General features: G+C 38.0%; 2 pseudogenes; both read right to left on the reverse strand.

Moving 5' to 3' along the window:
• Positions 1-30,372: 30,372 nt before the first annotated feature.
• On the reverse strand, positions 30,373-32,707 carry LOC132237588 (striatin-interacting protein 1-like; annotated as a pseudogene).
• A 17,670-nt stretch (positions 32,708-50,377) lies between these two features.
• On the reverse strand, positions 50,378-50,917 carry LOC132237590 (large ribosomal subunit protein uL23-like; annotated as a pseudogene).
• Between the last annotated feature and the right edge of the window lie 21,172 nt (positions 50,918-72,089).

A 72,089-nucleotide genomic window follows, 5' to 3' on the forward strand; every position in this document is an offset into this window, starting at 1 on the left:
TCTCTCCCCTTCATCTCCCCTTAAGGCGTAACCATTCTACAAGAGTTGGTGATATCTTCTGATTCTGTGCTCATTTTCTGGTAGTTATCTATTCTCAAGATTTAACCATGTTAGACATAATTCCTCCAATAACTAAGTGCCACTAAACGTCTCCTTATGGAAAGTTTGCTAATAATCAAACTTAATATATCTAAACCCAAATCCACTTTTCTCTTGACTTTCATGCTCTCATTTCCCAAGTGAAGTCCTCCTACATACCCTGAGTTGATGATCCTATTAATAATACAGAGAAGGTACAAAGGCACTCTTGTCTTTTCTCTCCTTCTCTATCCAATCTCTCATTGAAATCACTTGGGTCCCCCCATTTGAAGTATCTTTTTATATGCACTTTTCTTCTGTTCTTAAGAGTACTAGTACCTATCTTGTATTATTGCATTATCTCTTTACTTATCTCCTTGTTTCTAAAGTTTTCCCTCTGTAATCCATTATTCCTACCCCCTCCATATACACATAGAGGCATCTATTTTTACAAACATTAGTCTTAAGTGTTTTCTATTGCCTATTAATATAGTCAAAATTCAGGACCTTAAATTAATTTTCTATGGAGTTCCTTTCCAGCTTCATTTTTTTTCTCTCTACACTTTTGTCCTAGACTTTCCTTTCAAACCCTCCAACCCATATTCTATATTTAGTCTTTCACATGTCTTGCATTTTTCTTTAGCTGAGTGACTGCTCTTGAGTTTCCTTTCATTGTATTGTTCCTAGACTTTTCCTATGAAGCGCCACTGCACATTAGTTCAGACTCAGCTCTGTTATTACTTCTTCCAAGAAGCTCCTTCATCTCTGTCCCTATCAGTGATATCACTACCTTGTCCAGATGCCATGGCATTTAGTTTATACATTTGATGGTACTTATATTAGAGAGGCATTCAATTTAGTGGTGACAAAGAAAGCAGACTCAGGGATCAGACTTACTTGCTATGTGGCTTCTGGCAAATCACTTGATTTCCTTAGTTCCTTTCTGTGTCTATAAAAATAAGATTATTAACATTTATTTCATTGAATAGGTAATACATGAAAAATTCTTAAATGAGTGTCTAGGTCTTAGTAAGTATCCAATCAGAGCTATTTAGCATCATCATCATCATCATATTTTGTATTATAGCCGTTTGAGTAGATAAGCATCTGTATTTCCCAAAGTCTTTGAGCTCCATGAGGGTGGACTATAATTGCTTTAATTTGTGTCCTAAATCATAGCACAGATACACAAGACAAACATTTTTAAGAAGTTTAATTGAAGTAATAAAAGCAAGAATCTCAGAGCGCTAATCTGACATTTATCTATGTGACTTTTTAATACATGATACTGACAATTTGAATGACTGGCAAATGTTATGTTCCATTATCAGAAGCTGAGAGATTGTGGGGTTAATGGTTCAGAAACATGCTTGATTTTAAGGATAAAATATCTAGGTATTTGGAGTTTCTATTTGATAAATACTTCCACTCCCCTTCCCTCCCCTCCCCCGCCCAAAAGAAGTTCATAGATTTGAATGTGTGAAAGGTTTTATTTCACTTTGGTTAAGAACTATGTTACAAAGATATTAAAAAGTAACTCTCCCTTAAGGTATAAGATTTTGGACGTTTGAATGCTTTTTTTGACACATCCAAAATGGCACAAAAGCCAAACATCAGGCTGTTTGGGGATAAGTCTGGGTATAAATGAATATGAAATGGGCTTGTATTAAAACAGCTCAAAAACAAGCATGTTGATGGCAATCATCTGGGACATATGCTCCTATTACAACAATGAGTGTGATAAAACTTAAAATGCTACTAGAATTCTATATTACTTAGGACAGAGGCAAAAAAAAAGCACCCCTACCTTACTCCTGTGTTGTGTGGCTTTTCTATTTTATATTTTATTGAAACAAGACCATACTCTTCTTTGGAACTATCTATAAAAATGTGAGGAATTTTTTTTTAATAGAGATTGTAAGATGGACATCAAATTCACTTTCCATGGTAATAACCTGACTTACATTAATGTCACATTCTAATGCCTCTCATCCAATAAGAGAATATAAATGTGAAAATTAATAACAAAATGAAAACATTTTTCTTGAATTATGTGCCACTAGACCTTCTTTTGACAGCTTATCTCAGCATTAGATTTTTAGATATTTGAGTTGTACCATCGCCTATATTCTTTTTTTAAAAATTTAAATTCTTTATTGTTTAAAATATTACATATGTCTCCTTTTTCCCCCAGTGATCTCTCCCCAGCCACTTCCAGCACACGATCTCACCTATATTATTTTTTTAATACAGTTTGTGACTCTCTCAAAAGTCCTAGTCATGAGGTGGTTGATAATCCAAGTATGTTTTTAATATTTTTCTATTATTAAAATTAATGATACTTAGTTTATCAAGGGTGATGTTTTGTAAATGTACAGTCTGATACCAATGAAAGAGACTAATTGTGAATTATAAATAGAAATTAATTTCTTAACATAGATTAATAAACTGTAAGAAATTGATTTTTTTTGCTACTTCATTATATACATTAATGCCTTAAATGAAAAGCTATTACATGCTCCTTAAGATCTGGATGAAACATTTGTCAAAATAGGTCATATGAAAAATTCTTTGAAATCTTCACTAGTCTTTTGTGAACAAAATTTTGACCAGAAATTAGTGTAAATGTTTTGTTTTATTTTCTATATTTGAATTCTGGATTAATAATTCAATGTCTTTTGAGAAATAGAAAACTCAGCTCATATCTGGCTAATGTGTGTTTTTCCCCCTTGTTTTTATAAAAGTGGTATGTGGAAGGCAGCTGTGAAGTACCCCTAAGAACTTGTAAATATGGGTAATGAAATGGTCCTTTGAGAATTAAATTATAAAATTAATAGATACTGAATCAAGAGCAGATATATGTAGACATCTGGGGAAAACTAGGTTTACTGGCAGTGTCAGAGCAAGACTTGACTGAATTACATTTTTAAAAATCTAAGGGAAAATAATAGTCAATGGGGACATTATTTAGCAATAAAGTCAGGAAAAGTTGACCCAGAGGAGCAAACATTGGTTGTGTCCATTCTTAACATAGAAAGAACATATTGACTTTACGGTGGAGATCCATGCTTCAGACCATTACTTGAATTATATATCATATTTTTGTTGTGATTCTGTTCTCACCAAGGACCATTCCCATTAAAGTTTTATTTTCCTTAAAGGTCTGCCTTTGAGAGTGAGAGCTGGTTATTCTGGTGTGTTTAAGAAGGTAGGACAACTATATTTCTATTTATAAATTGGAATCACAATTTAACACATGATCTTCTGACTACTAAGTGAATGAAGTCCATCCTAGGAAAGATGGGTTGACAATGTGCTGACATTTAGGGGCCCCTCAGCTTTATTGAGATATAACTTACATATAACGTTGTGCAAGTTTAATGAGTGTAACACAATGATTTGATATACATATATTGGCAAGATAATTACCACAATAAGGTTAGTTAACACATCTATTACCTTACATAATTACCATTGTGTGTGTGTGTGTGTGTGTGTGTGTGTGTGTGTGTGTGTGTGGTGTGACAAATTTTAACATTTACTCTCTTAGCAACTTTCAACTATACAACACAGTGCTGTTAATTATAGTCAACATACTGTACATTAGATTCTCATAACTTATCCACCTTAGAACTGGAAACTTATACTATTTGGCTACCTTTCCCCATTTCCTCCCCTCGCCCATTCTCCTGCCCCTGTTAACCACCAATATACTCTTTGTTTCTATGAATTTGTTTTCTTTAGATTCCACATATAACCGAGATCATACAGTTTTTGTCCTTCTCAGTCTGACTTATTTCACTTAGCATAATACCTTCAAAATTCATCCATGTTCTTGCAACTGATAAGATTTCTTTCATTTTTTTTTGGAAAAAAATTGATTTCAGAGAGGGAGAGAGAGATAGAAACATCAGTGATGAGAGAGAATCATTGATTGGCTGCCTTCTGCATGCCCCACACTAGGGATTGAGCCCACAACCCAGACATGTGCCCTGACCAGGAATTGAACTGTAACCTCCTGGTTCATAGGTCAATGCTCAGCCACCAAGCCACACTGGTCAGGCAAGATTACCTTCTTTTAAATGGCTGAATACTGTTCCATAGTGTGTGTATCACATTTTCTTTATATGTTCATCAGTAGATGGATACTTAGGTTATTTTCATGTCTTGATTATTGTCAATAGTGCTGCAATGAACATTGGGGGCACATATATTTCTTCAAGATCCCGACTTCATTTTATCTGGAAATACACCCAGAAGTGGGATGGCTAGATTGTATGGTAGTTCTTTTTTAATTTTTTCTACTACATGAGGTTTCCCTTTTCTCCAGATCCTCACTAGCACTTGTTATCTCTTATCAATTTGAAGAGATTATCTTTTCCCCCATTGAGTGTTCTTGGTTCTCTTGTCAAACATCAGTTGACTGTATATGCATGAGTTTATTTCTGTGCTTTCTTCTATGTTATATTGGTCTATGTGTCTGTTTTTATGCCAGTACCATACTGTTTTAATTACTGTTATTTTGTAGTATAGTTTAAAAGCAGGAAGTGTGATTACTCCAGTATTTTTCTCAAAATTGCTTTGGCTACTAGGGGTCTTTTGTGGTTCCATACAAATTTTAGGATTTTTTATTTCTATTTCTGCCAATAATGTCACCAAATTTTGATAATTGCATTGAATCTATATATGGCTTTCAGTAGTATGGTCATTTTGACATTATTAATTCTCCCAATCTATTAATATGAACACTAGCGGTCATTCTGTTTATTTGTGTCTTCTTCAATTCTTTCATCAGTGTTTAGTTTTTAGTGTATAGATTTTCACCTCTGGTTAAATTTATTCCTAAGTATTTTATGTTTAATGCTATTCTGATTAAGAATGTTTTCTTTATTTCTTTTTTAGATAGTTTGTTGACAGTGTATAAAATGCAACTGATTTTGTATCCTTCAACGTTACTAAATTAATTAGTTCTAATCATTTTTTCCATGGAGTCTTTAGGGTTTTCTACATATAAGATCAAGTGATCTGTAAACAGAGACTATTTTACTTCTTCCTTTTTGATTTGGGAGCCTTTTATTTATTTTTCTTGCCTGATTGTTCCAGATAGGACTTGAAGTGCTATGTTGAGTAGGAATGGTAAGGTGGACAACCTTTGTTTTGTTTCTGATCTGAGAGAGAAAGCTTTAACCCTTTTTTCTCTGAGTATGATGTTAGCTGTGGCTGACACTTAGGTTTTAAGCTTAAATGTGTGATGGCCAGAATCTGTTACTTGATTATTTTATAACCATAAATGTGATTCTGAGATCTCAGAGGGGAGAGAGAGAGAGAGAGAGAGAGAGAGAGAGAGAGAGAGAGAGAGAGAAAGAGAAAGAGAGAGAAATGCTTCTCACCTGGTGAGGCTCAATTTCAGTATTTCCTTTGAAACTTATTCCTATAAAAACACTGTGGAACTTTTCTGGCTTGAGAAGCATTACTCAAAATTTGGCCTAAACTCTGTCATATTATGCTTTTGCTGTAATAAATTCTTATCTAGGTGATAAGTCAGTGGTTTATTCAGTGATATAGTAATGAAATGAGCTATATCAGAATACTATCATGGTTTTATTTTCACCTAAAAGTATTTCTTTTGTATATGTGTTGAGAGGCAATCAAAAGTTAAGAGCCTCCATATATAAAAGCTGTTAGAATGACAGCCTCTTACTTTAGGTTCGTGTTTTAGAGTTTGTAAATTAATTTCACATTTCCTCTTGATCCTTTCAATAACTGTGTGAAGCATGCAGGAGAAGTATCCTTATTTTCAATTTGTAGATTAGGAAATTGTGGCTCATATTATTTAATCGAGTAGCCAAGATCACATGACTAAGAAGTGACTGCACAAGCCGCTATGCCTCAAAACACTAATCCAGTGCTCTTCCAATTGTGTTACTCAGCCTCGCATATAGAATTGAAATTTTTGTAAAATATCCAAAAGTTAAAGATTGAATAAAACCTGTTTTTATAAAATGTCCCTACATTTGACTCAACTTGTATAAGAGAGAAGATATGATTTATAATTAACCCACTCATGAAATGTTTATCATGTTCCTCAAACACTGAGCTAAGGACTGGAAGTATGATAGAGTACAAGGCAGGTAGGGTTCCTGCTCTCATAAAACCACAGTATGGTGGGAAGACAGTCATTGTGCACATAATCAAACAAAGGACTACTTAAGTGTGACTGTAAAACAGACTGGGGCTTGAGAGACATCTCCTCAGGAGTCCGAGCGACATTTAAGTTGAAACCTGTTGGAGAGTAAGTTAGCCAGACACAGGAAGGGCTGAGGAGGAAACCCTATCATGTTTAACTTAATCGTCTTGAGAGAGAGGAGAGAGAGAGAGAGAGAGAGAGAGAGAGAGAGAGAGAGAGAGAGAGAGAGAGAGAGAACCGAGTTCTTCTATTTTTGCCCACATTCAGATTCCAATAGCAGAGAGAAGGAGGGTGGGGAGGAGAAGAAAAGAGATGCTGCTTAAAATGAGCTGATCCTTGATAATTAAGTACAATAGCTTCTTGGTTTTCATTATTGTAGTTTAGCTGAACTTTGAATAAAAATGTCCCACAAGATTCAGGGATGTATAACAGGATATTGTGTTGCTGTAAAACGATTAGAGGTCCAAACTTAATTGTCTTAATAAGCCACTTAATCATTCACGACAGACCAGAGAAGCCACAAAGAACCACAATTTTAAAGCTTTTCAGTGTTAAGTTTTCAAAAGCTCATTAGTAAAGCGAGAGGTTGAAGAGCAGGCTGCAAAATTATTTTATTCAGACGTCTCAGTTATTGTTATGCTACATTTGTGTAATTGCTTTGTATTAATCCTTCTGGGTAGCCTGAGGAAAATTTTGAAGGAGTCCCCATACAGAGATAATAATAGGCATCATCATGACAAAAGAGAACTAAGCAGAAATTACTTTGAAAATAAAATTTTGACCATGAGAGACTGAATAGCTTTTGTTATAGGTAAACCAATAAATAGAGCCCAGACCTTGATGAACTAGAAGCAATGGGAATTAACTTTTTTGGCCAATTATTAAAAATACTTTAAATATAAACTAACCTTTTTAAAGGTTATTTTATGCTTGTGTTATTCCTAGTTATAATTTGTGCTTATGTTTGAAAGTTGGGAAATTTAAAAAAAATAAGTTTCTTAGAAGAAAATAATATTCAATGATTAAGTTAAAGTAATTCAATAAGCAAGTATTAATTACATTTTAATATATTTCCTTCAGGTTCCATAAGAATATGTACACACAATTAAATATATGAAAATAGCCAAAACGGGTTTGGCTCAGCGGATAGAGCGTTGGCCTGCGGACTGAAGGGTCCCTGGTTCGATTCCGGTCAAGGGCATGTGCCTTGGTTGCGGGCACATCCCCAGTGGGAGATGTGCAGGAGGCAGCTGATTGATGTTTCTCTCTCATCGATGTTTCTAACTCTCTATCTCTCTCCCTTCCTCTCTATGAAAGATCAATAAAATATATTTTAAAAAAAACAAAAAATAAAAATAAATATATGAAAATATTGAGACAGTATTGTATATAACATTTCAGATTATTGTCAGTTATGTTATGAAATTTTTCATAATATGAAATGATTTTTAAATTTTTATTTCTGTATAATATTTTAACATGTAGATGTGTTTCAGCATTTAATCAACTCTCTTATGCTAGGTATCTTATATGTACCTTTCAATTTTTTTGACATTCATCAATAATGCTTGAGTAAATAGCCTTCCTCAAGGGTCTGATTTTTTTGCATAAAATCCTATAAAGGAATATTTAAAATTTATTTTAATGCATTTACAGTATATAGATGTTTAAAATGCATTTACATATATTATAAAATGGCAGATCTGTATGCCTCATTTATTTTTTACAACAATGTCTAGAGAGTGTTCATTTATTTTCCTGTCTAACAATATTAAATGGAATCTAACACATTTCACTATTCTATATAATACAAGCCTAATATGCAAATCGACCAAACAGTGGAACGACTGGTCAGTGGGGGATGGGGCCGGTAAGCGGGCAGCGCCAGGCCAGCCAAGACATGTGCCAGCAGGCAGAGGGAAGGGACGGTGATGGGGGGAGGGTGGCAGCGGCGGAGAGGCTGTCCCCAGATTGGTCTGCTGGTTGTCTCCTGCAGAGGGAGGCTAGACTGTGGCTTAGGCCTGCTCCCCAGTTGGCCATTCCCTGAAGGCTCCCAGACTGTGAGAAGGCACAGGCTGGGCTGAGGGACCCCTCTCCCCCAGCCCCCGCCCCCCACACACAAGTGCACGAATTTTCGTACACTAGGCCTCCAGTATCTTATAAGCCTTGAAAATTGTTCATTAAATAATTGTATTGGTATGGTGACTGAGATGAGACGTTTGCACCCCTCTTCACCTAAAATCCTTAAACGTGCAGAAATTATTTTTAATTTAGCCTGTAGCAGGTTTGGTATTAGAATTTGGCTGGCCATATAAAAGTTGATCAATTTTGTTGATCTTTGCAAAGAACTAGATTTTTGCTTTTAATTTTTTCAATTGTCTGTTGTCTGTTTTAGCAATTTTTGCTTATATCTTTATCATTTCCTTCTCTGCTTATTTTGGATTCACTTTACTCTTCTTTTCATAGATTCTTGTGGATTCTGATCTTAGAAACTTCTCAAATTTTTTCTAAAATCAGCATTCTACACAATGCTCTAGATTAATCCCACAAATTGACATGCTGTATTTTTATTATTGTTTAATTAAAAATATTTTCTAATTTATCTTGTAATTTCTTCATTATGCTTATGTAATCACAAGACAAATTAGAAAAAAATACCTTTATTTTGAACTCTCTTTGGGTAAATCATTATCTCCATTTATTTAAGGTGGATTCCTGGAGATTTGCCTTGTTCTTTTTGTTTGGAACATATTCCTTGATGCTCTGTGTTGGTTTCTGTGCATTTAATACATCAGCCACCTCTCCCAGTTTTGAGAAACTGATTTCTTGTAGGAAATACGCCTCATCCATCAGCCCAGTCTGAGCTCCTAGTTACTTCCCAAACATTTGTGATTGTCTGAGCCATCATCTCTGTTTTTCAGTGGCTCCCAGTACTTGAAGGTAGACCAAAACCTGTCAGTGTGGATCACAGTCAGCACCTAGGTGCGGGCTGGTTAGCAGCAGCTGGGAAATATGCACTCGAAACTCTTTCAGGGAAAAACTGGGAAATGGGAGATTTTGCCTGCTCTCTCTGCACTGAGCCTGGGTTTATAGCCATCTGTGTGTTGAGGGGTGGGTGGGTATTCCTATACCCATTTAAAAGCTCCTTCTTTTCTTGCTATAGATAGTCCTATGGAACTCATGAATTCAAGCCCTATTGTATGTCAGAACTAGGCATATGTGATTTGGAAACCTGCTCATTGGATGGCAACCATGGGAGTTGGGGTGCTAGATGTGTAGACAAGCTTCCTCCACAGAGATGCTCAATACTTGTTTTTGTTATTGGACCAAGCGGGATGAGAGGAGTGCCCACTGTCTCTTTCAGGTTCTGAGAAGGTTTGTGGTTGGCACTAAGATGTACACTAAATAGAAGCTGGATTATCAGGAAGGACTGGGAGATGGGTTTGTGCCTCTTCCTCTGCACTGAGTCCCGGGAGGGGGGTGGCGAGGGGGAGGAGGGGAGCCTGTGCAAGTGCTCACCCACCGTTAAGTACAGTTCCATTGTTGGCTGTAGTCTTGTATGACTCTTGAACACAAGTCCTGTTGGCTTTCAGAAGTAGGTGATTTGGGGGTTCACCCCTCCAGTGGTAGCCCCAGAAGTTGGGGCACCAGATATGTGGTCCAACCCTGCACTCCTCAAGGAGGAGCTGGACATTGAAGGTTTCCTGCCAACTGTATGGCACTGTGCAAGGGGTAGGGTTTGTGGTGATGGTGACTCAGCCTTCCCTACCAGTTTTAAGGTGGGTCTTTTCTGAGTCTCCTGATGTGCAGGAGTCACTGAGCTGGTTGCTGTATTTCTTTCAGAGGGAATTGCTTCATGTGGAACTGTACATTGGGTACATCTGTGTGAGGATGTAACTTCAGGAGCCAGGCATGTTGCTATCTTGATAGCCCCCTCTACCATTTATTGCACTGCAGGTCTGTTGAAGACAATTTATATTTCTGAAAATGTCTTTATTTTGTTTCTATGATGGACAAATATGTCATTCCCTCCCAGCCCCCCCCCCCCGCCCCAACCCCAATTTAATTGTCTGCACTGTCCCTCCCACCTTCAGGGCAAATCCATGAAGAGGAGCAGAAAACACCACCCCAAAAATATGCCACTTTGGCACTGGATTGTTTTGAGTCCAAAGCAATTAAAACTCAACAGACTGGGGAAAAACTCTGCCTCTCCCTTAACTGCCTAAAGGAATTTAGATAGGGGACTGTACCAGAAAGAAAGCTAATACAGAAGATAACTTTTTATATCTGAAAGACTTATCTGCATGGCCTAGCACACATTTGTTTACCAAACATCTCCTCTTCTCATTTTCCTGTGGTTTGTCTTCCTCCCTTTGAGACCTGCTTCTCCTTAGCTCAGGGTGGTATACAAACCTCAATTACCTGACTGCTGGGGAGCTTCTTATGTCTTTGTGGGACTCCTGTACTTACAAAATTAAATTTGTTTTTCTCCTGTTAATCTGTCTTCTGTCAATTTAATTATCAGACCAACTAAGAACCTAGAAGGGAAGAAGAGAAAAGTTTTCTGCTCCTACAGACATAAGAAAGGGAGGAGGGAAATTCTGAATGATTCTCCAGTGGACTGCCTTCCAAGGTATACATGCTTTGGTTATTCTTTAGAATCCTTAGGTAGTTGTCTTTTGCATTTTGCTCAGAGTTTATATAGTAATTATTATTAGTGTGAACCAGAGGGTTGGTCTGGACAGGAGTCAGTCACACCATCCCAGAGGCAAAATTGTTTTTAGTTTTTGTGTCTAGTATAATAGCATAATAATTCTGCAGGCTTATTTAAATCTTTTAATAAATTTATTGTAAAAGGTGATTAAATTCATTATATACTAGTAAAAGAGTCAGGTAGAGTTATATATTAAGATGAAATTATCTCTAAGAAATATTGAGTAACATAAGCCAAGTATAATTTGTTTCAAAACAAAAATAGAAAATATATGAGTATGTGTATCTTTCTAAAATTTGAGCATAATTTTAATACCATGTAAGACAAATTCATTCTCATTATTATTCTCTTTTTCAATTTTCTTGAATGTGCTAGCACATTACTTTATTCTAAATGAATTTTAAAAAGCACACTGGTAAGTGCCCATTGTTCCATTCTTCATATAGTGTTTTAAACATAACAATTGGACATTGTCACATTCTTTCTTCAGACTCTTTAATAGTGTTCTTTTAAATTAACGATAATGATAAAATAATAATAGACCACATTTATAGAACTAGTTTTAAGTGGTAAACTACATGTCAGCATCTACTTCATCTACCACTTTCAACCTGACTTAGATACATACATAAATGCTTACTAACATTTCTTATTTCCTGGGTGAAAATGACAGCCACTGTCTGAACTTTTAGCTACTATGGTGAGTCTGCTCATTGTACTTGGGAGAAACATGGCCTAAAATCAGTCAATGTAGTGGATAGAGTGGGGAAGATTTTTCTGTATTAACAAGCAACCACAAATTCTTCTTGCATAATATTGAATGTATATTGGGAGCCAGATCATGACAATTATTTTCATCTTTAAATAGTTTGGGAGTGCGCTCATGTGAGAGGAATATGATGACACAGGACAATTGGAAAGAGGTTAGTGAGATATATGAAGGAAGGCATTGAGAGAAATACAAATTGCTTGCTACAATTTTTTTTAAAAACTAGAAATGTACCATGAACACAAATGGTCAGGATATTTTTCTCCTTTTTCTTTTCTTCCTAAGACTACATGCCCCCAACTGCTAGCATCTGGGACTCTCCGGAGCATATAGGTATTATAATCCTGCTACTGTATGGGTAACTACCTTTTTTCAATTTAATCTTCGGCCATTTGAAATATTGATAATACAATTTTCACATTCTAAAGAATTTACTTGACTAAATGGAAAAATTATACATTTGAGAGTTGAGGAGAGCCTGCACCGAGTGAGCACCCAGCCGACTCCTAGCATTTGTCTTTTTCATGAATGTAATTTGTAGGGCTCTCTTTTCTCTGAGTCCAGTGTGAATTATTCCACATTCTAAATATGCTGACTTAATGGCATGACTCAGTTCTCCATACAGTGTGTAAAACCACCTGTACTTCCTCATATTTATAGGTGAGGGAAATAGTTATTAGTTTAAGAGAATAGAAAAATGTGACTTAAAAAGCATTTGAAACTCAAACTATCAAAATATATGGAGAATAATCGTTGTGATGCTTTCCATTCAATAGGAAGTGTCATAGCATGTAAAGAAGTTTAAAGGAGTTCTGTTTCATTGTTTAGGTGACTGAGCATGAATGAGTTTCTATCTCCCAAGTCCTACAGTCCTATGGTTCTTTGACCTTGAGTTATTTAAATAATATCATTGTTAGCATACAAGTCTATTTTTGCCTACTGCGAGTCATGAACTTCATAATAAGCATCTGGAACATTTATAGAATCTACAGTTCTGACCAAAACACATGTAGCCTAAAATTGAAGAGGACAGTTAATGCAAAAGAAAATGACAGATGTCTCTCAAGCTGTTGCCTTGTGCTCAAATAATGGTAGATTCAAAGCCAGCTCAGCATTTCCTAGACCCTGATATTTCATCATGGCTCTGTCAACACAGCTTGATCAATGTCTTCAAAGGAAAAATGGAGGCAAATGGATGATTAACTTCAAGCATTTGTCACTGAGATTAGGCTTGGAGCAGTCCTGGGCAGTGTGATGGATGTCACGGAGAAGCCTCTTTATATCTGTCAGTCAAGTGGAGTAACTGTGAGAGTATTTAATGGGATAGAAGACTCCTCATTGCTCACCTTCAGCTTCCCTGAATTTTCCTGGGCAATGATAATATTCTGCAGTGCCAAACAAAATGGCTAGAAAAGGGGTGTCCAGGACAGACAGGAAAATGAGAGACACATTCAACTCAGCTTACCTCTATTTTTGGCTTTACCAGAGACCATTTTCTCTTCCTCATCATTTTTCAAAACAAAATGCATATGATTGGATAATACGCTTGTGGAACCAACTTGGGATTTGGATTCAGAAGACCTGGGTGTCAGTCCCAGTTCTGCCACCTACTATATGTGAAACCTTCAGCAAGTTATGTCCATGTTGCAAGTTTCATTATTCTCATCAATAACATGGAAATCATAAGCCTGTTTCATAGTATTTCATATGGGTACCTGGCATGTGGTAGGAAAGGCCTTATAAAGATCTAAAAGAAAAAATCACACATGTAAGTAAATACATTTACATGGAAGGAAGGCCTAGGGACTCTTGTCTGTCACACTTTCTAATACAAGTCATGCTGAGAACAGGCTTTTCTCATTACTATTTTTATTAATAACATATAAATAGTAAACCATGACAATTTTATTACACAAATATAAAAATAGAAAGTTTTTTTGGTGGAGTGTTTCTTTACTGTTGCACAAATGCTGCATTAATTAGTACTTTAGCAGAGAGAGTGTCAAAACTAGTGGTCTTTGTTTTAATTAGAAAGCATGCTGCTAGACTTTGTCAGCCCTTTGAGGTAATTAGTACTTTTTAAATAGTACAATATGACATTTATTAACCATAATTCTTTTAATAAATAATCTTCAGTTCTACTCAGTGACTAAAAATATTACTTGATATATATCCTTTGGCAAAATGACTAGTTTCTTTTTTGATAATTTAATGGGGATGTTTGAGAATAATTTTACTTCTAAGACTCTAATTTGCTGTGAAAGGAGTAAGTACTTTATCTGTGGAATCACCTCAGTCAGAGAAAGTAATTCCTTTCCCAACGATGCTAGGCTGTGTAGGATTCATTTAATTCAGGAGCACTGGGGTTTCTGTCTCATCCCAAGGAGGTGGTGTTGTGTTAGCAGGAATCACAGTCCTTGCCTGTAGAAAAAAAAATGCACCCCTATTCCTGAAATTAGCTGACTGCAATCTCACTAGGTCATGGGTAAAGAGAAATGGAAAAAAGAATGAAAATATAGGAAAGAACAGGAATGTGCATATTCCCACACACATACATATACCTGCTGTGAAAGGGAGAACGATGAACACAAAGGTACAAATAGCGGTTAATAAGAAGAGGCATTGATGCTTGAAATATTAAGTATTCTTACCGTAACACTCTCTTCTCACTGTTCTTGTTTTCCTTTGAAGAACACATGGTATTTAAAGGAAAGTGTATACCTTGGAGTGCTCCAAGCACAACAACTCCTCAGATCCCACTTCTCAGATGGAGCCAAGGCACCAGGTATCCCAGGAGACTTGGTTGGTTGTGTAAATGGTTCATTACTTTCTTAGAGGCTGTAATGCAGGGCCCTGTGAGGGTGTTGTGGAGGGAACTCCCCTAAAGAATGGGACACCAGGAATGGGGAGGAAAACTTTCTTTTTAAATGTACATACATTAAAATTCACTCCTTGTGATGTATCATGCTAAGGCTTTAACAAATGCATAAAGTCTTATGACTATTATTACCACACGGATACACTTCAAAAATTCTCTGCGGTCACCTCTCTCCCACCTGCAATGCTGGCAGTCACTAATCTGCTCTCCTTTTCTATGGTATTGCCTTTTCCAAGATGTCATAAAACTGGAATTGCACAATTTGTAATTTTGGGGGGGGCGGGAATCAAACTCCTTACACTTAGAAAAATGGCCTGATATAGTCATCTGTTTTATAGCATGTATCAATAATTTGTTCCTTTTTATTGCGGAGTTGTATTCCATTGTATGAATGTACAGTTTGCTTGTCCTTTCATGGGCTGAAGGATATCTAGGTTGTTCCACTTTTTATTAATTACAAATAAAGTTTCTGTAAACAGCTGTATACAGATTTTTGTATGTTCACATGTTTTCATTTCTTTTGGATAAATACCTAGGCATGAGATTGCTGGGCCTTATGGTAGGTATATGTTTAACTTAATAAGAAACTGCCAAATGGTTTCCCAAAGTAAAAACACAATGGATGAGCACTTCAGTAGCTTCATATCCTCATCATCTTGTCAGTTTTTGTTTTTTAGTCATTCTACTAGGAATGCAGAGATTTCCCATAGTGTTTTAATTTGTATTCCTCTAATATCTAATGATGGTAAACATCTCTCAATATGCTTACTTACATCTGTATTCTTAGATGAAGTCTCTATTAGGCTAGTTTGCTCATTTAAAAAATGGTTTGTATCTTTTCCTATTGTTGAGGGTTTTGTTTTTTAAAAATATTTTTATTGATTTCAGAGAGGAAGGGAGAGGGAGATAAAAACATTGATGAGAGAGAAACATCAATTGGCTGCCTCTTGCACACCCCCTATTGGGTATCAAGCCTGCAACCTGGGCATGTGCCCTGACTGAGAAGTGAACCCTTGACCTCCTGGTTCATAGGTCAATGCTCAACCACTAAGCCATGCCAGCCATGCCTATAGTTGAGTTTTTAAAGTTCTTTATATATTCTAGATACAATTCCTTTGTCAGAAATATGATTTGGAAATAGTTTCTCCAGTCTGTGGCTTGTCTTTTCATTCTTTTAACGGAATCTTCCCAAAGCAAAAGTTTTTAATTTTGATGAAATCCAATTGAATTATTTGATTTTTATGGATTATAGTTTTGGTGCTATACCTAAGAAATCTTAACCCAGTTATCAAAATACATTTTTTTCCTGGCCGGGTAGCTCAGCTAGTTAGATATGCCAAGGTTGTGGGTTTGATCCTCGGTCAGGGCACATATAAGAATCAACCAGTCAATACTTTTCCCTCATATTTTATTCTAGACCTTTTGTTTCAAATGTTGATTGGGTCTGTAATCCATTTTGTGTTAATATTTTTATGATGTGGGTATGTTGGGTTTTTTCTTTCTTCCTTTTCTCTTTGTATATGCATGACCAGTTTTTTTCATCACCACCATTTTTTAAAGACAATCTCTTTTCCCCAATAGATTATCTCTGCATCTTTGTGAAAAATAATTTGTAAAAAATAATTTAATTATGTGTGTGTGGGCCTTCTTTTCTTATTGCTTTTTATTTTCTTGGTAAAATAAGCAAAATCATCACCTGAAAATTAAGAAGGCATATAAACTGTTGGAGCTTGAGACAAAGGAAGTTATAAAATGAATTGAACAAATTATAAATATATGTATTATGTACCAGACATTATTTTAATTTCCGTGGATGCAATGGTAAGCAAAACAGACAGATCTCCTGCCCTTGTAGGATTCGATACACTAAAATAATGCATTAAGCTATACAGGGATAAAGGAAAAAGGATGATTAAAATAAAAGGAAATAGAATTTCAGCCAACCCTAAAGGCCCACTTGGGAATAGTGGTTATGAATTAAAATTGAGAGCAGTCAGCAAAATTTTGTGTCTATTCCCCCAGCTTTATTCAGCTGCTCATATGCCACTGCAGACTGCAGAAAGTCATGCATGGTCAGATATTTGACTTAACTGGGTTAGGATTTTCACCAAGAGAGTATGGTGGAGGGAGAATGTGGCAAGGGGATAGGGAATATATATGGGGGACTTATTATAATAAATGATCTTGGAATCTCAACCAGGTAAGGAGAAATGGAGAATCTGGGAGAAGTAAAAACATAAAAAGTTAGCTTAATGGATTGGAAATTACAGTGCATCAAAGGATTTTTGAGGTGGGATCAAGGAATGAGATGGAAAGTTAGAAAGTGGTGGTCTAGAATGAGATCCTAGAAATTGAGATTATGGATGGTGAGAGAGTTCCAGTTGTTGGAGTGACAGGGAATAATGAATCATTTGCTGAGCTAGCATAGAGGGAAGAATAAATGAGGGTGAGGTGGACAAGGAAGTAAGAGGTCAATGTTTGGGAAAAGTCAGGAAGATAGTTCAGTGTCCATGGATATATAAATCATAAAAATAATTCTAAGTATAGTGTCAGCAAAATATTAAACCAGGTCTCCTGTCTTCTAGGAATTAGGTGAGAGAATCAGGACTCCTGAACATCAGTAGATGCATCCATGTGGGGTGTATTAGTTTCCAATTGCTGCTGTAAATAATTATAACAAACCTGCAGTTCTGAAATCAAAATTCCCAAATCACTTTTTCTGGGCTAATGTCAAGGTGTCAACAGGCTAGTTCCTTCTGAAGGCTCTGAATGAAGGATCAATTTCTCTATCTTTTTCAGCTTTTAGTGGCTTCCTGTATTCCTTGTCTTATGTTCTCTTTCATTTTCAAAGCACATAATTAAATTTCTGCTCTTATTGTCTTGTCATACCACCTTCTCATCTTTTTTTTTTTTTTTAATCAAAGCTCCCTCTGCCTTTCTCTTAAAAGGCCATTTGTTATTACATTTAAGATATATGTCTGACCTGTAAAATCCAGGATACTGTCCCTATATCAAGATCCTTAATCATGTCTGCAAAGTCTTTGCCATGTAAGATAACAGGACTTGGATATTTTGGGGGGCCGAATTCAGCCCATTACATGATGGTATCCAGTGGTCTGCAAACTGCGGCTCATGAGCCACATGCGGCTCTTTGGCCCCCTGAGTGTGGCTCTTCCACAAAATACCAACTTCTGCGCATATGCCACGAAGTTTCAATCGCACTGTACATGCACGCCTGCACGTGGTAGTTTGTGGAAGAGCCACACTCAAGGGGCCAAAGAGCTGCATGTGGCTCAAGAGCCGCAGTTTGCCGACCACTGGCTATAGACTGATGGAAGGAGATTCAAAGAAGCCTGGAGGTTTAAGTAGGAGAGACACATAATGATCTGGAAGCAGCAATGAAGAGTAAGGAAGATACCCCCTCCATCATAAATGGCAAGAAGAGAAAACAGGCTCCACTCAAGAGGGATTGAGGAGCAGTGCCATTAGGGTATCATCAGGTTTCCACTGGATCAAGAAGGTGGAGGGCCTCAGAAAAGAGGCTAACCACAGAGATTTTTGTGAATATCATACTTTGACTTCTGGGCATAAGGGTAGTGTTTGGGGGAGAAGAAAGGGTGTAATGTTGGGTCAGATTTGGAAATATCCATTTTCTATGGTTATTAAAAACTTGAAAAATCTGAGGCCAATCTAACATATTTTTTCCCCTCATTGGTGGCTTAGTGTTTTAGTATAAATATTCCCCCCCATATTGTTAAAGTCCAATAGTAGCTTTTCTAGATCTGAGTTGGTGTTAACTCCTCTGGGTCATATTTTCCAAGTGTTCAGTGTGTATATTCAATATATAGATATTAGGGTGTCTTTTTTAAAAAAAAATACTTATATTGTACTTTAAAATTCTGTTTAGTTTAGTTGTTTTATTTTCCTTTTGTAGGTATTTCAATGACATTAACCTGAGCTCTCTTATATGTCTTCTATATCTTTCACTTTCTTGAAAACCCATTGTATCTTTATTTCTATATCCTTATAGTCACTTTTTCTCTTCTATTTTCCTACTTTGCTTTATATTTATATATTTGTGTGTTTCTTCAAATTTAGTCTTCATTTCTGATTGTTTTTATTTTCTTCTAATTTATTCATGAGTTCTGTTAGGTTTTAAAAAATTATATCCTTCTGTTGTCTAGTCATTTAATCTGAGATGTTCTAATTTTGATTTATGCTGTTTTTTTTCAGAGCTTTGATAATTTTCCAATTTCCTTTATATCTTTTAGAAATAATTTGCTACATTAATTTTCTTTTCAGTCATATTTTTCTGTGTTTTTACTATTTTGCTAGAACATAAATTGGTTTATTTTTATCTTTAATTTTATAATATCTTTATATGGAATTTGATTGTAATCTTATTCATTTGTTTTACATATTAAATGAGATAGCATTTCCTGAATTACTAGGAGGATATTTCTATATGGGAGGCATGAATGGGGCAAGATAGCTCTTCCCCCTCATAGCTTAAGAGTTTTCATATCTATCTATCTACCTACCTATCTATCTATCTATCTATCTATCTATCTATCTATTGTCTATCACATATCTTTATACATTTTTTAGCCACATATACATCACATCTCTCAGGGCTTAGCCTGATCTGATTCAGGTAGATTTCCTGTCTGTATATCTGTATTTTTCAGACCTCTGCCAGCCTTGCATTTCAAGGTGGAGATCTCACTGTTAAACATTCTACTTTGCTATTACAGTACTCTGTGCTCTATTGGTTTCTTCTGCCGTGCAGTATCTGAACGTTATCTCTCCCTGGGATCCCTAATGTTCTCCCTATATCCAATGTGATTTTTATTTCTGCAATATTACCTCAGAATAGGCATTTCCTTTTAAAAGAGAAGATTTGTTGGATATTTTTTCATTCCACTAGTGATCTGTCCTCTTCTGCATTATTTGAATTTCTTGTGTCTCCCTTAAAGATGTGCTAGAGTCTTGGTGCACTAATCTCTTATTTGGAGTCTACAAAGACTTCTTCAAAGTTCTCTGGTTGCCTGGCCAGGTAACTTTGTTGATAGAGTGCTATCCGGATATGCCAAGGTTGTGGGGCTTGATCTCAGGTCAGGGCATAGGAAGTAACCAATGAATGTATAAATAAGTCGAAGAACAAATTGATGTCTCTCTCCCTCTCTCACCCTCTCTCTCCCTCTCTCTCTTTTTTTCTTTCTCCCCCTTCCTCTCTCTAAAATCAATTTTAAAAATCATGACAAAATTCATTTGTTACTCTCAAATTTATTCTCATAGGGCTCATTCAGTGTTTCTGTGGTCTTCTTCTCATGAGAATAGTATTTATTCATGGTTACTGTGTTTTATGGCTTATAACATCCTTCCACCTTTTAATCTTTACCATTAACACTGTACCACTGTTGGTGCTAGAAGACCTGTGCTATTTGATCCCATATGAATGCTCATGTGAGTTCCTTTTTATCCAGTATTATTAAAAATATCATCGCTGATTATATTTTCTCCAAGTGCTTTAATTGTTCTTTTAGTATTTCTTGTTTAGGGGATTTGAGATTATAAAAATTCACTACTCTCTTTTCACTGACTCCATTTTACCTCTAGAAGCCTGTCTTTGCATGTCTTTTTCTGAGAGCTTGGAGGATCGCTTTGCTTTCATTGTTATGACATTTCATGGTGGAATGCCTTTGAGTGAGTCTATTTTTATGCTTTCACAGGGTACTTTCTCAAACTGGGCATTCATGTCTTTTTTTAAAAAATATCTTTATTGATTTCAGAGAGGAAGGGAGAGGGAAAGAGAGATAGAAACATCAATGGTGAGAGAGAATCATTGATTGGCTGCCTCCTGCACCTCCCCCAATGGGGATCAAGCTCATAACCCAGGCATGTGCCCTTGACCAGAATCGAACCCGGGATCCCTCAGTCCACAGGCTGATGCTCTATCCACTGAGCCAAACCAGCTAGGGCTTCATGTCTTTTTATACTTTGAAAATATCATAAATAATTTAATTAGTTTCTTTCCTCTACTGAAGGTTTTTCTACTATTATAAACCTTTATCTCCTATTTTTCATTTTCCTGTCTTTTTGACATACTTTCTAGGAATTTTTTTTCCCCAATTCCTTCTTCCAGACTATCCACTGACTTTTTCATGTCAACTCTTCTTTTTTAAAAACAAATCTTTATTATTGAAAGTATTACATATGTTGTCCTTTTTCCCCTTTGGCCCCTTTCAGCCCGTTCTCACCCCCATGTTGACTCTTCTTTTAGTAAACCATGAAGCTATTACTTTATGTTTGCTGAGTGTTCCTCTATGTAGCATCCTATGCTGATTCATGGGTACAATAACTTATTGCTCTCAGGGTATTAATGATGGTTAAGATTTTTAAAAAAGTTTTCTTCTGCTTGTTTAGTTATTTCCTTTTCTAGTACAAATTGTTGCTTTTCTGTTTTGGTTGTTTTTTGTCTTTGATTTCATAGATTTTCTTAAAATGTCTGGTCATTCTTGGTTGACAACTCATATTTATAATCAGAATAAAAAGTTGATTTGATGCTCTACGTATATGGATGGGGTTTTTCATTTTTTTTAATATATTTTATTGATTACGATATTACATATGTGTCCTTATCCCCACGTTACCCCTACCCCCCCCACCCGCTCATGCCCTCACCCCCCTGTTGTCCGTGTCCATTGGTTAGGCCTATATGCTTGCATATAAGTCCTTTGGTTGATCTTTCCCCCTTACCCCCACCCTCCCCTACCTTCCCTCCAAGGCCCGACAGTCCACTCAATGCCTCTCCATCTCTGGATCAGTCCTTGTTCATAAGTTTATGTTGTTCATTATAATCCACAAATGAGTGAGATTATGTGGTATTTATCCTTTTTTGACTGGCTTATTTCACTTAGCATAATGCTCTCCAGTTCCATCCATGCTGTGGCAAATGGTAAGACTTCCTTTTTCTTCTTCCTCTTCTTAAAGAATACCTTTCAGCATTTCATATAATGCTGGTTTGGTGGTGATGAACTCCTTTAGCTTTTTCTTATATGTGAAGCTCTTTATCTGACCTTCAATTCTGAATGATAGCATTGCTGGATAAAGTAATCTTGGTTGTAGGTTCTTGCTATTCATCACTTTGAATATTTCTTGCCACTCTCTTCTGGCCTGCATGGTTTCTGTTGAGAAATCAGCTGACAGTCGTATGGGTACTCCCTTGTAGGTAACTGACTGTTTTTCTCTTGCTTCTTTTAAGATTCTCTCTTTGTCTTTTGCTCTTGGCATTTTAATTATGATGTGTCTTGGTGTGGTCCTCTTTGGATTCCTTTTGTTTGGGGTTCTCTGCGCTTCCTGGACTTGTAAGTCTATTTCTTTCACCAGGTAGGGGAAGTTTTCTGTCATTATTTCTTCAAAGAGGTTTTCAATATCTTGCCCTCTCTCTTCTTCTGGCACCCCTATAATTCTGATGTTGGTACGCTTGAAGTTGTCCCAGAGGCTCCTTACACTATCTTCATATTTTTGGATTCTTTTTGCTTCTTCGGTTGGGTATTTTTTTTGTTTCTTCGTATTTCAAATCTTTGACTTGATTCTTGGGATCCTCTTGTCTGCTGTTGGATCTCTATATATTATTCTTTATTTCAGTCAGTGTATCCTTAATTTCTAGTTGGCCTTTTTTCATATCCTCCCAGGTCTCACTAAATTTATCGGCGGTTTCTAGAAAATTCTTGAAAAACCTTATAAACGTGGTTTTGAACTCTATATCCAGTCGTTTGCTTTCCTCCATTTCTGTCATTTGTGACCTGTTTCTTTGTCTCCGCATTTTTTATGCTTTCCTGTGTTGGTAGAGTGGTTTTGTGTGCTAGGTGTCCTATAGGGCCCAGTGGCTCAGCCTCCCCAGTTACCTGAGGTGGACACTATTGGTACACCCCCTTGTGGGCTTTGTGCACAGTCTTGTTGTAGTTATGCCTTGATTGTTGTAGATATCACTGGGAGGAATTGACCTCCAGGCCAATTGGCAGTGAGAATCAGCTGTGTCTGCAGTGTGAGAACTTCTGTTGTAAAGATACCCTTCTGGGGCAAGACTTGCTTCAGTGGGGCTTTGGTGCTCACTGAGTCTGCCCCCTGAGTGTGTCCCTTATGGATCTGAGGAGTAGTAATCTGGATGGTCCTGCTCTGACCACTGGGTACACTGGCTCTTGGATCTAAGGAGATGCTAATTTAGTCTCTGCCTGAGGTTACCCAGCAGGAGCTACGAAAAGATCTGCAGATTCCCCTTCCTTTTTTGGAGTTTGGAGGTGCCCAGATGAGGACCAGCTGTGAAGCAATGCAAGCTGCTGTGGGGCCTTGGGTCTTCTCTTGGAAGTTCTGGGTCTGTCTGGCCCAACTATAATTTGTTAGGTAATTTTCAGGTTGCAAAGGGCCAGGGCATTCATATGCAAAAGCCTCTGCTGCAGCCTGGGTGGGGCCCGGTCTCAGGGAATCAACAGGGTGGAGCAAGCAGCTATGGCAGATCCTCAGCCCTGCCCTAAGGGGCCATGCGTCTCAGTGTCCCGGTAATTGCTGCAAGCCCCTCAAGGGAAAGCCGCCCTCAAGTTCCAAGTTCTGCCTGCTGCCAGACAGTCCAGTTTCTCCCCGTATGAGTCCTGGGTCCCCAGAGACTTCCCGGAACTGGAGTTCAGAGCAGTTGGGAGCTTGTGATTCCCTCCCTATTCAAAAAGACAGCTTCGTCCTCAGGTACCAGCCCCTTTCCGTGCGCGCTCGAGCCTCCGTACCTTTGTACTTTACTTCCGCAGCTCCTGACTCTCAGTGTGCTTTTCTCTTTCCTTCTAGTTGTAGAATTTCCACTCAGCCAGCCTTTCTGTAGTTCTGGATGATGTCCGTTTTGTCTTTTTGTTGTATTTGTGAAGTTGTTGTAGGAGGCAGCAATTTCGGTGTTTACCTATGCCACCATCTTGGTTTCTCTGGGTTTTTCATTTTGAGCTTTATTGTGAGATATTTCTTTAGGAATGTTTGATGTCTGTATCTTAGATTCTTTCTCCTGAGCTGTCCAGTGTGAGTGCCAAATATTCTTTCCATTCACTTGCCTGAAAAGTATGTAGGTGCCAGAGTTTTGGGAGCAAAGTGAGAGAGTACAATGAAGCTTTCCACATTCAATATATAAATTTTTATTTAATTCCTTTGTATGTGTGCAATCTCCCAGGGCAGGAGACTTTTAATAAATAATATCTCAAAGAAATATATCCTCTAAAATTTACATTTAAAAAACTCAATGAGAGACTACTTCATAGCCATGAGAATGGCTAAATGAAAAGTTTTGTGAGAATGGGAAGTTGGAAATCTCATGCATTGCTAGTGGGGTTGTAAAATGGTGCAGCCACTTTTTAAAACAACCTGTTAATTCCTTTAAAAAATAAATATAGAATTACTACATGTCACAGAAATTCCACTCCTATGTCTATACCAAGGGAAATAAAACCATATGTTTGCACAAAAACTTGTACACAAATGTTTATAGAAGTTTTATGTGTAATATATAAAAAGTGTAAACAACCCAATGTCTGTCAGTGGAAAAATGGGTAAGTAAAATGTGGTATATACAGACAATGGAATACTATTAGTCAATAAAGGAATGAAGTACTGCTATATGCTACAATATGAATGAACCTTAAAAACATTCTATGTGAAAGAAGCTTCATAAAAGGGCACACAGTAGATCAATCAATTTCTATTAAGACAGAATTTTTTATTAATCTTAGTTAATTAAATTTTAATTAATTTAAAATGTAATGAATTGTAATTCATTTGATTAAATGATTTCTTAGAGTTGAGAAAAATGGGACTGGAACATGATAGTTAATGAATATGCAGTTTCTTTTGGGGGTAATGAAAATTATCTAAAATTGATTGTAATGACAGTTGCACAACTCTCTAAATATACTATAAACCATTGAATTACTATAGTTATACACAGATTTGTGACTGTGTGAGAGGTGGGTACTCCCAACCCCTGCATTGTTCAAGGGTTAACTATATACACTTTAAATGAGTAAATTGTGTGATATATGAATTATATCTCAGTAAAGCTGTCAAAAAATATACTTGTAGTTCTCAGCCAGTGAGTATAGGAGAGAAACAGTAACCTAGATATTTTAGAATAGAGATCTGGTCTCAGTGCTTTCTAAGCAAGTTTTTAACCAATTTGTAGGCTTATAGCGCTAATTTAACCCTTTTTCAAATATCTTACTCTGCCAATTCTCAGGCTTTTAAGGATCTCTGTTTAAGTGAGATTGCATCTTGAACTTTTAATATAGGTTTAAGATTCAGTTTTCTCACTGTGCTAACCTAGTTACAGTTGCCATGTTTCCATTTTGCTTCCAGCTTCTAAAAGAGCTGCTCTGACTTTTTTTCCTCTCTCATTCTGTTTGTTTTAAGGCATTTATCTCTTAAAATAATTTTCACTGAAGTTGTAATCAAGTTTTAGAAGGAAGTAAAGATAATGCATGTGTTTCTTCAGCACATGATAAAAATAGAGATCAGCACAGCAACCTTTATCTGGAAGTCAATAAGCTATATTTGTTTGCTTTTTATTATTATTACTAGAGGCCTAGTGCATGAAATTTGTGCACGGGGTTGAGGGTGGGGGTCCCTCAGCCCGGCCTGCACCCTCTCCAATCTGGGACTCCTTGGGGGATGTCCAACTGCCAGTTTAGGACATCCCTCTCGCAATCTGGGACCACTGGCTCCTAATCGCTCACCTGCCTGCCTGCTTGATTGCCCCTAACTGCCTCTGCCTGACAGCCTGATGCCCCTAACTGCTCCCCTGCTGGCCTGATCACCCCTAACTGCACCACTGCCTGCCTGATCGCCCCTAACCACCTCTGCCTCAGCCTCCACCACCGTGGCTTTGTCTGGAAGGATGTCTGGAAGGTCATTTGGTCTAATTAGCATATTATGCTTTTATTAGTATTGATTATTTTTAAAATGTTTTTTATTGATTTCAGAGAGGAAGGGAAAGGGAGAGAGAGATATAAATACCAATGATGGGAGAGTCATTGATCAGCTCCCTCCTGCACACCCCACACTGGGGATTGAATGCCGGCATGTGTCCTGACCGGGAATCGAACTGTGATCTTCTGGTTCATAGGTTGATGCTCAACCACTGAGCCAGGCTTGTTTGCTTTTTAAAATTTATATTAGAAAGATGTTTGAATTCTTAAGATCCGTCTGCTTTTATATCTGTAAATATTCTGATATGTATTTGATTTTCATGAGTGGCATTGATAATTTACAAGAAAAGCAGTTAGGCATGATGGCTTAGTGGTATTTTTTAAGTCCCTTTCCCCCTTTTTCCTGAGACATGGCTCAAAAATTATACCAGAACTGAATTCTAATGGGATATATTTCAATAAGATGTTGTTGGGAAGTGACATAAAAATATATAAATTATTAGCTAATTAAAGCAAAAACATTTAAAATGGCTTTTTTAATTAACTTGAAAATTTTTAGCCAGCTACATTACTACACATATTAATAAAGTCAGATGCTGAGTAATTAGCTTTTGATTTTAAGAAGTGTTCTTTTCCTCTGGTCAGCACTAAAATTCCTCTTTCTTATCTGTCTGTTATAATTTCTATTCTGACATACACTGTATTATATTTATATTTAAGAGACTGTAGATGCAATTTTTAGTTTTTTTGGTTTATTTTTTTTACATTCTCAGGTTTAGGAGTTTTCCTGGATTCAATTTGTAAGACGCACACTGGAAGGAAGAACTAAGATAAGTATCCACATTATGTTTCTATATTTTGTGCCTCTATATAATGACTATTTTATCTCAAAAGGCTTTTCCTCTTGTTTATGTATACAGTCTTCTCCTTTCTTGGTATTTTTAAACATCTATTTATTGCTATCTATGTATTTTCTATCAATTCATAATTTATCTATTTCATTTTTGGAATTATCTCATTTTATACTAAAAGATTCAACAGACCCTTTTGTAACACCTAAAATTCTAAATTTTCTTCCTCAAAAATCTATTAGATAATGAGAAAAAAATGTAAATAGTTAAATAAAAAATGAATTTGAGGGAAGCATAAGGTAGAAAAACTCATGCAAGCTTTGGTAGTTACTTTTCAGAAAGAATCAGAGTAGATTTATTAAGTTTAGGAAAGATTATTATTGACACGTCTTTTAGATAAAATGGGCTGAAACCGGTTTGGCTCAGTGGATAGAGCGTCGGCCTGTGGACTGAAAGGTCCCAGGTTCGTTTCCGGTCAAGGGCATGTACCTGGGTTGCGGGCACTTCCCCAGTGGGGAGTGTGCAGGAGGCAGCTGATCGATGTTTCTCTCTCATCGATGTTTCTGACTCTCTATCTCTCTCCCTTCCTCTCTGTAAAAAATCAATAAAATATATTTAAAAAAAGATAAAATGGTAAAGTTAAGGATATGTGATTATTTGTAGAGAAAGGTCATAGAAATAAAAACTCTTTAGAAAAACAAAGGGCATTTATGAAAAGAGGTGAAGGGATACCATCCAGAATACTGAGATAATAGCTGTTGGTAAGAATAAGAGGAAGAAAAGTTGAGAAAACTAGGCAAGAATGTGATGAGAAAACTCAGTGAGTTACAAATGGTAAGATGTTGGTGCTCATAGGAGAAAAATGGGAGGATAGGAGCATTAGGTATGAAAGAATGATGATCAGATGATAGGAGATGATTATTTGTGGACTAGGACCACAATAATTGAGGGCAGAGAGTCCAGTTTCCTGAGAGACAGTGTAAAGTTTCTGTGTAGGTGCATGAGAAGTAAGATGCTTTTGGGTCCTTGGCCACACACTGGCAGTCTGTGATATCCAGGGGATAGGTGTGCTATTGAAATGGAAATAGCTTCTAAAAAACTTCTAGAAAACTTTCCCTTCACTTATGCCTGTGAAATTATGCTTAAGAATTTAATCGAATTTGCAACATAATTTTTCTCCATGAGTAAGCTCTCATGTTAGGATTTTATGATTGAAAAATATGGTGTAAACTATCTTTTAAAATATATACCTTGCCCAGCTGGCATGGCTCAGTGGTTGAATGTCAACCTATGAACCAGGAGGTCATGGTTCAATTCTTGGTCAGGGCACATGCCTGGGTTGGGGGTCAATCCCCAGTGTGGGGTATGCAGGAGGCAGCCAATCAATGATTCTCTCTCATCATTGATGTTTCTATCTCCCTCTCCCTCTCAATTCTTCTCTGAAATCAATAAAAATATAATAATAATAATAATAATATATATGCTTTATTGATTCATTCATTATAATTTATTGCTGAAACTGAAATTCCTAAGCAGTAGCTGTGACTCTAGCCCCAACTGTAAGTTGAACCCTTTGGATGGAAATAAATAATTACTTTATTTTATTTTTTTACAGTAAAGATTTACTATGTTTGCTCATAAGAGTAGCAATTCAGGTGTAGGAGTATGGTCTACTATGATGCAGTTCTACACTCATATTAAATCTAGGTACCCCTGAAAGTGTTACGAGGCTTTCCCAGCCATCCTTGTCAAAAGCAGAAAGTGCATACATTTACAGCTCTGACTGTTAACATTTCATCAGAGTGTACATGTAAATGCCCCTACCTCCCCTGTCTTGTATAAGTTACCTCTGCTTAGATCCATAAGTTTAGTAGCTCATAATCATTAGTAACTTCATTCCCAAATCATATGTAATCTCCAAGACTATAAAACCACACAATAAAATAAACAAATGACCCCCAATTCATTTCCATCCCTCCTCTAAACTCAACAAGCCTATAGATCTAAAAGCAAAGAGAAAAATATGATATATGATAAAATTATAACTATATTAATGCAATTAAGTGCCTAGTAAATGTCTTTAGTACTGACATTTGGTAAGTGTCAATACTAAATGAGAAAATGTAAGAACGTTTTATGAATTGTTTAGAAAATATGGTAGTGGCCTAGTGCCCAATGAATCTATGAGAAATTATTCAGTTGCTAAGGTGAGCATTCTTATATTTATTTATCATTTTCCATGCTTTAGCAACTCTGCCAGAAAGTGATGCATATTTTGTTTTATGAGATGTTTCTACTATAAATTACTATATCAATCTTTATCTGTTCGTTAAAATAGCTAAATGTCTGTTTTAAGTCCCCAGATTTATTGCTAAATTATGACTCTATCCATGTACCTCTTATAGTTTAAAACACATTAGGTTTCTGCATATTATTTCTCTATCAATCTACCATAGAAGGCTAATTATTGTATGAAATTTTAGGATGATTATTCTACCTGATTTTATAGATCCCTAGCCCCATCATTCATCATCTAGACAGGTATTTTGCCCTATGTCAATCAATAAATTCATCACACAAGTTCAACTGCTTGATAGATTTTGACTGTGAATCACATACAGAGTCTTTTATATGAACTTAGCTGCGTTAATAGAATAGTTCCCACAAAGATTTTGAAGTCCAGCTCTGATTTTGTAGTAGGATAATAGGATAGAGTTGAGTCTACTAACCTGTGATGGTCTGAATTTTTGTCCTATTGTCTCCCCCATTCATATGTTGAAGGCCTAATCCCTAGAGTGATTGTATGTGGAGACAAGGCCTTTGGGAAATAATTAAGGTTAAATGGGGTTAAGTATGGCACAAGAGTGAGTCAGGCAGTTAAATGGAGTTAAGACCAAGGTAAATTTGAGATGAGATGTGTTTTTAAGAAATCAACTTCATTCTTATTCAGTTAAATGCTAAATTCCCAGTCTCACTTTATGGGCTGCATCTGTTATCTCTTAATTTTCAGGATTTTCTTTTTTGTATTACTTCTTTGCCTTTGGAATAGACTAGATGCTTTTCTAGGATTGACTTTTTAATTTTGTTAATTGTAGAGCTTTTACACAATAATGCGATGTTTTGTTTGGAGAAATTTAGCAGCTCTATCACCTGCACTACTCAGGCTTGTTAGTCCTGCTGCTTAGGGGAAAGTGAGAACTGGAAGGGCCCATGGAAACTATCCTGTGGAAAGGCCATGACTCCCTGTGCACTGATTTTATTTCTATTGTCTTTGCTTCCTTTTAATGTAAACAGAATACACAAGCACATTAAAAACTCCAGCATGACACCAGAGAATCCACACGGATTTATATATTTGTAGACCTCCCAGATGGTGCCTCTAGCCTCTCCTCCTACCCCAGCTCTGTCCAAACCCATCTGCTGAGGCAGTTGCCTGAGCCTCTGCAATTGCTTCTGGATGAAATTCAGCATGAGGCTGGGGCACCATAAGAAACCTCCCAAAGCAAAACCGGGATTCCAACTTTCTGGCCCTGGCCCAATCCTAAACCCTCTCCCTTGGCAAGCTGACCTGCCAAGGATTTTCACGCCTCAAGAACAGTCAGTGTGACCCCTGAATTTAAGATGCAGTGAGTTCCCACCCTATCCCAGCTTTTCCGAGCCTTGGGCTGAAAGAGGAATGAGCTGCATCAGGGTCCAAGAGAGGAGAGAGGGGACGGGTGAAGGAAGGGAGGATCCCAAGCTTGGAGATGACTGCTCCCCGGAGGGAGGCTGGGATCAACCAGAGGCTAAATCCTTACTATCAATCCCTTGCTGGGCTGGGAGGGCACAGTGGGATTGTGCTGCCACCTGGAAGGGGTGGGGAGCACTGCAGCGATGAACCAGGGGAGGCCCTGAGGCACCTCCTTGTCAACTTTCTTCCTCAGTGCCCTGCTCAGGTGCATCACTGCAGCAGCTCTTTCCAGGAAATGGGCTTGGAAAAGACCTCCCTTTCTAACCAGAGGTTGTAGTTCATCTGGACTCTCTCAGGGAGGTCTACCCACTGGCCCAGGACACTGCTGGCAGCTGACCAGAGGCAGGAAGTCAGGGTTGCTGTGGGCCCGGTTGTAGCATTAGATGTTGACACGGAGGGCACACTCTTCTGGCTGGAAGTCCTAAGGCTGGGCTTCGGGACAGTCAGCCAATGGCACACCTATCTGGTAGACAGTCAGCCAATGGCACACCTATCTGGTAGACATTCAGCCAATGGCACACCTATCTGGTAGACATTCAGCCAATGGCACACCTATCTGGTAGACATTCAGCCAATGGCACACCTATCTGGTGGACATTCAGCCAATGGCACACCTATCTGGTAGACATTCAGCCAATGGCACACCTATCTGGTAGACATTCAGCCAATGGCACACCTATCTGGTAGATAGTCAGCCAATGGCACACCTATCTGGTAGACAGTCAGCCAGTGGCACACCTATCTGGTAGACATTCAGCCAATGGCACACCTATCTGGTAGACAGTCAGCCAATGGCACACCTATCTGGTAGACAGTCAGCCAGTGGCACACCTATCTGGTAGACATTCAGCCAATGGCACACCTATCTGGTGGACATTCAGCCAATGGCACACCTATCTGGTAGACATTCAGCCAATGGCACACCTATCTGGTAGACATTCAGCCAATGGCACACCTATCTGGTAGACATTCAGCCAATGGCACACCTATCTGGTAGACATTCAGCCAATGGCACACCTATCTGGTAGACATTCAGCCAATGGCACACCTATCTGGTAGACTGTCAGCCAGTGGCACACCTATCTGGTAGACAGTCAGCCAGTGGCACACCTATCTGGTAGACATTCAGCCAATGGCACACCTATCTGGTAGACAGTCAGCCAATGGCACACCTATCTGGTAGACATTCAGCCAATGGCACACCTATCTGGTGGACATTCAGCCAATGGCACACCTATCTGGTAGACAGTCAGCCAGTGGCACACCTATCTGGTAGACAGTCAGCCAATGGCACACCTATCTGGTAGACATTCAGCCAATGGCACACCTATCTGGTAGACATTCAGCCAATGGCACACCTATCTGGTAGACTGTCAGCCAATGGCACACCTATCTGGTAGACAGTCAGCCAGTGGCACACCTATCTGGTAGACATTCAGCCAATGGCACACCTATCTGGTAGACAGTCAGCCAATGGCACACCTATCTGGTAGATGGCAGGTATCATCTTCATGTTGCTCGTTGGCTACTGGTGCCCAAGGTACTTGCTCTGCACCCTGAGCAGCGTCAGCACATAGAGCCGCGTCATGGCCTGCTTCACCTCCAGGGCCTGCTTCAGGATGGGGCAGACACCATCTGCGTCATCGTCCTTGAATGCTTCCATTTAGTCAGTTTGTTCAAGACCCAAAACCGATGAATACAAGAAAAGAGGTTCCTTCAGGTCGTTGTCACCAGCTTCCAGATTCGCAAGTCAGCTCTGGCAGCTTGCATACCGCGCAGTGAGGGTAATCCAGGGCAGAAATGCTGTTCTTGGCAGCGATGTGGGACACAATGTTTGACTGAAGAACTTTAGGATCAAAGAGATGCAGCTGGCAATTGCCTAGTGCTGGGCCATATATTCAATCTGGTCGACATGGTTCAACATAACGTGCTTGAGCAGCAACTGTAGGACAGCAGAAATAGCCTTAACAATGACCTCTTTGTGGAGGTCCACCTCCACCCCAGCTTCGCGTGCTCTGCAACACTGTGGTGGGCATCTCCTCAGGCAGGACGTCTGCTTGGAGGTTTATTGAGTCTGTTTTGGCTTTGGAGTTGGGAGCTGTGACCAGCAGGATCTTCAGCAGCACCATCATGTACTGAGGCAGGTGGGGACTTGCTCAACTTCCGTGCCCGCCCCCACCCCACCCCTCCTAGAGGAGAGCGTCGGATGCCTCCTTCATCTGTGCCTGGGCCCCTGCAAACAATTGTTGCGTGCTTGCGCTGTTTCAGAGTGCTAATGCTTTCATAGACTGGCCTGGGCAGCCCCCACCACTGTGCTGTGTCCCTGCCTAGACTGTAACCTGTGAGTTTGCTGCAGCCAGGCTTGGGGAGCATCTCGAGTCTCTCTCTGTGATCTTGGGCATCCATGGGAGCCCCTTTGGGTGCTAAGTCTGTCCATCTGGGGGTACTGTTTTGGGGGAGGCATCGCCTCATCCCCCTCCAGACTGTTGGCCTCATCATTTTCCTCTTCCTCTTCTCTAGAGTCATCAGCTTTGTAGGGATCCATTGCTGATTTTATATTTTTAGCGTCCAGTTTCACAAAAGAAGGATAATTATTGTGATTGTTTTCTTTCCCAAAAGAGACTTTCTTTTTCTTGCTAAGTTATACTGTTTGTCCTTTAAATTAACATGCAGACTTTTTAAAAAATGCAGCATATGGGCCTTGGTTCTGGTGTTTTAACTGCATGCTAGACTGGGAAATAGTGTAGCAATTTAGATAAATGTGTTACTTTCTGTGAGCTGAGAGGTCTTATTTGTAAGATGGAGTTCATAGTATCAAGGAGCTAGGGTTTCTGTAAGAGTTAACTGAGTTAATGACATATAGTAAGGGTCCTTTACATCGCAGGTATTTTACAGAGAAATGATATTAACCATGCTACCTTCCATCCTCATCCACCATCACTTTTAACATGAGATGACCGTGACAGAAAGCAGATGGCCAAGGAGTTACACATTGTACAAGCTCATAGCTCACCAAAGTTTCAAAGTAAAACCATTTATTTTTTTTCTTAGACTAGGTAAAACCTTTTGATCCCTTCCTGCTCCCTTAGCTTTGACCAGAAGATCCCCAAATGATGAGTGTGACAGACCACAGCATGAAGAAATCCTTATTGGAATTCAATCTTTTTCCATGAGTACTTAGCACAGACCATTATTTAAGTGTTCTAGGCATTTATAATGGAATACTGTATTCTTAAAATAATTTACAGTTTAGTTCTGGGTTATTTGAAATTGCGTTACTCTGGTGGGAGTGACGATTCGGTGGGAGTTGAGGTGGAACCCTGCTCTGTCACAATTGTAAAGCCACAGTATGAGTAGAATAAGCAATGCTTGGCTCAGATCCAGTTACTCTCATGTATTATGAGTGACTCAATTTAATTGAAAATCACCATCAGACATTGTTACTAGATAAAGCTGTAAAATGCTTCGCTGCTGCAGCAGTGACTTATAGGTCTTGTGTGCAACATAAAATGTTAATGAAATGGTCATTTAAAGATTACCATTACAGTATATCCTCTAGTCTATGATTAAAACATTTAATGGTTTTTACATAATAAACTAAGATAAATGCAAGATCTAGGATTTTAAAATGGCAACCAAAGAAAGAAATGAATTTGAATTTTACTAACAACATATTGTAACATAAAATAAACAGATATGATAATGACTATGTATTATGCACCACTGAAAAACTAAATTTTTGGCCAAAAAAAAACCCGCAAAAAATAAGGTAGATATTTAGAAATAGGGCATGATTATTTTCTACCATAGACTCTGAGATGCTTAAGATTTTGATATGTACAAAAGACCTCAAGAATATGTTTTGAGGCATATGAGCCAATGTGGTAGACTCCTCAACTTCCATTCCACTCCATCTGGTTAGTCTTGGACCATTGTCATCTCATTCGTCTGGTTTGTTTAGTTTGGGTACAACTTGGCTTCACTAGAATGTAAAGTACATGAGGGCTCGATTTTTTTTTATTGTTTTGTGCACTGATGTTTTCCTATGACTTAGAATGGTGACAGACCTATGATAGATACTTGATAAATAATTGTTCAAGAAAGAATGAGAGAGAAAAGGAAAGAAGGGGAAGAAGGAAAGAAGGAAGGAAAAAAGGAAGAAAGGAAGAGAGGGAGGGAGGGAGGGAGGGACGGAGGATGAAAGAAAAGGAGGAAAGAAAAGAAAGAAGGACCAAGAGTGACATAAAAGGAGAGGATTGCTTAGGATTCCTGGAATCAATTAGCGATCACTCTCTATCACTCTCTCCCTACCTGACTTGAGCAAGGACAACTTTGCCCTGTTGGAACTGACATCCATTTTAAGACCATAAAGACAACCAGACATAGGATGGAACTTATCTCATTATTTTAAAGAGATGGAAAGAACCTGAGCTCTTTATGACAAAGCTGAGTATTTTAATTAATCATTCTTATCTCTGAACTTAATTATGGTGCAGCAAAATACAGTTTATCTTATTTTTTAAATATATTTTGTTGATTTTTTTACAGAGAGGAAGGGAGAGAGATAGAGAGTTAGAAACATCGATCAGCTGCCTCCTGCACATCTCCTACTGGGGATGTGCCTGCAACCCAGGTACATGCCCTTGACCGGAATCAAACCTGGGACCTTTCAGTCTGCAGGCCAACACTCTATCCACTGATCCAAACCGGGTTCGGCACAGTTTATCTTATTTAATCTGAGTTAAGCAGAAGTTTTCTTTTTTGCAGCTGAATACTTTCTAACAGACAAAATCTAGATTCCAGAGTTTGGGAATAGGATACTGTGGTTGAGAATGAGTCATTTTACCAATCAGAACCCAGTATGGCACCTGCAATGAAATTCTCTGTAATCTCTACTAATAATAGGATAAGATGCTAATTAGACTGGATAGACTAGATGTCTTCCGGACATCCTTCTGGACAAAGCCACGGTGGCAGGGCCAAGGCAGAGGTGGTTAGGGGCAATCAGGCTAGCAAAGGAGAGCAGTTAGAGGCTATCAGGCTGGCAGGCAGAGGCATTCAGGGGCAATCAGGCTGGCTGGGGAGAGCAGTTAGGGGTGATCAGGCTGGCAGGGGAGTGGTTAGGGGCATCAGGCAAGCAGGCAGAGGCAGTTAGAGGTGATCAGACAGGCAGGCAGGTGAGTGGTTAGGAGCCAATGGTCCTGGATTGTGAGAGGGATGTACGACTGCTGGTTTAGGGGTCCTGGATTGGAGAGGGTGCAGGCTGGGCTGAGGGACCTCACCCCCATCCCATGCACAAATTTTATGCACTGGGCCTCTAGTCAGTAATAATAGCAATTGTCTCATTCCCTGACACTATGTGTCAAGCTCTATGTAATATTTTGCATACGTTAGATCCCTTTACTAGCCTTACTAGGTAAGAATTATCATTGCAGTTTGCATATGTGGAAATTAAAGCTTTAGGAAGTTAAGGTACATATTGATCAGGGGATTGATGTAAGATATTAATACATATGTTTTAGACTGTAGAGCTCAAGCCCAAGACTGCACTCACACAGGCATGACTTGTAGAGGGCTCCCTTTTGAAATTCACATGGTCTTTCTAAAACAAAATAAAAAAATTAAGGCTCAGCTTCTCCACATAATCCTTAATTTTTAAGTTTTCTTAGCAATCCAAGTATATGCTTAATTACTCAGAATTCCTAGTTTTGCCATTCCCTATGAGTATTTGAATTGAACAAAATGTTGCTTCAATGTAACATAATTGATTTGGAAAATTCAGTACAGAGAAAAATTCCAGAATGATGTCAGATCCATAGGTGAAGAAAAATTTCAAACCAAACTGAATGATAGGGTGATGACCTAGAAGATAAATTTTTTTAAGGTACCTAATTTCTATCTGCTATTTAGAAAGTGAAAAGAATACAGAGGTTTGAAATAGTTTTCCTAAGCAAAATATGTACACTTAGTTTTTTTTCTTAAAATTGAATAAATTATTTTTGAATAGGGAATAACAGTAAACTAAAAATCAGTGTTTGTGTTAACTGCTATTAGCACTCTCAATATTTTTATCTTGCTTTCCAATATTTTGAGTCTCATTCCCCAGTTTACACAGATGAGAAATGTGTTACTACATGCTAATATTAATGAAGAGTCTCTTCCAGGTAACTATGCTGCGAAAGTCCCCTTGAAACAATTTCTTATTCCAAAAAAGATACCGTAGATAGCTCTTGGTAAATCTTTGCGAAAAAGCTAAACTTATTCTGATAATAATCTATGAAATTTTTACATTTTCACCATTATCTTACCTGTCCTTTTATTATTTTTTTCCTGACCACATCATTGATTTTATTTTTTCTTATTTTTATAGTTTAAATGCTTTTCATATTTGCTCATGTAACTATTCTTTTTTTTTTTTTTTTTTTAGATTTCTTCATTGGTTAAGGTATTACAAATGTGTCCTCATTTCCCCTTAACCCTTACCTGTCCTTTTAATACTACTACTCAATTTTTCCAGACCCTGAACTCCCTGAATTTTTAATAGCTCTAATATTTTTCTAGCTTTACTTGATAGTTTTATCAAGAATGTAGGTGGTTTTTACAGAGCTAGAACTCTATTCATATGTTCAGGTAACATTTATTGCTCATATACCAGGTAATGTGAAAGGCATGTTAAGAAATAGATAAATAAAACATGGTTCCAGAGAAGTTACATGGGTAGATATAGAAAATGTAAACAGTTAAGATTTATAAGAGAAGAAGGTAAGAAAAGAGTATTAAAGAAATCCAGAGAACACCTTAACCTGCCCAGAGAAACTGGTGAAATCTTACTTGAGTAGATGATTCCTAAGCTGGGCCTTCAAAAATAAACAGAAGCTTGACATGTAAGAACTAGAGTGGAAGAAAGGAATGGCATCTGAGCAAGATGAAAGAGTATGTGGAAAAGCATGAGGGAGGGATGTGAGGGTCTTCTGGAATGATGTACTATAATACACTCAATCCTTATAAAGGCCCTGTCAGTTCTTGTGGTTATTCTTATATTATTGATAAAGAAACTAAGGCTTAAATTATCTGTCATTATTTGCTTGGTTTTTAGTTGCTCACTTTTCTTCAGTTCAAGTTTTCTTTGCTTATGAATTTATTATATAAAACATATCAGGGAACCAGCCCTGTCACAATTATTCAGTGTCTGTTGAATAAATACATGAGTCAAGGGAACAAATGAATGTCATCTTCATTTATTATTTTAACAAAAATGTATGTGATTTCATATTAGTTCCCAACATGATTAGAATTCATGTCAAGTCAATTCAACTTGTGCAAAAAATTTAGAAAACAAAACCTCTGCTTGGCTGGCATGGCTAGGTGGTTGAACATCAACCTGTGAATCAGGAGATCGCAGTTCGATTCACAGTCGGGCACATGCCTGGGTTGCAGGCTCAATCCCCAGAAAGAGGCATGCAGGAGGCAGCCAATTGATGATTCTCATCATTGACGTTTCTCCCTCTCTCTTCTTCTCTGAAGCCAATACAAATATTTTTTTAAAAAGAAAACAAAACCTCTCACAGTATTTCAAAGAGAGGATTGGTTACAGAAGAGGTAGAAGGTCTAGAAGAACAAAAGGAAGAGGAGAGTGACCTAGAGGGGAAGAAGAGGAAGCAGGAAAAGGAGGGAAAGAAAAGGGGGAAGTGAAGGAGTCAAGAGAGGAGGAGACAGGGAAAGGAAAAGGGAGGAGGAAGATGAGAGGAGGAGAGGAGTTGGAGAAGGGAGAGAAGAAGGCTAAAGAGGAAAAGGGAAAAGAAAAGAAGGGAGGAAAAGAGAGCGAGAGGAAAGAGGACGGGAGGAGGATGACACAAGGAAGAAGAGGAGGAGAAATACTGAGATTAGAAATTGTGAAATGAAATGCCATTTAAATAATTTGCCCATTTTTTATATTGGGTTTTTGCCTTTTTGTATTAAGCTATAGAGCCAGAGTTCTTTATATATTATTTATGTGAGTTTTTTTGTAATTATGATTTGCAAATACCTTTTCTTATTCTGTCTTTAAGCTCCTTTTTGGTGCCCTTTGATAAATAGGAGTTCTGTGTTAATTGAAGTAGAATTTATCTGTTTTCCTTTATGCTTAATGCTCTTTCAGTCTTGTTTGAAAAATTATTCCCTCCCTGAAGTAATAAGAACATTATATTATATTCTAAAAGCTTTATAGGTTCGACATTCACATTTAGAAAATTAATCCACCTATAATTAATATTTGTTGTAGCTGTAGAATATTGTCTGTCCAGTCTGGAAAACAGAAATCACTCTGGGCACTCCACATGTCAGCAGTTGCTCAAACGCCATTTTAATATACACCTGAGGTTTTTGCATTATCTCAAAAAATGAGATCTTTAGAAAAAGAAATGTATTATCAAGAAATACATTAGAAGCTTTTATTTTGATTAAAGTTTGTTTTGAAGAATATAGTGTATTCTTCAAAAGGTACTAAAACAATGCAGATTCAGTTAACTTACTATTATCATTCAGCCATCCACCGTTAGCATTAAAAACTCCTGTCAAAGCTGCACATTAGTTGTGAGATTATGATAAATCCAAAAAGTAATTTTTAAGGTAGAAATGGCTTCTTCTGACATATCTTCTCTTTAGCTTATTATTAATCCATTCTCATGTCAGACTTGACATTGACATTGTGAGAGATGACGGACTCTCTTTATCATTTACTGAAACTTGGGAATTAAAAGTAATAACACCCTCTACATACATAGAGAGAACACATTTCGTCTAAAGATGAAGGTGCATTATCAAAAGAACCATCTGAATACCTTCAATACTTCAGAGAAGGCTCTCTGGCTTGAAAGATTATTTGATTAAATCATAGAATGAGAGAAAAAAATCACAAGCATACAATGTTGGATACCACTACCCCACTACCATTAATTGTCTGTTGTGCTTTTTTTAGACTTTCAGTTCTATTGCAGAATGTAATTAATTTAATCTACTTGTCATTAAAAGTAAAGATATTTCCTCTTGGCATTTCTGGGTCATTCCTTGATTCTGTTCAGTACTAGTAATTTATCTTCATTGCCACCACACAAGACTAGGTAACTATCTCCTCTCATGAGGAACATTCATTCATATAGCTTCCCAAATGTTTCCCACTTTTCTCTAACTCTCTCCAATATGTATTTCAAATAGCAGTCTAAATGCTCTTTGAAAAACTAAATCAGATCGTATCACCTCCTGCTGAAAAGTCGTCCATGGCTTCCCATTGTATTGAGAGCATCCATACTACATCCGGTGACGTAAGACCCTGAATAAAAGCTCCCTGCCAACCTCTCCAACATAATCTCCCTTCTCCACCTTGCTCATGGTGCACAAGCTTAAATGGCCTCATTTCAGTTCATCATACATGCCATTTCCTATCTTAGGAGCAGCACAACACTGTTTTCTTTGCTGGAAATGTTCTCCCTGCAAATCCTCACATTGATACAGCATTTCATTCTAACTTTAAATGGTACATTCTCAAAGTAGTTCTGTTCAATCTTCCTTACTAACTTGATACTCAGCTTCTTCTTAGTTTGTACTCACATAATTATTTTCCCATTTAAATGCTTATTTCATCACTGCTTACATAGTGTCAAACATAGTTGCACCATCCAAAGTAGGTGATTAACAAGTATTTGTTGACTGATGAATTTAAGATGAGACAGTTAACAGTATTCAGGAGAAATAACATACATGTATGAAAGATTTCCAAAGCCTTGCATAAATAATGCCTCGTTAGAATAGTTATTAAATGCCCTTTATAAGCAATGTAGTCTAAGTAACAAAATATAATCACTTGGAAAGCATAGAGAGAAATATCAAAAAGCATTTCAGACCCCATTATAGTGACCCAGTGAATTATTGCCTAGTGCCACTCTGTTCTCCTGGCTGTCTGTCTTAGATTGTCTGGACTGAAGTCTACCTCCTGTGACCTCTGAAAATGAGGACAAAATTGGCCTGTCCAATGCTATTCTTTCCCCTACTCCCTCTTCCCTCCCACTCTCCCTTGCCCTCTTTTCTTTTTCCTCTTTCCTTTTTCTCAAATCAGAGCTGAGTCAAAGAAATACTCCTATTGTTTATAATAATAGAACATTTTCATAAGTCAGCAACCCAAATGGAGTCTATATTTGGGTAAGTGTCTGTCTTAGGATGTTTCATTCCTTATCAAGAATGAGAACGGGATGTCTATATTCACAAGGCCTTTCTGAAATGTGCTTTAGAACAAGCAGGGAATTATTATTAGAAGAGAAGAAATGGCATAAAGAAAACACATTTCAAAGAGACTTGAAGACTCATTAGATATAAAAAAATAAAGGAGAGAGAATGGTTAGAGATTATTCTAAGTGTGCAAAGGTGAGCCGCTGGGAGAATGTCATAGAGGCAGAAACACAGGGCTGCAGGGGCTCCGTGTTGAACACTTAGCATCTGTTTAATGTGGACTCTCATCTCAAGATATTTAAGTTTGCTTAAATGACACTGAATTCTCGCTCTAGTTATTACATGGAGAAAGAAAGTCAAGGACATAAATGGCAATTCCACAAACGAATCTTAATGTAAGAAGTAAAATGAGCCTGACTGTTAGGTGGAAGGAGAATTTAGACATGACACCAAAATCACATTCATGGGCATGAGGAAGAAGGAAAGATATGCCACCCCGCCCATATCTTTAATAAGGCAATGGTATTGTGTGGCTTATCTTGATGAAAATTAAGTTTCACACATGTAAGCTTCACTTTAGGGGCAAAATTTAAAAACAAAACCATTTTGATAAATTTTGAATGCCTTTCACTTAGGAGTGTTATAATCTAGTTTTGAGATTAAGCTGAATCTCAAAAGAAAACTGAAAACAGCCTACCGATGTGATAAAATTGGCAGCAAAGGCAGGAAGCTTCAGTCACGAGAAGCCAGTTCCTCTCATCAGTGCAGCTTCAGGAATTATCACTGACATATCTATTTTTCTATATTACCTCAACATCTGGCTTACAGGAAACATTATAATTTGTCTGTCTTGCCAGTAGACACAGCCCATCAGTAATTTAAAACTGGTGAAGGAGAAATTTTGAAATATCACAAGAGTTTTCCATTTTCAGTAATGCCTCTCATAACTTCTAAAACAAATTTCCATTTGTTTTACTGTATGAAATATAATGGGTTTACATGGGATATGGTTATCCTGCTATAAAAGTATATTTTTATAACATATAGCCTATGGTTGAATTCATGTGTCAAAGATCTCTGTGTCTCAAGTGACTTGGATTACATTCTTGGAATTTATTACATTTCTCTGAGCTCAAGCCCTAACCTTGAAGCAATTGTGTGTGCTTCCTTCTTGCAAGTATTTGAAGACTAGAAATTGTAATGCCTAAGATTACATTAAACTCTATCCAAAGCCATGTCTTGCGTCCCTGAAAATGACAGCGGGTTACTTTCTGAAATCGCTTTCCGCTACCTTGGTTTTTGTTTCTGGAATCATTGGTGCGGTCTTAGATTCATTTAGAGATTCGGTTCTCAGTTTGTCTAACAAGTTCCTGTTTATACAGCTTGTCTGCCATCATGTCTAGGTAGTGCTTCTTTTTTTCCCTCAAAAGTCTCCAGTGTGAATGATAAGATATAAGGTAACCACATTGTTCGCTGATTTGTTTATTCCCTTGTCAGGGGCTGAGGGCTAGAGCCACTAAAGTTGGGCTTTGTTGGGGCTGCGAGTTGATGGTTCTCAGCCAAAGCAACCAATGGTATGAGGAATGAAGACAGTAGAGCAAAAATTGTAAGCTAAGATATAAAAAGCCAAACAAACAAACACACACAAAACCCTCTAACATCAGAGTCAACAGTCCAGAATTTGGTCTCATAGATGAAAATAAATGCAAAACAGTTTTCCGTGGTTCTTAGCAAAAACCACGATTGAGGCCTCTTTTTAAATAGCCTTGACAATATGTGATTCAGGGTTTCAATTTTACGGAAAAGGCGGAGAATCCTTGTGTGGTGTTTGTCTTAAACACAACATCTCCCTGATAACTCCAAATCTTCTTTAAAAGGGTACAGACATGATCTTCTTGTAAAACTTCCTTAGTGGGTCTCATTTTCCAAAGTCTTCTATATGTTTGTTTGAGGTATAATTTAGTTTGTTATATTGTGTAGTTATTCTTGGGCAAAGAAAACCGTTGTCTGAACTAGGAATACAAATATTCTATCTTATAGAACTTTCTCTCATTTTGATATTAATTGTAGGCCGATGGAGATGCTCCTTTGTCCAAGTCTAGTGATCTGTTCCTGTCTTCAGCCCCACATGTCATATTTCTAACCCCACTCTTTTAGCTCACCTCCTCCGGTCTGGGGACTTGTACACAGAGAAGGATGTGAGGCCCTCTTCCTGATGCCAGCCCTGCCCCAGATACGCTCCTTGGCTTTCATAATTCACTGTTCCCTGAAGCTTTAGTTTCCTTTCTTCCTCCCCCCCCCCCCTTTTTTAAAATAATGCTCTATTTTTTATATGAGAATATAGGTAAAAACCTATTGCAAGATTATTATAAAGTGGGAAAACTCTTCAGAGCTCATCTAGAATCTGGTAGACATTTAAGCAGAGGAGTATACACCATTCTAAACTATCCCCTGGAGAGAAGAGTCTCTCTTCCAGTGATTCATGCCGTTTGTGCAGTATCCCTATCCAGCCTCCTGCTGAATCTTTTGCAGGATTACATTCTAGACGGTATTGACAAATTTTCAGAATAGTGTCCCTTTTGTCAATTGTATACAGAGAACAGTGTTTCAGACAAATCATTCAGGAAGAACTTGATAAAAAGAAGTGGCAAGTTTAGTTTTCAGTCATACGCACTTGCTGAATACAACTATGGGAGTAATATTAACTGGTCATTAGTTTGGGTTGCTCAAGGGCTGCTCATCATTGAAATAACAAATCATCGAAATTAATCCTTCTATCCCTACCCCCAATTCTCATAGAGTCCTTTTTAATAGAATCTGGATAGGGATGTCTTGTTATGAATACTAATTACCATATTAAGTTGTCAAATATTCATTTTATGTAGAGAGATTAGAGAGATTTTGATATTATTGTTATAATGTGGTTAGTTATAATTGAAATTAAATATAATTTCCTCAGCCTTTGGTAAAATCAGATGATTAAGTTAAAGTTCATTGACTAACTCAGCAATTAAAAAAAATATTATTACAAAATAGTATTAGCCTCTAAGAAAATAATTAGGTCTAAATGTATGCATAAAAAAATCTTAGTATTTATAAAGTGAAAATAGTACTTACTGAAATATAGTCATTAGAACATATCAGAAATTGCTCTTTTTCCATTGTGTTGAATGATAATTTACCTTCAATTTAATTTGATAATTATTAAATATGGATCACATCCTCTCCCTTTTAACTTCTTTGCTTCGGTTCCAGGAAACATATTCTCCTTGTTTGTCACCTACCTCTCTGGCTACTTTTTTTCATCTTCTTGATCTTAATTTTACAGTGCTTTACACATCAGTGATATGCTGGTAATGCCAGTATATTTATCTCTGATCTTGATCTTTTCCCTAAATATCAGTCAGGCTCATCTAATGCCTATTTGTCATGTCTGTGTGAACATTTTTAAATGTCTCCTCAAACTTAATTTGAAAAATAATACCTCTAATTCCATCCCTTACTTCCTCTAACACACCCCAGCTCTTCCTATAGTCTTCCAGCATCACCAAATGGCAATTTATGTCTACCAACTTCAGGTTTACCTCTTAAGAAAAGACCTGAGGTTTAAAACGATGGCATTCTTTATAACCATAGATTTCAGAACTTTCCTTTAAAAGAAGAATATGTGACTGAAAATGAATTATTCTGATATTATAAATATGAGTACTTATCCCTTATTTTGCTTCAAATGGAAATCATCACAAAGCAACTGGATTGATTAAATATTGGCTTGTAACTTGAAGGCTTCAATAGTTAAAGTATAGATTGAGCCAAGGGTGACCCAGATAGCCTTGATATATGGAATCATTGTTCATCAAGCATCTCTGGAAACTATTGTAAGATCTCATTTAGGAACTCATTGTAATTTTTAAGCAACTAAGCTAAAACACTTTTTTTTTTTGTATTAACAACATTATTTGAAGGAATAAAGGACATGTTCCCATTTTAGTTTCAGTTTGTACCAAGTTCACTTTGTTTAATTGGAAGTTTTCCTTTCCTTTTAAAATATTTTGTATAAGTACTGCAAAGCTAAAATTAGTTGGATGAAGCTCTCCAGGTTCATTTAGCCTATATTTCCATAGGCTATAGACTGCCCTAAGGATTTTGTTAGATTATTTGTTTAATTGAAACGTTTGAATAGGTAAATCATCCACATGGTAAACATGAAAAAGTGTATAAAAAGATAGAGTTAAAAGTAAGTCTCCTTCTTGATCAGGTTATCCTGTATCCCTGTGTCAAAGTAAAAATTGCATTAGACAAAGTTGAACACACAAATAAAAATTTCATGTAAGGCTGTTGCATCAGGGAAAGATGCCAAACTCAGGGTGAGTTCAACTCCATAAAAAAAAAAAAAAAAAAGAAAGGTAGGTGAGTTTTTAAAATCTGGGCTGGGGAATTCATCTTAGGCCCCTGGTGTTTGGTAACTGGCATTCCCCAAGGGATACTTAAACTTTCTCTTATCTTCATCCACAGGAGCTAGGTTTATAAATTGGAGCAGCCACCTCCCTCGGTGTTAGGCTCCTACCTTCCCACAGAGATGGGAGGTGGGGGCAGTCTTCCTTGATGGTTACATTTCAAAGAGAAGGCTCCCAGGTCCTTTAGAAAGGTAGTTCTGAGTTATTTAACTGGCAACGGGCTTTTTAAAAAGATTTACATCTTGAAGGGACAGAGAAAGAATTTACAAGAACAAGCTTTCTAAAGTGCAGGAAGGAAAAGTATGTCAGGAGTCTGGGGTAAGCCAGTAACCTGTCTAAAGTGTAGTCAGGCTGAATGGATGATAAGGCCATCTTCATCACCATGGACCCTCCCTGGAGACAACTGCTGTCAGTCTCAGATGTCTCTTCCCAGAGATGATCTGTGCCTGATGAGTGTAGATACATTATACATTTTGAATATATACATATTCTGTAACTTTTTTCATGTTACAATATATGCTAAAGATTAATATTATAGTAAATGGTATACAGTGAATTATAAATAGTATCTGATTTTATAGATGTACCAAACTATTTAAATAATTCTCAATTAAAAGAAATTTAGGCTGTTTTTAGGCTTTTGCTTTGACCAACCATACTGCACATTGGAACATGCTTTGTTTTGCAGTCAAGAGGGCATTTCTGCAGGATAAATTGCTAGAAATGGCATTGCTGGTTGAAAAGATACATTTCATGTTTTGTTAGCTGTTACCAAATTGCTTTCCCTGTGTTGTACAAATTTTGGCTCACATCAACTTTTGCAAACACAGCATGTTAAAAACACTTTTTGATTTTTGCCCACGTTACAAGTGAAGAGTAGTGTCTTTTTAACTTTTAATTTGCATTTTAGATTATGAACACCAACACTGTCAGCTCACAGACATTCAAATTGTGCAATGAATGAATCAGTTGTCAGTTGCCAGGTAGAAATAGTTTGCTGTGACTAACTATCCATTACTGATAAGATGTCCAAATTATGCTAGGAAAAATGTCAAAAATTATATAGTGGTTAAAAGACATTTTCCTTTTACAAAACCTTCAAGAGACAGATGGTAAGGGACAACCTTGGATAAGGGAAATTTTCATGCTTTTTTTTTCTAGTCTCTAAGTTTCCCACTACCATGTTTCAGATTCAAGCTATTTTTCCTTACTATCTTTTCTGATTCTTGCCTATACTATAGATAGTCATGAGCTTAGAAAATTAAAAGAAAAAGGAAATTTGGAAAAAAAAATATTGGAAACTCTCCCCCTTATTTCCCCTGAATCGCCTTTAAGGAATAAAAAAAAGAAGCTGGGTAAGGAGCAGTACTGTTTGTTATGCAAGGTCCTGTTGAGCTTCTCTCCTTATACCGATGTTATTTCATTTAGTCTCCAAGACAACTTCCCAGTGAGTGGTGCCATTTGCATATTACTTGTGTGCAACCTGAGGTTAGAGGAGTGAAGTAGTGGGGCAAGGTTACTTCCAGCTCGGAAACAAAGCTGGAACTGGATCCTTTTCCATGTCATTGCAAAGCCCTGTTTCTTCTACCACATGGCCCATTGTCTCTGCCTTTGCCGGGTTGTATAGAAGGGTTTGTCAGTTCATTATGGCTGGCTTCCTGTTCTAATTCGGAAAGGCCTTTCTGTATTTCCTGGCTTGTACTGCAGTGAAATATACATAGACATTCTGGAAATTCAGTGGTTGGTACATACGAAAAAGTGAATAATGTTAGTTTGATGGATTATTTTGAATAGGCCAATAAATTAGAGTATGGTTACAAATGACTCACTGACAGAGAAATGATTGTGTTGATGTTTAAGTTGCAATAGCTTTTTGCCGATCTTCCCAAGAGGAATTTCAGCCTATGTGTATTGTGATTCTGTGTTGACAAAGCAGCCTTTTTGTTAATTTAACTATTTATTTTTTTCTATAAGACATTTTAACATTACACGGAGAAGAATGCCCCAGCTTGAATTCTGTAGGACATGATTTCCTTTAAATGTTATCAAGGTTGTATGAGAAAAAAAAAAGAATGTATAATATGTAAATTTTGGAAATGGGGTGGTAAAAAAAGAAAGTAGGCAGATTGACTTTAACAAAAACTGCAAATTTAGCGGTGGGGGGGGGGGGGAGTTGGAATGGTGAGTTTCCCAGTCACATTTGACCTAGAACTTCCTTTTATTGAGTATCCTATAGACTAATGGGTAGGAGGAGTGTGCTGTGAAATGTTGGTGTAGAAACTGCTGTTAGTGAGCAAGAAATGCAAATACCAAGCTGAGAATCAAGATATCACTCAATTTACACGATGGTCTTTATGGTCTGAAATGTAGAGAGCCTGCAATTTTTCAGGTACTTCTGGCCTGACATTTCCTGTCTTTCACTCACCATGCTCAGCCAGCTATCTATCTATCTATCTATCTATCTATCTATCTATCTATCTATCTATCTATCTATTAAAATATGTCTATATTGACTTCAGAGAGAGGAAGAGAGAGGGAGAGAGAGAAACACCAATGATGAGAGAGAATCATTAATTGCTGCCTCTTACATGCACACTACTGGAGGTTGAGCCTGCAACCCAGGCATGTGCCCTGACTGGGAATCAAATCATCACCTCCTGGCTCATGAATCCATGCTCAACCTCTGGGCAACACTGGTCAGGCCATGCTCCACCTTTTTACTGCCTTTATATGGTCAGAGCTGTCTACTATACTTAATGCTGAAGGATTGCAAGGCTTCTGACCATTAATTGTTATATTTGCAAGTTTACCCATGAAACACTGACAGTGTGTGATATAGGTAAAGGAACAAATTTATTTCATGGGATTGTTATATGTCCACCTCATAAATGTCTGAAATGTCACTATGACACAGACTATGTCATCTTAATATATAGCTCTTTTAAAAAATTTCTATTAACTTTTGTATCTCAAAGCACTAAAAATCAGTGATGATTGATTAACAGTAGTAGTAAAATTTTCAGGATGAAGCACTCATTCTCCAAACTGCCAGGTGTGTTGGCCTCCAGTAGCTCACAGTGAGTGTCTGCTCAGCAATTGTCCTCAACAAGAGGGCGCAGCCTGCCTGAGGGAGCAACCCACATCCAATGACTAGCGATGTGGCTGGCATGCAAAGGCCAGGCCCTAACTCAATTCTGGACAACTCTAAAGGGCCAGTGTGACTGCAAACCTCCCCGTGAATTCTGCTGAGGCCTTTATTGCAAGTTCATCATGTTTAACCTCTCCTTCTGCTCAATCTGTCTTCCTGCATTCTTCTCACAGATGTTGGTCCCAACAGCCCTGCACAATAAACTCCCTGTACCACATCTGTATTTCAGGCTGTTTCCTGACGGATCTTACTTAGGTAATGGTATCTTCTACAGGAACCCAGGTCTACAGGGTGTCCACAAGCATGGAAAAGAAGGCTGAGTTTGTATCTACTTGAGTTGATTGAAGCAAATATGGGTTGTCCTAACGTCTAAAAGTAATACCCATCCTAAAGTGCATTAACCAAAATGCTTTTGTAGAGGGAATTTACTCTTTAATGAAAATGAGAAGTTTCTACTTTTCTCACTGTAGGGGAAGCTGGAGAAAATAAAATTATATATGTGGTCATCATGGCCTTTCCTAGGGAACCAGACTTGGTTCATGTTGTCAGTCATTTTCAATCATTACACCCCAAGTACTGGGCCTAAATCAGATGTAGGGAGGACATGAAACCAGCTTTACTCTCCTAATATGACCTGCATTTCTAAATAAAAACATTTGCACATGGGAGAATCACCAAATTTTGACTATTAGGCTAAGTCAAGAGGCTGTAAATCTAGGGAGCCTCCACTAGTTGTGAGAAACACTGTAATTGCCTAGAGAAGGGCTAATCTTGAGGAAATGAGGTAAATTCAGTAACAGGCGTGAATGGTGGAGAGTGAGGGAGGGAATGGGATCATTTGACTTCTGACAGCAAATGCTACATTAAAATAATCATCTCCTTTCTCTCCTCCTCCACTTACATTTATTGAACATAATTTTATGTCAGACTATGGGGATATTTTTTATCTAGTGTTATGAGGTAGGTATTTATCCCTGTTTAAAGATGAACAAACTAATGCTCACAAAAATCAAGTAAACGGCACAAAGCTACCATCTAGCTCCAAAGCCACATTCTTTCCATTGTACATTTATAATGGAAAGTATGTTTTGTGCTCTTTTATAGCAAGAGAATTAACTACTATCTATATTCAAAAAGTTTCAATTATTTAATCCAACAGAATTATAAATTACTCTCAATATACCAGTTAGGGTGAATTTTGCCTAATAAATTGATATTGAGGAGTAGATAATTTCATGCTTGGTGCTATAACTAAGAAGAATAATGGTAAAAGTAAAAAAATTTCAAAGTGAATTCAGATACTAATTAGGCCTTTGTTTTTTAGATAACTAAGCATCTTGGAAAGAAAAATGCAAATGCTCACTGAAGACATTGACTTGTATCATAATTATACCATTAAATATACTGAAAATACCAGTTACCAAGTTGATTATGAAACTAGGTAAATTAAGTTGGTTACCATAGTTGCTGAGTTTATTATTGGTTGTTCTCTTTAAAGTTTAAAAGAAGTTCGAAAAAACTCAGAATTACTGTGAGAACTCTCCTATTTCTCAGGGGTCAGAATATAACTATCTGTGGGAATAGAAGGAAACTCTATTATTATCTCATCTATATATCATTTCTAGGACTACCTCAGGAGAGAAAGAGTGACTTGTATCTTAGGAGAATGGGGAAAGAAGAAATATAAGGTATTTAACTCCTGTTCTCTTGGTATCAGCTATGAAGCCAATCAGGATTTAAGAAAAAGTTTTAAAAGTAACTCAGATTTACACACATCCAGTCTAGGATGAATCCAGAACTGTAAATTAGGTTTCCTTATTTCAGGCTGAAGTATTTCATAGAAGTAGTTATGTTAAATATTTAATGTTAATGCAATTGCTGAGTTATATAGTAAAATTAGCAGAATGGAATATATTTATCATTGAATCACCAATTTTTAAATGTGAGGTATATATTAGACAGGCTTACACCAACTTTACAGTGATGAGAAATATAGACAGATGTAATTATTCAGCAGGATTATTAATATTGTTTATGGTATCCATTTGTAATATGCTGAATTAAGAGGCATATTGAAGGTATAACGGAACTTGAACAAGGATGTATTGAGGTAAATAAGCAAAAAAATGTTTCAGTAAAACATATTCTCCATTTCACATTTTAATATGGCTATACAGAAAAAATAAAATACCAATAAATTCATGTTAGAAATAGATGTTTCTAGAAGTATTAGTCAAAATTTTGTTTATTATATTTTAAAAGCACCAAGAGGCTAGTGAAAGGAAAGCAATAGTAATCCCTCAGTAAAACAAGACATTCATTTAAGATGTAAAAATTACTTTCTGAATTGATCAAGTTCATGTTTATTTTTTAAAATATAAATTAACTTCAATTGAAGCATATTGTTTTATTATGCTATATTTTTTTTACAGTGTAAAATTTTTATATTTAGAATTAGGCAGCTGGACTCAGTGTAGATGATTCCAGTTTTGTTGGCAAATCCAAAGCATCACAGTCAGGAGCCAGTCGAACATACGCCTTCTTCTCGCCGTCAGGCCTGATCGGGGTGTTGACCTCGGCCCCTCAATGTCATAGAGCTTCTTCACAGCCGGTTGGATCTGGTGCTTGTGGGCCTTGACCTCCACAGTGAACACTGGTGTATTATTGTCTTCCATCTTCTTCATGGCTGACTGGTAGTCAGGGGGAATTTGATGATGGCATAGTGGTCACGCTTGTTTCTCCTGGGTGCGCTCTTCCGAGGGTATTTAGGCTGCCTCCGGAGCCTTAGTGTCTTTGGCTGTCAGAAGGTGGGTGACATGCGGATTTTTTTTGTGTGTATGTGGCTGTGGACACCTTTCAACACTTCTTTCTTTGCCTTCAAAGCCTTGGCTTTGGCTTTGGCTTTGGCTTTGGGAGGGGCAGGGGCTTCCTTCTTAGCTTTTGGTGCCATCTTCGTAAAAAGATATGCTAATTTCTTGATCATTAATGTGTGCACAGGTGAGTCAACACTAATTTGTTATTTTGCACATTAATGTTGCAATGGCACTATTAGATATTTACATTCAAACATATAATAGGTATTTTTCCTCTGGGAAAATTTTATTTTTCTTGTTTACTAAATGACATTCTCTGAAACAATCTTATTTCAGTCACTGTTTGGGCAGTTATACTTTGTGAATGCAGTTTTTTGCCAATAGGACTAATTATTTGTTGATTAATGGTTCTAAAATTTTAATGCTTTTTTTTTAGTGTCTCTCAATCAGTTTAAAACTACTAAAGTCATAATTACTTAATAGGTTACTCTCAGATATAAGCATTAACTGCAAGGGCAAGACAGAAAATTCTGTTGCATGAAAACTTAATGAAAAACTAAACTGAACTGTAAATACAATGAATTTTGGTATATTTTCATTTCCTTATTCTTTAACAGTAAAAATAATGTATGTCACATTTAAATACTAAATGTTTTTAATATTATACTACATTTAAATTTTTTATTAACTTTATTTTGTTACTAATCCATTTGGATTAGTAATTTATCAGTACTGGCATCTTATTTTATTAAAAAAAAAAAGACAGTGACCCTAGAGCAGTGGTTCTCAACCTTCCTAATGCTGCGACCCTTTAATACAGTTCCTCATGTTGTGGTGACCCCAACCATAAAATTATTTTCGTTGCTACTTCACAACTGTAATTTTGCTACTGTTATGAATCGTAATGTAAATATCTGATATGCAGGATGTATTTTCATTGTTACACATTGAACATAATTAAAGCATAGTGATGAATCACAAAAACAATATGTAATTATATACGTGTTTTCCGATGGTCTTAGGCGACCCCTGTGAAAGGGTCGTTCCACCCCCAAAGGGGTCGCGACCCACAGGTTGAGAACTGCTGCCCTAGAGCATAGTATTGGGAGTCACACATGTAAATACTTAAACAAGACACAATTTTTTCTCAAGCCGCTTTATTTATTTATTTTGCCATTTTATTTTTTAAAAAATCGTTATTGTTGAAAGTTTTACATAGATCCCTCCCGCCCTGCATTAACCTCTTCCAGCTTGCTCTATCCCCTCCCCTCCCAGACCTTCGCCACCCCATTGTCTGTGTCCATGGTTATGCATATATGCATTCAAGTTCATTGGTTGATCTCTTCCTACCCCTGCCTTCCCTCCCTCTGAGTTTCAGACTCAAGCCACTTTATTTCCAAGAGATAATATGTAGGTCATTTTTTTTAAGGAAGTAGCTAATAAAAATCTACATCCACAGTGTACTGCAAAAGCAGGCCATGAGTACTGACTGCAGAAGTGGATGTGGTGGCAGGCATGGACTCTCCTTTCTCGACACCTTCCTCCAAGTGAAGCACAGAGCCCTGGGAGAAATGGGCTCTTACAGAGTGAAGCGTGTGAAGACTCCGGCCTGCAGAGAATTCTGACTTCTCCAAACAAATTTTCTCTGAAATGTCACATTGTTTCCAGAAAAACTGTGAGATTGTGAGATGGTTAGGGCAGCTTCTTTTACACCTATTTTACATATTTCTCTTCCATCTCTAATAATCTTGCCATGGTTACAGATATCACCTTGGCTTAGAGACGGCATTCCTTAGCATACTGACTATGGGAATGCGTTCCTTTCCAGGCCCTGCCTCTGATCTCTCTTCACTGCCAACTGCTATCAGAACACTCAGTGTGGCATTTGTTTTCTTCAAAACATTTGCTAATCTCACTGCCATCTGTATTTTTTTTAGAGTTCTTTAGGTGTTTGATATGCATTTGATTTGCTAAGTGGTTTAAAATATTCAAAATTTACCAAATCTACTCAGTTGTCTATGCAAATGAGGCCAAGAAGAAAAACATAGACAAATAGCAGGGTATTTACTAGTATACCATTTGCAACAGCATGGGTGGACCTGGAGAGCATTATGCTAAGTGAAATAAGCCAGTCAGAGAAATATAAATTTCACATGATCTTATTCATTTGTGGACTATAATGAACAGCATAAAATGATGAACAAAAATAGATCCAGAGACATAGAAGCATCAAATAGACCATCCAACCTCAGAGGGAAGGAAGGGGAAGGGGTTGGGGATAAGAGATCAATCAAAGGACTTGTATGCATGCATATAAGCATAACCCATGGACGCAGATATTAGCGGGGGTGAGGGCATGTTCCAGAGTATGGGAACGGCTGGGCTGGAGAGCAGTCAATGGGGGAAAAAGGAGACATATGTAATACTTTAAACAATAAAGAATTTAAATTAAAAAATAAACAAATTATAATGCAATATTTTAAGAAAAAAGCCCAAATCATTACAAGAATATTTTATATTTACTGAAAGACTTGTCAGTACACTTCTATTTAGGGAAACTTAGCAATAAAATGATCAATAATGAAAAGGTTGTAGCCTTCAAGAATGTTGACCAATAGGTTTTGACCTGCTAATAAAATTGGCATAACATTTTAATGAATTAAAATTAGAATAATGAGATATAGAATTAACCTAAATAGAACAGATTAAATGGGGGGTAGAGTTAGATTTCTGGTAAATGATATCTGATGACAAAGTAATTACAAATAATTATGTAGCAAATTATATTTTTTATCTCTGCTGGTGGGAAAACTCTATTTGCTGATTAACTTTAAACTTTGTTAAATAAACTTTCAGTAAAATTAATCAGCCTGTTTATAAAAACAGTTTTCAAAAAATGTAGGTCAATATGATATGATGTACTAGAAGAATGAGGTTGAATTTATTAAATATGCTAATTCTACTTTCAAAGTTTCAACCTCTACCAAGTTACTCTGGTACTGACATGATTTTGTAATTTGAATGCATAAGGATATTGATCTATCAATACTAAAGCCCAGAATTTTACATTTCCAAGGCTTGAGGACCTCTCTCTCTCTCTCTCTCTCTCTCTCTCTCTCTCTCTCTCTCTCTCTCTCTTACACACACACATACATACACACTCATCTTGTACATTACATAAATTTTTACAAAATTTTAAATCAGGGAAGACTGAACCTGACCATGTCTACTGCTAGGATCAGTGGCTTCAGTGATACGCATATTCACCAGGATCCTTGCTCATATTCCTCCTTATTTCTCAAACTGTAGGCACCCTTCATACACTTGATCAATCCAATTATTTATATTCTTTGATTCTGTTCCCAGGTTGAACAACTCTCCATGCTAAGCCAATAAGTTTCACGAGTACATTATGCTTTCTAGCTCCAAGGGACACCCCTTCCGCACATTCAGGCTTCTTTATGGTTTCTTTACCTGTATCTAATCATGTTCTCTGCAGCAGACTCTAGTACCCTTTCTAAACCTTTGTTCCTCTTCTCAGCGGCATACTTCACCCTCCCAGTGCTGCCAAGAAGATAATGTGGTCATCGAACAGGACCAGTGCCGCTGTAATTATATATGACATCACCCATTCTGGCCTCCTTCTCTCCTGTTGAAAGAAGAGGATTGTCTGGTCCCAATTTGATCACTCAACCCTTACCCAGTGTGGTAGACAGAATAATGATTCCTCTACAAAGTCAACATCTTAATCTCCAGCACTTGTGAATGTTGTGTCTTACATGACAAAAGAGACTTTGCAGATGCGATTAAATTAAGGATGTTGAGATAAATTGTCCAGGATTATCTAGGTTGACCCAATTTACTCACAAGATGTTTATAAGAAAGGGGTCAGAGTCAGAGCAAATATGAAGATATGGCAATGAAAGCAGAAAGTGAGGAGAAAGGGAGCGAGGGAGAGATTGATTTGAATATGAGATGAGCCAGCTTTAAAGATGGATGATGAGGCCACAAACCAAGAACTGCTGGTAGCCTCTAGAATCTTGAAAAGGCAAGCAAAGGGTTTCTCCCCTATAACCTTTAGAAACCCTACTGACATCTTGATTTTTATCCCTATAAAATGTATTTTAGACTTCTGACCTCCAGAGCTGTAAGACAATAAATTTTTGTAGTTATACGCTAACAAGCTATAGCATCAGTAAGAAACGAATATACCAATATCTCAGTTCCCATCACTTTTACAGAAATTTTATCCCATTGTCTTTTCTATTTCTTTCCCATTAATTTTAAGTATTCTTTTAGCTCCTTCTTTGCATGTGGCAAAAAAGAAGCCTACCATTAATCTTCACTAAAACTATGGCCTTACCTCTCTCCTTCAGCATCATTCTTATTAAAAAAAATAGTTATGTCTTCCATGCCTGCACCTAAAACTTGGGAAATCTAGTCTCTGATTCTTGTCCAGCTCTGACTGGCTTTCTAACCTCTATGGCAGTTTCTTTTTATTTGAAAAATTTAACTGAACTCTTCTTCTCTCACCTGAGGCATTTTCAGCTTTCACACTGGCCTGTTCTCTCATGGCTTCTATTTTGATAATGTTTTGATAATTCTTTCTGGGGTTCTTCAGAGGCCTCCCTTAATACCTCCCCCCCCACCCCCGCCACCCATGACCACTACTTATAGGTTAGTAAATGAGTCAAGGATACTATTTTATCTTTTTCATTATTACTTTCCATATAAACTTTGGGTGATTTAATCTACTTTCATGGTTTTAATTACCAGTTACAAGTAGACAACTTCCAGTCAGCCAATTCTAACCTTACTCTTAAATTCCAGGTATATTTATTTACTAGTTATATTTGCCTATATGTTATCAAGGCTCCACAAATATTATTTAAACCTAGAGAGGTCCTTCTAATTTTCAGTGTCTCACAGAAGAAACAGGAAATCACCCTTTCATCCTACTGACTCCTCTTTTCACTGTGCTCAGTTGAGTCTATGTCACTAGTATCAACCAAATTAATCTTTGCATGCCACAATACCTCCACATTTGAAAGGTCATCCCATCTTTCCTCTAGAAGATTTTAAAACCTCTTAACTTTCCTCACCTCCAGGTCCATTCTCTCTGCAATCAGAATGATGTTCCTAAAGTTAAATCTGATTATGTCTCTGCCTTAGTTAAAGATTTCTTACATAGTCACGCTGCCTCAGATATAGTATACGTTCTTAACATTGCTTCTAAGATCTGTTCTGTTTCTCTGGCTAACTTTGCAACCTTCCTCCTCTCCTCATCAGACCACTTATGCTCCAAACACAGAGAGCAGCTCCTTATTCACTAGATCTGCCTGATCCTTTCTTGGCTGTGAATGCACACATTTTTCTTAAAATCCGTTTTTTTGTCTTGTTCTCCTGGAAGAAAAATCTGCCAGTTTATTAAGCTCATACATCCCCTTTTCTTTGAATCTTTTCTCAAGTAGCCAGAATCAGTTACTAAATATATGTTTCCAGATCATTCTTTTCCTGCTTACATCATAGCACTTATTGCATTGCAATTATTAGTGTTGTATTCTGTCTGCCTGGTCTTTGAATTCTTTAAGGGAAAACTATGCCTCTTCATGTTATTTTTTTAAAAAAATGTTTTTATTGATTTCAGAGAGAGGAAGGGAGAAGGAGAGAGAGATAGAAACATCAGTGATGAGAGAGAATCATCCTGCATGGCCCCTACTGGGAATCTAACCATGACCCCCTGTTTCATGGGTCATTGTTCAACCACTGAGCCACAATGGCCAGGCATCTTCATGTTTTTATACCTAGTACCTAGCACCATAGTTGATACATGGGAAACATTAAGCATTGTAGCATGGATCAATGAACATCATAAGTAGGCTTGAACAACAGATCATGTAATGATTTTCTAAAAACAACACCCAAGGGCTCTTTGAGTCAAAGTAGGGGAAGCTATAAAAGAATTGATTATGGAAGGAAACATAAGATGAACAGGATGCCATATGTTTCCAAGAGATTATAATCTACTAGAGGCCCGATGCATGAATTCATGCACAGGTGGGGTCCCTCAGCCTGGCTAGCATTGGGGCCGTCTCACCCAGTCCCAATAGGGGCCAATTGGGGCATGCCGGCCAGGGGGAGAGACCACAGGAAGTTGGCCAGCTGCGGGGGGAGAGCACTGACCACCAGGGGGCAGCTCCTGCATTAGATGTCTGCCCCCTGGTGGTAGTGCATGTCATAGTGACTGGTCGATTGGTTGACTGGTTGTATGGTCTACTGGTCATAACGGTCGCTTAGGCTTTTATATATATACTAGAGGCCCAGTGCACAAAAATTTGTTCACTTGGGGGGGGCGGTCCCTCAGCCCGGCCTGTGCCCTCTCGCAGTCTGAGACACCTCGGGAGATAACGACCTGCTGGCTTAGGCCTGCTCCCGGGTGGCAGAGGGCAGGCCTAATCCCTAGGTGCAGCCCCTGGTCGGGCTCAGACTGGGGGGTTGGGGCACCGCCCCCTGTCATGCACAGAGCAGGGCAGATTGGGAGGTTGCGATGCCACCCTCAGTCACGCTCAGGGTAGGGCCGATTGGGGGGTTGGGGCACTGCCCTCTGTCACACTCAAGGCAGGGTCGATGGGGAGGTTGCGGCGCCACCCCCTGTCACGCACAGAACAGGGCCAATCGGGGTTGGGGCGCTGCCCCCTGTCACGCACAGAGCAGGGCCCATCAGGGGGTTGGGGAGCTCCCCCCTGTCACGCACAGAGCAGGGTCGATCAGGGGGTTGGGGAGCTCCTTCCTGTCATGCACAGATCAGGGCCCATCAGGGGGTTGGGGAGCTCCCCCCTGTCATGCACAGAGTAGGGCCCATCAGGGGGTTGGGGAGCTCCCCCCCGTCACACACAGAGCAGGGCCCGTGGGGTGGGGGGGTTGAGGGGCCGCACCCTGTCACACGCAGAGCTGCAGGGCGATCAGGGGGTTGGGGCGCCTACCCCTGTCAGGAACAGAGCAGGGCCGATAGGGAGGTTGTGGTACCGCCCCCTGTCACACACAGAGCCGCAGGGCGATCAGGGGGTTTGGGCGCTGCCCCCTGTCACGCTGATCCCGGTGCCTGGAGGCCTCACGGCTCCGCTGATCCTGGTGCTGGGAGGCATATTACCCTTTTACTATATAGGATAGAGGCCTGGTGCATGGGTGGGGCCGGCTGGTTTGCCCTGAAGGGTGTCCTGGATCAGGGTGGGGGTCCCCACTGGGGTGCCTGGCCAGCCTGGGTGAGAGGATGATGGCTGTTTTCAGCTGGTCACACACCCTTCAGGGTGGGGGTCCCCACTGGGGTGCCTGGCCAGTATGGGTGAGGGGCTGAGGGCTGTTTTCAAGCTGGGACTGAAGCTCCCAACTGCTCCTTTTTTTCTTTTTCTTTTTATTCTGGGCCAGCTTTAGCTCTGGCTCCAGCTCTGAGGCCTCTGCTGCTGAAAGAAGGTATCTGGTTTGTTTAGGTTCTATAATCGAAACAATGTATAACTCCAGCTCTGAGATCCCAGCTCACTGAAAGCTGGTTTCTGGGGTTCTGTTTAGCTTCTATATTTGTTACAATGTTTCTTAAACTGCAGGCTCAGAGGCTGGCAAGGCAGGCGGGGAACGTTGGAGTCCTCTGTCACTGAAGCCAGCAAGATTCATGTTAGTTTCAAGCTGCCTGGCTGCCGGCCGCCATCTTGGCTGGCAGTTAATTTGCATATCTCACTGATTAGCCAATGGGAAGGGTAGCGGTCGTACGCCAATTACCATGTTTCTCTTTTATTTGATAGGATATAAATATGGAAAAGCAGTCATGTGCACAGTTTGGTAGAACAAGGGACTACACAGCTATGAAAGATGTGTATCCTCAATATTAACATCATACAAAGAGAGTGATGAGTTCTTTATGGGGTTATATAAGGCTTCCTAGAGGAAGTAATTAAATCAAACAAAAATGTGACATTTTTAATGGAAAAAGGCAAATATTAATACTAGGAATTGTAAAATATAAAATGGATAATCCATTAAGTGAAGTGTTGGTTTTGGGTTCCTCTTGTAAGCCAGTTGAACATGTGTCATACTCATGTGCATTTATATACAGGGTGTTCTAGAAAAATGTATACACACTTGAACAGCTGATAGCATAATTTTGAAAATGAAATATATTTTAATATACATTGCCTTTATTATGATTCAAAATAGTGTGTGTGTACATTTTTTGGGATACCCTATATATTCAAAAGCTGTATTCTGTTTGAAAATTTTTTTATTACAAATTTGTATGTCTCACAGGATTTTATTAAGCAGCCTTACTGAACTTTGGCCAGAGGAGAAGTTGAAATATTTCATTACAAACTCTGATCCAGTTATTGTGGGAAGAGATCAAAGCATGGAGTCAGGTGAAATGGTAGAACTCCCATTTGGCCTGGCATCCTTTCATAGAAAGTTTAGGCTTTGTTCTTACTCCCACTTTCTCTAGGAATGTGATCAAAGATATTTAGATCTTGCAGGCCACACAATTTGAAACTGGCAGTCACCTCAGAGAACAGATTCTGAAAAGTCTATGGGGACATTATCAGAATACCATCAGTCAATTATTACTACAAATTAAACAAATATCTCTGATAACAATCATTAAAATTCATATAGATAATTCAATAACTTTACTTTGTAGTTATTTAGTCCCATTGAGGGACACTTAATTTATATGCTAAAATATTATTTTAATAGTTATTTGATATAATTTTGATACACAGTGAGGCTAAGATGTTCACATGCGTTTGATGTTAAATTCCCCCCTCCCCCCAGGGGGATACATCTGCTTAAAGAAACAAGTAATCATTATACATAATAAAAGTTAGATGGCTTTGAACTTCACTGCATCTGGATAGGAGACATCCCAAAACTTATTAGTCTTCTTTGTTAGGTATGTCTTACCTGTTCTTAGGTTTTAGAACATTTATACTAATTTTATTATCAGCTGTCAGAGTGTCTTTGAAACTGTGTAAGATTTTTATTGAAATTGCAATTAATCTATAGATTAAAGAAAGTTGAGGAAAAGAGAACATATCTCTACTTTCCCCCTATTTTGTCCTCAACAAGGTTTTATACTTGTCTACAGAAAGGGCTTATAAAATGTTTGTTAAATTTATCCCTTGGTATCTATTTTTATAGTTGTTATTGTTATTACTCTAAGTGGTGTCTTAACCTACTTCACTTCCACCCTAGAAAAGTCTTTCCAAGAATTTTCTCAGCATCATTACTTTTAATGCAAAAATGATTGGAACTAAGTATTTATTTGCCATAGAAAGTATAAATAAATTGTGCTCTATCTACCCAGTGGAATATTGAGCATAAATAAAATTAAGTAAAAAAAGTATATACAGCAATACAAGTGAGTCTTAAAAACACAATGCTGTTGGAAAAAAATTTCAGAGGGATACATGCAATATATAATTTATAAGAAAATTGACTTTATTATTATACTTCATTAGTTACATATATCTAACATATTTTATATTTGCATATTTTATATGCATAAAGCATTAGATGCTTTTGTAAATTTTGAGAGGAATAGCTCAATAACTTTTAAAATGGTTAAGAATCCACAAATAAGTAGAGATCACTAAGAATTATTGTAAATCCTTTTACTACCAACTTGTAATCCTCTTATGCAAGGGGTACGAGCAACAAATCCTTGGAAAGGCTTTTATGAGCTTTGTGTGCAATCTTAGACATAACAAGAAATATGTTTTCTTAGTAAATTGAATTGATTCTGTGATTTAAAATATAATACACTTTTAAATAAAATATAACAGTATATTATTAGAATATTGGTATTATAATATTACTTTCTTCAGTTCTTTATACATGTTTTCAATGAGGCCTACTCTATCTTATGTATTACTACAAACTGCTCTCTCACTATCCCCTAACCCTGATCTTCTTTTCTTTATTCTTATTTATAGCATTTAACATATTTGACTATATCAGGCACTTTACTTATGATATTTATTATTTAATATCTATTTCCTTTCATCAGAAGGCAGCATGGGGGTTAGCTCTCAGCGTGGCCTCTATGCTCTACTTCTCCCGGTATTTGTGTCTTAGTCAGTACTCACCCACTTTGAATCATGGATGCCTGAATGCCAAACAGCATAGTGTAGAAGTGGTTTTGTGTGACTCCTAAGAATCTCTCCAGGATAATTTAGCCTGTATTTCCATAAATATTTCAGCTTCTACCTCGCCTCCTGTCCTCTCTTGGATCATTTACTCTGTGGAAAGCCATCTGTCATATCATGAAAACACTCAAGCAGCCTTGTGGAAAAGGACGCATGGGGATGAACTGAGACTTCCTGCCAGCACCAAAAACTACTTGCCAGCCATGTGAGTGATCCTTGTAAGTAGATGTACCAACCCTTACCATGCCTTCAAATGCATCCCTAGCCCCCATTTTCACCACAACCTCACATGAGACACTTAACCAGATCACTCAGTTAAGGAACCCGTGAATATTTGACCCAAAGAAACTATTAGAGATATGAAATGCTTATTTTTTAAGCCAGGACATTATGATTTTAAAATACAGACATAAATGTGATTATAAAATCCTTTGTTAAAACCTCAGAAAGATATAAGGTGGTAACTCAGCTAAATAGCAGAGCTTTGCTCTCATAGCCTCAGATGCTTATGTGTATGTCTTTTATCTAATGAAATGAATCCAAATATGAATCATAAGGGACCAAAAACATTTTAAGAGAATTATACAGGCAGAAACACTGTCAGCTTGATAGGAAAGGGACAGAGACAATACAGAATAAAAATTTTGGATCCCCAAGCATTTTATCTACAGGAAGCAAACTGATAAAATTACTCAGCTGCAACCACAGGCTGCATTTTCTGACAGCACACACACACAAAGCAACAAAAAACTGGAAGGGCAGAATTAAGGACCCACAGTACAGAAAGCAAAGAAATATGGAGAATCATGGCAGGCCCTTAGTCCTAAGGAAGGAACTGCTAACATGTGCCTGGTGGGAATTCAGTCACTGTCGACCAGTTACTCCTATATGCTTCCTATTGTCATTTTTTTTTTCTTCAGTGGGGAATGTATAAAGGTTATCCTTTGTCTATCCTAAACATTGTATGTTGGGAGTGTGGTGCACAAATAATTTGTCTGTTTAATCACAGGTCTTCATACTGAGAACTCAGAACTGGATCCAAGGAGACTCATTTGCACATGGACTTTATTTAGATAGTAAGATTTGGGACTTTGATGCTGTAATGCAATGAGATTTTTGAGAGCATTGGGAGGAAGTGACTATTTTGCATATGGGAGGAATGTGAATCATTGTAGTCCAGTGGGGCAAACTAAAATAGCTGGCCTCCAAATTTATCCCCAATATTCCTCATGTTCTGGTTGTCATGCCTTGTGGATTTTCTACCCACAATGAATATAGCTGGCCTGTGTAACCAATGGCTTGTGACTTCTAATGTAAGCAAGTAATTTTGTTTGGTTTGCCAATTCTCTCTCTCTCTCTCTCTCTCTCTCTCTCTCTCTCTCTCTCTCTCTCTCTCTCTCGTAGATGTACCACAGTTTTTAAATCCACTCATCTGCTGATGGGCACTTAGGCTATTTCCAAATCTTATTGTAAATTGTGCTGCTATGAACATAGGTGTGCATATATCCTTTCTGATTGGTGTTTCTAGTTTCTTGGGATATATTCCTAGAAGTGGGATCACTGGGTCAAATGGGAGTTCCATTTTTAGTTTTTTGAGCAAATGGTTTGCCAATTTTAATCTCAGGTGTTTGGAAGTGTTCCTGATAACTGGGCATTCAATAGATATTGAAAATAAAGAATAAATCATTTTGATTTATATATTTGATTCATTATAAATTATTTTGAAATATTTTGATTTTGTTGTTCAGTTTATGCTCTCTGTGAATTTTAGCCATTACCTTTGACTTTGATGGTGGTAAGGGAGCTATAACGTACTTTTACATTCAGTGAGGAGATAACAGTCTATCTTGGGGCGGTAACAATCTATGTCCATATCACCAGCACAACTTACTTTCTAATATATGATCATCTTGTCTGTTTTCAGCTACCACTGTGTGTATCTAATTCCTATCACTTACTGCAACACTGAAGGCTTCTTTGTTGAATTACCTTACTTCACTATGTGGTGCTGAGATACAGACTTTTTAATATATGGGTGCATTGTAGTACAGCTACTACTTCTGTCAGCTAACTGTTGAGCATTTGTCATGTGCCATATATTATCACATTTAATCCTTGCAGTCCTGTGAGCCAGTACTATTAACTCCATACTAAGAAGTGGAAGAACATGAGGAGAATGGGACATAAAGAAATCTAAGAGGTTGTACTAGCTATTGTCAGAGACAGACTCTGAACTAAGGCAATTAGACTCCAGAAACTATGTTCAGTGAATCTCAATTCACTGTGCTACCGTTCCTTGGATTTCAAATCTGACACCCTGATTTTAGATGGATGGCCTTTAAATGCAGTGAAACCAGGAAGGATTTCTAAGGCACACATGCTGACTTATGTTCTCAAGATGTAATTGGCTGTCACATTCTTTGGTAGTCAGAGAGGAAAATTTGACTTTTAAATAGAACACCTGCTAATATTTTACCAAAAAAGTGTATTTGTTTCTATTACATATAGTTAATGACAAAAAGTAACCATGAGTAAATTTCTCATTTTACACACACACACACACACACACACACACACACACACACACACACACACTAGAGGCCCAGTGCATGAAATTCATACAAGGGGGTGGGTGTGTGTGTGTCCCTCAGCCCAGCCTGCACCCTCTCCAATCTGGGACTCTTCGAGGGATGTCCAACTGCCCATTTAGGCCTGATCCCTAAACGGGCAGTCAGACATCCCTCTCACAATCTAGGACTGCTGGCTCCCAACTGCTTGCCTGCCTACCTGATTGCCCCTAACCACGCCCCTGCAAGCCTGATCGACGCCTAACTGCCCCCTGCCAGCCCAATTGCCCCAACTGCCCTCCCCTGCTGGCCTGGTCACTCCTAACTGCCCTCCACTGCTGGCCTGGTCCCCCCCAACTGCCCTCCCCTGCAGACATGGTCCCCCCTAACTGCTCTCCCCTGCAGGCCTGGTCCCCCCTAACTGCCCTCCCCTGCCAGCCATCTTTGACCACATGGGGGCTTCCATCTTGTGTGTTGGAGTGATGGTTAATTTGCATATTACCTCTTTATTATTTAGGATATATCAGAAGAGTTTAGCTTCTATGTATACACCAATTTGTTGGGTAGTTATTTTAATAATGTTGCCATGATTAGACTCAAGTGTCAAACCAAGCCTTTGCTACAATACTCTGGGGCACAGGAATAGAATTTATAAAATCCTTTACCAGCAAAAGCTTTTTACTAATCCCAGCCAACAAAAATGTGATTTAATATGCAAAACAACAAAACAAATGTTTTTTTTTAAAGTATATTTTATTGATTTTTTACAGAGAGGAAGGGAGAGGGATAGAGAGTTAGAAACATCGATGAGAGAGAAACATCGATTAGCAGCCTCCTGCACACCTCCCACTGGGGATGTGCCCGCAACCCAGGTACATGCCCTTGACCGGAATCGAACCTGGGATCTTTCAGTCCGCAGGCCGACGCTCTATCCACTGAGCCAAACCGGTTTGGCAACAAAACAAATCTTGATTTTCAGATGGCTAGTTGTTGAATATTATGAGCACCTTGGTCAGTTTCGCTTGTTGCTCTGAATTTGGGAGGCAGTGTGATTTTTATTTTTTTTTTAGAAAAAAATGATTGAGGCAGAATCATCATTTTCATCCACTAACTTTCTATGAAAGCGTAGGTATATTTATTAAGTTAAGGTTTAATAACTGCTGAAGCAGAAACAAATAAAATTTCAGTGACTTACACAAAAGAGGTTTAATCCCTCTCACGTTTCTTTTCCCACATAGGCCTACGGGGTTGTGGGGAGTTGTGCATGACAGAATCACTTAGTGACTGAGGTTGATGGAGTCTACCATCTTGGGAGTCTGCCATTTGAACCACATGGTTCTGAAGCTATCAGAGAAGTGGAGAGGGGTTCAGGAGTCATACTAGTGTTTACCTGCTTGACCTGATTAGAAACACATGACCCTCGTTAAATGCACAGGAAATATAGAGACACACATGTATATTTTCTACTGATTATCTGAATTCACTAATCCTGTCTTCTGCTGGTTATGTCTAATCTTTTTGATAAACTCATCAAGTGAGGTTTGAATTTTAGATCTGTGTTATCTTTCTTTTGCCATTTCAATTTGATGGGTTTTTTAAAATAAATTTTTACTTGCGACTTAAATTTTCCATATTTTAATTTATTTTGTCCATTTTGCTTAAATTCTTGAGCATATCAATCATAATTTAAAAATCTTAAGAGGAAGTGCCGCTATTTGGATCAGCAGTGAGTGCGCATCCTTGTTCATTTTCTCTCCTCTTCTTTTGTCTTTCTAAGTAATTTTAAATTTATAGCTAGACAGTAAACAAAAGATACTTCTCTGTCTCTGTTGTGTAGACAGATTGGTAGCTGATCATCTCACTGTATGCAGTCACAGCTGCATTGCAACACTGAAAAAATGTCGTCTAATATATGCTCACACCTGATTTGACAGGGTTTTCCAATAGGAATCTGTTGCATTCTATGTGGAGTAGAAGCGAAACTTTAACTTTTGCTTCAGGAATTATTTGCTCTTCAGATGATTTTTCTTTCAGGTTTTAGCCTGCTGGCCCAGGATGCCCCAGTTTTGGCCATGCTCACCATGTACTTGAGGCTCCCTAATGCTCTGCTTACACCACAGCACCCATCCACGAGTTTTCACTGAATTTTCTACCACCTGTCAGTGCAAAGAATCATTAAAAGATTCCAAATAAAAGTAGCTGAAGAAGATAGCTCACTGTTTCAATATTATTTTGTCTCTAGAGTCTTAGCCCTTCTATTTTTCTCGCCTCAGAAATTTCTTGCTACTGTCAGGCCAATGAATGATATATTTTATTTTGCTTTTCAAGTTGTTCTTGGTAGGAACACAAGTCTGCCGCTCAGCTATTCCATCACTTCCCAAAATAGAATTTTTAGGGAAATGTATGGAATATTTTATATGAATTCACTATTTCTGACAGTCCAGTAAATTTCCCTTTTCTCACACATAAGAAACAGTTCCTCTTCAAGTGAGACAATCCAGTGTTCCAAGTTACTGAACCAAATTCAAATCAGTAATCTCCAAGAGACTACAGTTGTGTTATGAATCATCTTGAGCTGGAGATGTATGAAGTAAAAGACAAGTTACCTACTCATTGTCTGCATCAGTGTGCAAAAACGGAACAGGAGGAGGATAAGTGTAATAAATGATCCTGCAGGGGAAAGGAAGACCAGGGGACACACCGCAGTCACCATCTGTAAGCAATTCTGAAATTCCATTGGACAAACATTTTACGACCTTCTGCACTGAGGTGTCAGAGTCCTTGATTAACTTTCTTATTCTCTGGAACACTTCTGGTATCTACTGTTCTACCAATCATTGGCTTTGCCTTTTGGATGCTCCATCTTTTCTACTATTCTTGACTCATTTGAAATAGGAATTGGAAACTATGGCCAATGAAAAGCTTTCTGAATTAAAATTTTTACATAATTTTTGAGTGCCCACAGTATTTTCTTAGTTGTTTGTTTAAGTCTGGGACAATCCAAGGTGTTTTATATTCCAAGCTTGTGATGAGCAAGCCTTTGGAAATGTGGCAAGCTCTGCTTTATTTGCTTCTAGTCAGTTTCATGAATCATGATTCTAGAGGCTGCTTTACTATTTTGTGTTCTTGTTCTATCTATCTCTCTCCACATATTGGAAGCTATCTTGAGGTCCTCTGGAACATATGTATCAGGCAGACCTATAATTTATCTTTTCCAAATTTCATTTTATCCAGTAGAAAATGTATACTGGCCTTTGTCTCTCAAAACCAGCTTTAATCCATTCTCTGTCAGGATCTGAAAGCTATATGTTTTTCCAATCATGGAAGGCCCAAATTTCTGCTTGAAAACTGGCTAATTATTCCTATGCCAATATCTTTCTTGTAATATAATGTCAAACACAGCCAATAGCAAATACTATACATTCTTTTCCTGGAACTGCTGTTGGTTCACAAATTGGCCCCCATATACAAAGTGCAAGGAGAGATTGAGGAATAAGGTGGACCACTCCAGATGGGAGGGTAGAGGGTTTAATAAGTAAGGGACATTCCTTTATGAGGCTTGTCATGGGTGGGTGCCATACACGCAGACTTCTGCACTTGCCTGCCAGAATCTTAAAGTTTATAGAGGCCTTAAAACATTCAGTCACATGGTCTGTCCAGATGCTCTCAGCACCACATTCTTCTCTCCAGGTTGCAGCCTTGAATGCGGCTCCCGCTGTGGGGATGGTGGGCAGAACCTATGTTCCAAGTACAAGAGAGTATGTTAAGAGCCCCCAGTTGGTCATGTCCAGTTCACAGGTCAACCAGCAGTGATAGCCTCCCGATGACCTCCTCTAACAACTACAAGTGCAGAGTCCATCATCTTTCTCTCACTTGACCAGAGTTAACAAATATATAGCCTTTGCATAATTGTGTCTCCATCTTTCCAGCTCCTGACAGCATGTTACACCAGAAGCAGTTTTCATGCTATGTGTGTTAGGCAACGTTAACTGCCGCAGCAGACAAATCCCAGAGCCTCAGTGGTTCAACAGAACAGCATTTATATTTTTACATTTATTTTCCAATGCAAGTTGGCAGGAGAAGTCACTCTACAAGTCGGGTTGCATGAGGAGGCACAGTTTGGTAGGTTGCTACAGGAGGAGAGAGAAATGGAGCAGGTACACTGATCTTCAGAGATCAGCTGAGAAGTAATGTACCACTTTCACTCATGGTCCATTGACTAGCACTAGTCACTAGGCTGCAAGCTATGTGCAAAGGAGTCTGGGAAAAATTGAGAAGCACATCCTATCTAATAATAGACAAAGATTCAAATTTACTGTACCTTCGCTATGCCCACCATTGGCTAATCAGAGCGAAATGCAAATTAACTGCCAACAAAGATGGCAGTTAATTTGCATACATAGGCGCAAAGCGGCGGAGCGAAGACTGAAGGCGGCTCTGGCCGGAGCAGCAAGGGCTTGAAGGTGGCTCCAGCTGGAGCAGCGAAGACTGAAGGCGGATCCGGCCGGAGCAAAGGCCTGGGTCCTGGGTGCTGGAGGAAAACCGGTGCCAGCAGCCAGGGGAAGGGAAGGCCTATTGCATGAATCTTTTCGTGCAACAGGCCTCTAGTCTATATTATAAAAACTCAGTGGCCCTAATGCCATAAGGACCAAAGACCAGCGCGGTTGGGAGGGGCTGTGCCCACAGGTGGGCAGGGCCATGCAATTTCACACACTGGGCTTCTAGTAAAATAATAAGCATGTAGATGAGATAAACCTTTAGGTCTTCCTAGTTCCAATTTTTAAAAAATCTGTGTTTAACAATAAGTTTCCCTATAGAAATATCTTCAGAATATCTCAGAATGTACTGTGATTGTTTTGAAATGTTAGCCTTGGTTATTACGTGGTCTCTTTATGTTATTCAACATGGAAAACCACTAATAGGCAGTCAGACAAGACATCCAGGGCAGCCTCAAGTTCTGTCGGTCCTCAGGGTTAGTGTTTCTTCCAGCTGCATGGTAATACTGGCTGCATACAAATTGATGCCAGCTTGTGAGAGAAATTCTTGAGTTGCTTTTGCCTGATCATATCAGAAGTTTTTAAATATGAGTGAAATAACTCCCAAGACATCCCAAGGACAACCTGTCATTAGAAATGCGCAAGGTACGGCCTAGCTGGTGTGGATCAATGGCTGAGCGTCGAACCATGAACCAGGAGGTCAAGGTTCGGTTCCTGGTCAGGGCACATGCCCGGGTTGTGGGTTCAATCCCCGGTGGGGGGCGTTCAGGAGGCAGCCAATGGATGATTCTCTTTCATCACTGATGTTCCTATTCCTCTCTCTCTCACACCCTAATTCCATATCTTGAAAGACATGGAATGCAAGGCATCCCAAGGGTGTTTTATTAAAATACAAGCAAAAGCCATACGTAGTGGCTACTCTGCACCAGAATGTTCGGTTTTTAAGCCTTACAGAACCCCATAACAATATTTTTCAATCACCTTACAAGCTCTTGAGACACTTTCATATCCGGGTCCTCCATTGTCAAACCAAATTGTCTTTTTCTCTCCTGTCCAGGAAAATATTTAGCTTTCATGTAGTATTTCCTCTAGATATTAGGGGAGGCTGGAAAATCCACTGGCTAAGGACTACTCTTTCCCCTTAGGAGAGCAAACCTTTATACAAATATGCCAGACCTAGTTCCTCCTCTTAGAAGTCATTCTAATTGTTTATAGTTAGCTGCCTCTAAAAACCAGAGGCTTACCTGGGAGACCCAGGCCTATACCTGTTATTGAAACTTCGATCCACTATGGTCAGCAAGGGTGTATAATAATGTTATTTCAAAGCATTGCCTGATGAACAGTTCCGTGCAAGAAGTGGGGCTGCAGGAGCAGGAATGGGTTGAGTTGTGGCCTAATCAGAAAAGTTCTTTGTTTCTCTTATAAATAGGCTTTGGTGTTGCTGTCACTGGGAAAGTCAGAAAGGACACACAGAGACAGCCACCACAGTGTCTTGCTGCATGAAGAGATAGAAATTGTGCACAATTAATAAACAGTGTGGATGTTGGAGGAAAGATTGGAATTTTAATAGAAAACTTCTGTCAGCAGCAGAGGCAGACTGCTTTGCAAATGGTCACAAATGCCTTGAATAAAAGGAGTAACCATTTCAAGAGGACAGCTGCTGGCAAGAAACAGTCGGGGTGTAGGAATATCAGTTGCGTAGGAGAACCTAGCCCTGTCTGGACAAAGCAGGCTAACAATCTGGATGTCTACCAAATCCCGCCAGAGATGTGCTTTGTTTGGCTGGCACAGGTTTTAAAAAACTTTAATGCGTATGCGGTTATGTGGCAGCAATGCTCCCGGTTTATTGTCACTTTCTATTGTCATATATTCATCCCATGCATACATTTATGTTACCTGCATGGTCCCTGTGTGCATTTTTAACCTGTGATACAGAAGGTATTTTTACATGTTCCTAGAGAGGAGGAACAGAATGGTGATAACAAAGCACCACTGATATGCTTTGTAGTTTGTTCTTTGTAATTATGCTTAGATCATCATATAAAGAGTCAACAGTGTATAGTTCTTATTACACAGGCATTTGAAATCCTTGCTTCTGCTGCAGACAGTGATGCCTGCGGTTCTCTTTTTCTCCTTTTCTTCCCCCATTCTTTGTGGAGTCCAGCTTCTGCCCTGAGCTGCCACCCCTACATTTTCTATTTATCATCACAACTGGAGCCATGTCTCCCAGCCCTAATTGACTGTCCTACCCCTCTCAACAGAGTGAGCATTTGTTCCCCATAGAATGATTTGTTTAGGACTAACAAGTTATTCCAATTTTGTTCACTAATTATATCATGAATCACTGAACATTTCTTTGTGAAATGCCTCCTAAGAGTTCTTATACATATATTTACACCCACAAATATATATACGTAAATATGTGTATATGTGAATCTATGCACATAAATACCCACACGTGTGTGTGTGTGCGTTGTGTGTTTATATTTTCCCCTCCAGAAGCACCCATTAGAGAAAGGTAATTGATAAAAACCCATGTTCCAGGTGTTTTATCTAGTTAACTCTCACCACAATTCTATCTGTTAGGTATTATTCGAAAAATAACTGTAATTGAAGAACCTGAGATTGAAACAGGCTCAGGGCTTCTCCAGGTCACCCAGGCAGTGACTAGCAGAGGCAGGACATGAGCGTCTAAGTCGATCATATCTCCATTTCACCAGGCCATTTCAGGTTGATCTCCGCAACGCTGGTTACGATGGTTCAGATTTTCCTTTCCTTTACACTGGAAAAACAGAAAAGCATCTATTTGATTATATGTTTATATTTTTTATTATCTAAACAAAAATTCTTCTAACTTTTTATTGTTGTCATTAATGCAAACAGAAGAGTGTTAAGATGGTTTGGATGATTTTTTTCTTAGTTTTAATAGGCAGTGAAATCAGAATCCACACCTGCTGAAGAAAAATGATCTTACACGAAGGTGTGCACCGAAAGTCATTCAGAGTAGCAAATCCTTGTCATTCCTCTTGTCAATCACTAGCTGTCAAGAGTGCTCATTCTGTCAGTTTTATTGAAGGTGACGAAGTTTGTTTGATGGAAACACTCTTTTTTCTCTTGAGGAAAAATAATGTGGAGTTGTGTTCTTTGTCCCTATAAACAAGTGAAAAATACTTGTCATCTTTTATCTTGGCAAAGTATTGAAATATCTTAATTGAAATAACAAAGAAAAGTTTGTAATGATTTTGAATTTTGCATTAAGAAGAGAATCCCCATGGAGTAATTCTGCTAATTTCTTTTTGGAAACTAGATTTCTTTTTTGTTTTAATCTAAAACAGAAGTAAAATTATTGTAAATTTACATTAGTTTGCTTTGCTTATTTTTAGAATTGAATGTCTAAAATTCACAATATATGTGTCCTAGTTCTGTTGATTGATATACATGTAATATATGAATATTATGTAATAGTTTGTTATAAGATAATTTAATTATAATTTTTTTTTTTTTATCCTCCGTGCCAAGAGATGAAAGTGAAGAGCAGAGGACACTGTCAGGTGCAGGAACCTAATCTTTCCTGTTTTACATTGAGAAAGAATAGGTTTCCATGAAGTCATGCTAAGTATTTATTTTTCACTTCATAATAATAATATACCTAATATTAATAAAAGTTATTAATACTACTAATAATATATTAATAGTGAATAATAAGTAGAGTATTTATCTTCACTTAATAATAAGGATGAAATAAATATATTTTCCTAAAAATGTGAAGAAAATTTGTTTCTACTAGATTTTTGATGAAAGAACTTTATTAAAGGTTGTACTTTTGTAAAAACAGAAATAAATCCAAAAGGCAGCACTGAAAACAAGAAGGGAGTGCTGAACAACAAAAAAAGTTGTAAATGTGGTTATTTCTAAATAAACATTTTTGTACAAAAATAAGAAGGCTGCAAAATTTGGGAACTAAAAACTAGAGAGAACTAAATCAGGCAAATTTGGAATTAAAGCCTTTGTGTTGCCAAGAAGAAACTTGAGATTTTCATTAACTTTGGACTTTTAGTG

Source organism: Myotis daubentonii, chromosome 6 (genome assembly GCF_963259705.1).
Source record: "Myotis daubentonii chromosome 6, mMyoDau2.1, whole genome shotgun sequence".
Lineage (NCBI taxonomy): Eukaryota > Metazoa > Chordata > Mammalia > Chiroptera > Vespertilionidae > Myotis > Myotis daubentonii.